Source organism: Notamacropus eugenii, chromosome 4 (genome assembly GCF_028372415.1).
Source record: "Notamacropus eugenii isolate mMacEug1 chromosome 4, mMacEug1.pri_v2, whole genome shotgun sequence".
NCBI lineage: Eukaryota > Metazoa > Chordata > Mammalia > Diprotodontia > Macropodidae > Notamacropus > Notamacropus eugenii.
Genome location: NC_092875.1, coordinates 258,995,470 through 259,050,042, shown reverse-complemented (window position 1 = coordinate 259,050,042; position 54,573 = coordinate 258,995,470). Strand labels below are relative to the sequence as shown.

The 54,573-nt window shown below is 37.7% G+C and overlaps 1 protein-coding gene across 3 annotated transcripts; it reads right to left on the bottom strand.

The window, feature by feature from the left end:
• Window positions 1–2,291: 2,291 nt before the first annotated feature.
• On the bottom strand, window positions 2,292–49,860 carry LOC140501184 (meprin A subunit beta-like). Of its 3 annotated transcripts, XM_072604487.1 has the most exons (15): window positions 49,583–49,860; window positions 47,822–47,840; window positions 46,423–46,467; window positions 46,293–46,336; window positions 41,755–41,830; window positions 37,482–37,599; window positions 35,065–35,243; window positions 25,297–25,515; window positions 23,870–24,022; window positions 20,992–21,207; window positions 18,730–19,170; window positions 16,958–17,143; window positions 14,958–15,084; window positions 9,371–9,574; window positions 2,292–3,168 (listed from the first exon to the last, which is right to left on the bottom strand). In XM_072604487.1, exons 1-14 carry the CDS (start codon window positions 49,643–49,645, stop codon window positions 9,376–9,378), a joined length of 2,085 nt encoding a protein of 694 aa, XP_072460588.1. In that variant the 5' UTR covers window positions 49,646–49,860; the 3' UTR covers window positions 2,292–3,168; window positions 9,371–9,375. The 3 variants fall into 3 exon arrangements, with proteins under 3 accessions (XP_072460588.1, XP_072460589.1, XP_072460590.1); XM_072604488.1 differs by lacking the exons at window positions 46,293–46,336; window positions 46,423–46,467; window positions 47,822–47,840; XM_072604489.1 differs by lacking the exons at window positions 41,755–41,830; window positions 46,293–46,336; window positions 46,423–46,467; window positions 47,822–47,840; window positions 49,583–49,860 and adding an exon at window positions 41,486–41,573.
• Window positions 49,861–54,573: the final 4,713 nt, after the last annotated feature.

Sequence of the window (54,573 nt, the reverse complement as noted above, 5' to 3'; positions counted from 1 at the left end):
CCCTTTGCTCTGGGATTCCTGCCTTTGTTACTCCTCTTTAGGCTGTGCTAGATGCTAGAGGTGAGCTCTTGTTTTGAGGTGAAGCCTTAGCCACTGCGGGGGCCTGCTGTGATCTGAACTTTCTCTCTTCTTGGTTAACTGCCCAGGGCATCCCAACCAGGGAACTCCACCAAACATGCAGGACTCCTCATTCTGATCCTGGATCTGCAACTCAGAACTAGCTAGTGAGTGACAAAGCTGCCAGTTGGTACTTGCCACCATCATGGTGACATAATATGGTCCTGGTAGAGCCCTGGCATAGACTGGATCTTTTCTTGACTCTCCCATGTACTCACATGCCCTACAAACCCCAGTATCTATATACCTCCCTATCTTTCTCCCTGTGCAAACTGTGCTACACAACCCATTCACTGTGACTTTGTCTGGATTTCCCCATCAGGATTCTGTCTGGTGCTTTTTCTAGACCTATTTGTGTCTGGAGAAGGGAAACCACCATACTGTATCCTATCACTTGGCTTCACCCTCCAAAGTAATTTTCTTTAGTGCATCCCAGGAACCATTTTGACAAGGAATGTATTTGGCTTAATCATCACTATCAAAGATCTTATTGTCTTATTGATCAATTCATCAGGAAACATTTATTAAGAACTTCCTATGTGTCACTGTGCCTAGTGCTGGGGATGCAAAGAAAGTCAAAAACATGGTTGCTACCCTCAAGAAGTTCCCATTCTAAGGGGGGAGACAACATTAAAACAACTATAGAAGATATATAGTATGAATGGAAAGTAATTTCAGAGGGATGCCACGATCATTGACAGGGATATGGAAAACTGGTATTTGAGCTGAGTTTTGAAGGAATCCAGGGAAGGCCAATGGCAGAGGTGAGAAGTAAGACCATTCGAGACCTGAGTACAGTCACAGAAAAAGTATGGAGTTGGGAAATGGAGCATTGTCTTCAAGGAACACCAGATACGCCAATGTAGCTACATCGAGTATATGGAGTGAAGTATAAGAAGACCAGAAAGAGAGGAAGGAGCTAATTGATGAAGAACTCTAAAACAAACAGATGTAATTTGCCTTGCATTTATACAGAAGATTTATAAAATAAAGCCCATGTTCATAGTAATTCTGCACTTAGAAGGTAGTTATGGAATGGCCTGTATATTATAGATATTACAACCTGACATGGATGTGTTCCCATAATGTTGACAACCTTTTCCCTCCAAGTAACAAACAGCTGTGTTTCATGTTCACAACTCCTAACTTTGCCTTAGGTAATGAGGAGACATTGACGTGTCTTGCAGAGGGGAGTGAAGTGATCAGACCTGTGCCTTAGGTATTATCTCTTGCTTCCTCTTTCCCTTACCTCATCCCTTAGCTCTGAGATCTTCTGGCCCTAAATAAGAAATCCATCCACTCCCTCTTGCTTGGCTGCCTGGGAATAGTTTATCTAGGCTGTAGTATCTTTGAAAGCATCAGACGTGAAGGCATCAAGCTGGACCTTTTGTCACTTGTCAGCATTATGCCCTACATCCAAAGTATTCCATTTCTGCGGGTGGTACAAGGGTCAGTGGCATTGTAATTATACCATAGGACCTTAGAAATATACCTTAGATCACAATTATATCAACAAGTATTTGTTTACTCTCTACTTAGGGCAAAGCATTGTGCTGGGCTGATACCAACTTTAAATACATTATAGTATCTGCCCCATAGAGCATACAGTTTAGTGAAGGAATATAACACCTTCAGAGATGCCTAGAAAAAACAATGAGTACATGATAATTGCATTAGAGTTGTGTAAACAAAGAGCAAAGTCACAAATGCTTGTGGTGAGGGAAGAAACTTTAAAGCAAAGACCTGGCCCACAAAACTCCCAAGTGCAAACTAAACGAGATTCAAACTTAATTGGGAAATATTTAACAAAACAAATAAAAAATACAATGAAATGCATAATGTTAATGTGTTTTTTAAGGTATCATGTGGCCCAAAGACATCCTTTTTTACAGTTTCAGTGGCCCCTATTTCTCTTTGATTTTAGCACCACTACTGTCAGGGATGGGTGTAATTTCAATAAGTAAAGATGGGGAAAAAGTATGTTCTAGGCTTAGGAAGTAGCTTAAACAAACCCTAGAGGCATAAGTAGTGTGCAGGTTTAGAGAGGGCAGAGATACCCAGTTTGGCTGTAATGTTAATGTTTAAAAATGAAAAATATGAAATAAGTCTGGGAAGATTTGGTGGTGCCAGCTTGTGGTGGGATTTAAATGCCAGGAAGAGGAGTGTAAACCATATTCTGGAGAGAAGAAAAATTTTTATTAAGAGAAGAAGCATAACTATATAGATACATAAGAAAAGTTCTACAGGAAGTGGTTATGAAGGATGAATCAGAGGAAGAGGGAACTTGGAAGGAATTTATTGACATAGTCCAATTGGGTGGTTCTGAAGGCATATGTTCATGTTGGGGCAGCAGAAATGGGGAGAAGGATAAAAGATTTTGCAGAAATGGATGCAACAGGACTTATTAACTGATTGGATATGAGGTGGGAAAGAGTACAACACTGTCATTTTGGAGGTAAAGGAACTGAGGCCACCAAGAGCATTTGCTAAAGGTTACAAAGATAGTAAAGTCACAAAGACAGGATTCAAACCCAGATGCCCTGTCACCAAATCCAGCACTCATTCCACTCATTGTTCTGCCAGTCCCAAGTCCTCAGCCAGGGAGATAGACCACCTGTAGCCAAAGGAGGCATAGGAGATGATTCCAAATGACAAAGTGGCTAGAGTTGTCAGGAGGTGACATTCCCCACATCCCAAGGATTAGCAACTTGATTTGAAATTTCTCAAGGACTGCAGGGCCCTGTATTGGGCAGGAAGTTCCATCATGAACAGCCCGGGTGACCTCTTCCAAATACGTCAATACAACCAAAACGACACAGAAACTGAATGACGTTAAAAAGAAGAAAAAAATTCATTGACAGTTTTTCCAATTTTTGGCAGAGGGTATGCTTTTCAACAGAAAAAAAAAGTAATTATAGGTTACAAAAAAAACTGTCATTTCTCACAGCTGAAATCTATTTCTGGACGAATTCATGATGAGGAAGCAATACATTTTCCTATTTTTTTCTGTTGTTGTTATTGCAATGCAGATGTGGTTTTAGGAAGGTTATCCTGCAAAGAGGAGAAAGAAAAATTTATGACATAATTCACGAATGTGAAAGCTATTTATTGAATGAATCCCAATGAAATGATCTATCTTTTAAATGAAGTCCCCATCAATGGCTTTCTGGAATCATTCCATGGTGGCATCCAATCACACCCACTGCCTCAGAGATTCATCACATTAAAACGATTGAGTTCAAGGAGTATTTCTTAAATGTTATGAGGAAAGCAATAGGCTAGGCACTGGGGATACGAACATGAAACAAATCACCAGTTTTTCTGCTCTTAAGGAATGTATATTCTAATACAACATATAAGAAAGAAGTATGCTGTAAAAGGAGCAAAATTAAGACAAATATAAAGAGCTCTAGGAAAATTTGAGGCAGGAAAGACTGTCCAAATTATTGATCTAACTTGTTGAATTCTCTTTACATAGATTCTAAAATATTAGGATAGGCAAAACTTTTGGCAGATCTCTTTAAGACTGGACCTCCACTAACAGTGAGATGGCTATGAAAGTTTATTCATTGGGTAAGATTTAAAATGGCCTCTCACTTGAAAGAAAGTGTTTAATTAAGGTGCGAATAGATATCCAGCATTTGGCAGGATTGACCTGGATCTTGGCTTACCATCTCCCATCAAACATCATCCCAAAACACATTTTTTCTTTCCAGGTCCAGTTTCCCCATTAAAATTGCATCACCACCCTTTCAAAGTTATGAGAAAAGACCCTTATAAACCTTGAAGCACCATATAAATATGGGTGGTTATTCTCTCTCCTCTTTTTATAAAAAAAATTTCTCTTTCCCCCTTTTTCTTTACCTCATCTATAAAATAGAAGCAATAACATCACCTTCCACAAAGGGTTATTGTGAAGATCAAAATGAGATGACATATGGTAAGTACTTGGTCTACCTTAAAGAGCTACACCAAGAAGTATCTATTAACCACCTACCTATTATGTGCCAGGCACTGTACTAAGTGCTAGTTCTACAAAGAAAGAAAAAAAACTGTCCCACTCTCAAGGAACTAATTGGGGGACAATATGCAAACAATTATATACAAATGAGACAAATTCAAGATAAATGGATGATGATCTCAGAGGGAACATACTAGCATTAAAGGGAATTGGGAAAGGTTTTTTATTCAAGGTGGGACTTTAGTCAAAACTTGAAGAAAGCTGAGGAAACCAGAGAATAAGATGAGGAGGGAGAGTTCCCGGCATAAGGAATAATAAATACAGAGTTGGGAGATGAAGTTATTATCTTGTATGAGAAACAGCAAGGAGGCCAGGCATTGATTCCTGACTACTGGTAGGGGAGTGAGGTGTAATTACCTGGAAAAGGTCACAAGGGGCTAAATTATGAAAAATTTTTAAAGCCAAAGCATTTTATATTTGATCCTGGAGGTAATAAGGAGTCCCTGGAATTTATTGAATGGGAAATGGGATGACATGGTCAGACTTGCTCTTTAGGGAGATGAATTTGACAAGGGTCTAGAGTAGGGAGACCAACCAGAAAGCTAGTATAATAGTACAGGTATAAGGTGAGAAAGTCCTGCTCCAGGGTGGGGGCAGTGTTAGGGGAGAGTAGGCAGCATATAGGAGAAACATTACAAAGGTAGAATTATAACATGACTTGGCAAAAGAATGCATATGGAAAGAAAAAAGTGAGAAGTTCAAGATGGCCCAAGGTTGAGATCCTGGGTGAATGAGACAATGAAAATACTGTCAACAGAAACAAGAAAGTTAAGAAAATGGAAGGTCTTGGGAAAAGATCATGAGTCAGTTTATATGTGATGATGATGATGATGGTGACCTGTTTTAATTGCCTAGACCAGGGTTGGGGAACTTGCAACTTTGAGGCCACATGTGGCCCTCTAGGTCCTCAAATGTCACCCTTTGACTGAATCCAAACTTCACAGAACAAGTCTCTTTAATAAAAGAATCTGTTCTGTAAAACTTTGACTCAGTCAAAAGGCCTCACCAATGGACCTACAAGGCCACATGTGGCCTCGAGGTTGCAGGTTCCCCACCCCAGACTTAAACTATAGCTTTTTCATGTCTTAAATAATATTCACACTTTTACTGGGCAATGCCTTGGCTTGCCGCATATGTAAAACCTTATTGTTCCTTTCCTCTCTGGTCACATTCCTCTCCTACTTATTTTCATTCTTCAACCATGACCTTGATTTTATTCAACCCTAAAACATGGCAACCTTAGCCCCAAGAAGTTTTATGACATTTATCCATTGTATCCTGTGTAAGCATATGTGAAATCTCTTGTCATCACATTAAACATCCATAAAACAGTTTGTAAACTCTGTAAAACTTTCAGGAACAAGTTATCTCCCAAATGATAAGCCTGTTGGCTAAATTACTTGTTTTGCTATGCTTCAGCTTATGATGAACTTAAAAGATCTTTCTGCCCTAACTTTAGATTAATCAGCTATGAAATGGAGGCTGACTCATAAACATGACATCTTCCTTCTAGCTACTGTGTGAGTATCCCATGAGGCTCAGGGCTGGGCTTCTGTTTTCTCTCTATATTATTTTCTTAGGTGACTTCTTCATCTCTCATATGTATAATTATCATTTCTGTTCAGATGACTCCTTCCAGTTAGAGACAGAAATAGAGATAAATGTGGACATATACATCTTCATCTCTATTTTATCCATCTATGTATATATATATATGTATGTATGTATATGTGTGTGTATACACATATGTGTGTATACATATATGTGTGTATACATATATTCATATATTATCTACATCCCTAATCTCTCTTAAAGTCTCATGTTATCAGCAAATTCACCTGGATGTCCTGTTGGCATCTCATGCATCTCAACATGACCTGTCATTATATCCCAAATTCCATTACTCTTAATTAATCAAAGGATCCCAGAATCATGGATCTAGAGATGGAAGGGACCTCAGAGGCCATATACTCAAACTCTCACATCTTAGAGACAAGGAAATGATAGCACAGAGACATTTCTTGACTTGCCTAACATCATACTGATAGCAAGCATTAGATGTGAGATTTGAACCCAGGTCCTCTGGCTCCACACCCAGTGATCTTTAAACTCTTATTATGTGCCAGGCATTGTTCTAGGTGGCAGGGACCGAATGACAAAAATGACAGTCTTTGCCCTCCAGCCTTTTACATTCTAACATGGGAAAAACATATACACTTAATTGTACGAAATATCAAATAAATAGAATTTATTTTCAATGGTGGGAAGCACTAGCAGCTAGAGGGATCAGAAAAGGCCTCAGGCAGAAGGTAGTCCTTCAACTGAGCATTAAAGGAGTTGAGTGATTCTAAGAGGGAAAGGGAGAAAGAGAACATTCTGGGTATGCGGGACAGCCTATGGAATATCTTGAGTGAGAGAGACCTAACAGACCAGTTTGGCTGGATTGTTAAAGTGCATTAAGGGGAGAAATAGCTAAGTCTGGAAAGGTAGGCTGGAACAAGATCGTGCAGAGCTTTGAATGCCAAACAGAGGAGTTTGTGTTTGAAACTAGAAACAGCTGGGAGCCACTGTACTTTGGTGAGCAGATAAGTGACAAGGTCAGGCCTGCACTTTAAAAATATTCCTTTGGCAAATGTGTGGAAAATAAACTAGGCTCATCATCTTCCCCATAAACTTTTCCTGTTCTAAATTTCCCTGTTTCTTTGGAGGGAAAAGACCGTCCTTCCAGCTGCTATGGCTTACAACTTTGGGACCTTCTTAAACCCTCCTTTGCCATATATCTAATCAGTCGCTAAGTTTTGCTGAGGCTACCTCCACAACATCTTCTGAATGGTAGAATCCTTTTTTCACTTACATGGCCACCAACTTAATTTTATCCTTCACCTCCTTAATAATAGTGGCTAGCATTTATAAAGAACTCAAAAATTTGAATTGTACTCTACGTATATTATCTCATTTAACCCTTGGTCCAGTAACAGCTAAGGGGGCCTGGTCCAAATTTGTTATGCAATTGGTGTACTTTGCTTAATAAACCAACAAGCTCAGAAGCTTGAGGTTTTGTTTTCACAGTTATTTCAGATTTCACACATCCCACAATCTGGCTTTTGCCTACATTTCCAGTCTTATTTCAGATTATTCCCCTTAATGAAACCTGTATCACAGCCAAAACGATCTCTTAACTCTTTTCATACATGATTCATACGTGGTACTTGATCCGCTCCGTCTGTGATTATGCAAAATTATTCCCTATGTCTATAACACATTCCTTTTATACTTCTTCCTAAAAGAATTTTCCATTTAGTGGAAAAGACAACTAAGGTGCCATCTGCTGTAGGAGGTCTACATTGACCCCCTCAGCTATTCGTTCTCTCTCTCTCTGTCTTTCTGTGTCTCTCTGTCTCTCTCTCTCCCTCTCCCTCTTCCTCTCCCTTTCCTCCTTCTCTATTTCTCCTTCTTTTTATTAATCTCAATCAATTAAGAATATAAGTGTCTTAAGTACATTCTACATTGAAGGCACTACACTAGATACTGTGGATACAAAGACAAAAAACAAAAACAGACTTTGTCCTTAAGGAGTTCCTCTTCTGGTGAAGAATATAAACATATAGACATATATGTCTATATGTATGTCTATAATTACACACATATTTACATATATGCACATATACACATATACACACGTATACCAGGCCACACATGCATAGATACATGTGTATATGTATGTTTATAGACATATGTATATGCATATATAGGTATGTGTATGTATACATATAAACTCATATGCACATATGCATTCATAACAGAAAAATCTGTATGAAGTAAGAGGTTTCAGAGACAGAGAAGAGGAGAGAAGCCTCGCAAGCATGGGAGAAGCCTGGTGCAAGGCCAGGAGATGAGAGGTGGAGAGTCATGTGTGAGTAGTAGAGAGCGGCTGTGTCTAGTGCAACACCGAGCACACAGAGGATAATCATGCATGAGAAGGTGCAGTGGGAATCAAGGAGTGAAGGGTTTTAAATGCCAAGAAGAGGAATTTGTATTTGAGACCGGAGGGAAGAGAGAACCCACTGGAGTATATTGAAAACTGGGGTGAGATGGTTTAGGAACATCATTTTGGCAGCTATGTGGAGAAGGGAATGGAGTGAGGGGAGGCTTGAGGGAAAGAGACCAGTTAGGAGGCTATTATGATGGTCCAAGGAGAAATGAGGAAGACCTGAACTAGGGTGCTGCACAACATAAAGCCTGCAGGGCTGCTTGCAGCCCGCAAAAGGATTTTTGGTGGCCAGTGAAAATGCAGGGTTGCCAATGCTCAATATTCTGTTTGTCACATGACCCACAGCAACCACTAATTGTCATTTTGTCTCTAGTCTAACCTATCTGCGGCCTGAACCTGTTGCCAAGTTGTGCAGGTCTGCTCTAGAAGCATAAAGAAAAGGGTGAATATGAGAGATCCTGGGGAGATATAAACAACATGTCTGTGCAACTGAATGGGGGCGGTGAGGGAAAGTGAGGCATCAATCATGTGAATTATGTGAGGCCAGTGATGAAGATCTCTGCTTGTCTCTTGCATCTACTTGTTACTAACCCAGCATGAAGCATAGAGGAATCTTCTCTAGTGGAACAGGCTCCAAAGCCTCCCCCAAGCTACTGAAGGGTGGCCTCAGGCTGGAAGGTGCCCCAGAAGCCATCTAGTCCCATGAGCCAACAGGTTCAAAGAGATTAAGCAAATTGCCCAAGGTCACACAGGTGATGAGAATCAGAGACAGGCTCTGAATGAAGCTAGGTTGTCAGGCCAGTGCTCTTTCCCCTGAACCACACTGCCTCCCAACACTTCATCATCATCATCCTTCAGTCCTTTCTCAGAGAAAGGACAAGTCAACAGGCAGGAGATCAGGGAGAAGACAACTAAAGAAATCCATACTCTCTCTCCCTCTATATGGTGACATGATACTTGTCTGTCCCTTCCATACACTGAATGGGGTGCAGGAAGTGCTACCACAGAAAAGGAAGAAAATCAGTGGAACTTAAGCCTTCTTATAACACAGAAAATCAGTCAAACAAAAGCAAATACCTTAATGACCATGTGCAATTTTCTGTTCCCATTAAACTACACCTCTGCCCAAAAAAGAGAGCACGTTTCATTATTTTTCCTCTGAGACCAAGAGTTGTTATCATAATGACTCCAAGTATAGTCTTGCGTTAGCATTTTAATTCAATTACCTTAATCCTACTTACATTTTCTAAGTCATATTTGACGTATTGGCGTTGCTCCTTTTTCTGTGTTTCTTTGCAATGCAGAAGATAATCACGAGAATCATTATTAGCATAGAAACAAAAACTGCAATAGATAATGAAGCTGTGACAGCTATGGTGTCCCTAGTGGAGCCCATTATCTCACATTTTTCTCCCCTGTGCCACCAGTCTTCACCTGATTGACATCTACAAAATAAAAAATTGTATTTTAAAATATAGCAAAGCATCATTAAAATGCTATTTCATTAACATTTGGCCGGGTTTTCAAACAAGCATTAGCATAGGGCTCCAAGCATTTCCTCCTAGACTCTCAGACTTATTTTTCTTTTATGTGTAAGAAATTCCAACAGTATTATTATCCTCATTTTACAAAGAAGGAAACTGAGCCAGAGAGAGTAACTTGGACAAGGTAATACGTATCTAAAGCAGGATTTGAACTCTATGTTCTGTGCTCTATGTTCTGTACCACCAAGCTGCCTCTTGGGTTCATAAAAGACCTTCTCATACTATGTAACAATGAAAAGGAAATTAAGACAATTGTTAGGAGCCATTATGCCCAATTAAATGTCAATAAATTTGACATCTAAGAGAAATGGATAAGTATCTAAAAAAACACAAATTATCCAGATTAACATAAGAAGAAAAAAAAGCTTAAATAACTCAATCTTAGAAAAAGAAATTGAACAGAACATCAGTGAACTTCCTAAGGGAAATCTCCAAGACCAGATGGATTCACAAATGAATTCTATCAAACATTTAAAAAACAACTAATCCCAATACTATATAAACTATTTAAATGAATAGGAAGGAATCCTACCAAAATTTTTTTATGACACAAATATGAATTTTAAAAATTTTCCATGTAATTAGGAAATATTTAATAAAATTTTTCAAAAAAATTATTTTATAGAGCTAGAAAAAATAATAAAATTCATCTGGAAGAACAAGAAATCAATGATATTAAGGGAATCAATGAAAAAGAATTTGAAAGAAGGTGATCTAGCCATTACCAGATCTCAAATTGTATTATAAAGCAGTAAATATCAAAACAATCTGATACTGGCTAAGAAATAGAGTAGAGGATGAATGGAATAGATTAGGTACAAATTACATTGTAGTAAATGACCATAGTGATCTAGAATGTGATAAACCCAAAGATCTAACTTTGGAACAAAAATTATTAATTGACAAAAACTGCTGGGAAAACTGGAAAACAATATGGCAGAAACTAGGTATATACCAATATCTCACACTGTGCATCAAGATAAGGTCAAAAGGAGCATATGATTTACATATAAAGGGTGATACCATAAGCAAATTAAGAGAGTATGGAATAGTTTATCTGTCAGATTTATGAATAAAGGAAGAATTCAAGACCAAAGAAGATATAGAGAGCATTACAAAATGTAAAATAGATAATTTTTATGATATAAAATTTAAAAGTTTTTGCACAAACAAAACCAATGTAACCAAAATTATAAGGAAAATGGGGGAATTTTTTTCTAACAAGTATCTCTAATAAAGTTCTCACTTCTCAAATATATAAAGAACTGAGTCAAACTTATAAACATAAAAGTCATTCCCCAAGTGATAAATGGTCAAAGGATTTAAACAAACAATAAAAGCAAAGTTATCTATAGTTATGAAAAAGTGCTCTGAATCACTATAGATCAGAAAAATGTGAATTAAAACAGCTCTCAGGTACTATCTCACACCTGAGTGGCTAATGTGACAAAAAAAAAAAGAAAATATTAGATGTTGGAAAAGTGGCATACTAATGCATTGTTGGTGGAGTTACAAACTGATCCAATGATTCTGAAGAGTAATTTGGAACTATGCCCAAACGGCTATTAACCTGTGCATACTCTGTGATCCAGCAATTCTACTCCTAGGATTACATGCCAAAGACATCTCAAAAAAAGGGGAAAGGGCCTATTTGTACAAAATATCTGTAGCAGCTCTTTTCTGTGGTGGCTAAAATTTGGAAATCAAAGGACTGCCCATGAATTGAGGAATTACACAAGCTGTCTTGTAAGATTGGAATGAAATATTATTGTGCTGTAAGAAATTACAAGCAGGACGACTTCAGAAAAACCTGAAAAGACTTACATAAACTGATGCATAGTAAAGTAACAGAACCAGAACAATGTATACTGGAATAGCAGTATTATCCATTGAAGCAACTGTAAAGGATTTAGCTATTCTCAGCAATACAATGATCCAAGACAATAATCCCAAAAGACTAACGATGAAGCATACTAACCTCCTCCAGACAAGTGATATTTATTGAATTCAAATTAAAGCATGCTATTTTTTACTTTCTTTCATTTTTTTCCTTTTATTCAAGTCTTCTTGTACAAAATGATTAATATTTACACACGCGCTAATAATTGCATGTGTAAAAAAAAGACAACTGGAAAAATATGTATTTGCTGAATTTAAAACATTGAATTGTATAATTTTTGCCTAGAGAATTGGGAGTCTAAGACACATCTATAAGGAGACAGAGAAAGCCATGTATCAGTCCTCCCCTAACTTTGGGAAAGATGGAGAAATTTATTGGATGACAGAGAAGCCAATAATGGGGAAAGTATTGAATAGGTCTGAATCTAGGACATGTCTGTGTTCCATAGCCCTAGGTTTTGGTGCAACAATAGGAATGCAGTGAGTCAGGGAGAATGAAATTCCTCTCCAGCTGCTATTGGAAAAACTGTAAAGCTTAAATAAAATTAGCCCATGAATATGACTGCTATCTGTAGCACACACCCCAAGCAGCATCCCCCACCCCCAACACACATACCCATCAGGCTATGTATATGTTGTACAGTTGTGACCTTTTTTTCTTCTAAGGTGCACAGTTGGTGTACCTGAAAGAGCTCATTGCACAAATAGAATCATAAAATTTGGCTAGAAGGGATTTTGAGATAATCTGAAGTGACCAACCCAAGGTTACATAGTCATAAGCGTCAGAGTGAGAACTTGATACTCAACAATCTTCTAATTGGTCCCCCTGCCTCACATCTCTCACCCCTTTAACATATCCTACATACCACTGACAAAGTAATTTCCTTAACTGTAGACTATGTGACTCTCATACTAGTCCAATTGTAGAAACTTCTGGAGATGACTGGCCTACCCAGGGTGTGACCACAAGGCCAGTAAGTGGCAAAGCTCAAACATGAACCTAGATCTTCTAAGTCTTACTCCAGTGTTGTTTTCACAACATCATTCAGTCTAGTGGGATAAAAAGTTTTTATTATGATGCCTCGAAGCTTTTGAATTATAGGATTTAGAACTACAAAGGACAGTAGAGATTATCTAACCAAATATCTTTATTTAATAGATAAGGAAAAAACCGGAGAAAGGTCAAGTATCCTGTTCATGTCATAGTAAATGACATATTCAAGATTTCAACCCAAGTCTATTGGCTCCAAATCCAACATTTTCCATTGCCCTAAAATACCTTGATATCATTTGTAAAAGTTGCTACTAAAACCACAGGCTCATGTAACCTAGAGTTTATGACACAGTCTCTTCACCAGAGTTACAAAACTTAGAGGCAGTTCTCAATTACCTAGGATTTGTTTTGCTTGGTATGGCTTATTGAATGAATACTTGAATATGCAAGTCAGTATTCTAGTGGGATCCACCTCCTAGGCTTCCGTAAATATATGGCTGAGGAAAAACAAAATAATATATGAAATTCACAGGGAAATCTCATTTCCTCATGTTTGCAATTCAACCTTCTTACTCCTTAACTCTACCACCAGAATTTTGAAATCAGACACAACAAAAAGTGACAAAATGAGCAGATTTGGAGTTCTCTTTTTGTGGCCTAAAGAAAGACAAGATTCATTGAAAAAGCGCCAAAACATCTATATAATCTAACAATTGGGGGAAGGGGAGACAGCTCCTGAATAATCAAGAGAGGGCTGGACATACATAATAACTCTTAAGCAGAACAATTATCTTTGAATGACTGAAGTCTTATTCAATAGCTATCAATTTTCTCAAGAATCTGAGGGGTCAGTTCTTCCAGAGTAAATGGACTACCTTTAGGACTCAGGCACTCTCTTTTCATGATGGCCAAGACCTGAACATCACTTCTGCCTCTTCTTGCTCCTCCATGTTCTCCTTTTTCATATCTCTAGTCCTATACCACCTACTTGTGCCCACAGCTCCCAACATTTTTAGCTAAAACAGTCCAAAGCCAAAGCCATAGCCCAGGATAGTTGCCCATAGATTGGTTTGAGGGAGCTGAAATGTAGCATTCTCATTAATTAAACTTTTTGAAGGCACAACTGATGTATCATCCCAGATGGAAGAGCATGTTTTCAAGTGTACTGAAAATGCAAGTTTCCTTAAAATATATTTGGATGGGCTAAAAGAAAGCTATGATTCCTTGAAACCTGATAATTTACAGCACAACTAATTAGACTAGATTTCAGTCAGTCCATGAACTTACAAAAAAATTATTTTCTTTATTTTCACCAACCTCTGATGGAAATTTAACATTTCTGGCAAACAACCATTATTCTAAGAATGATTCCAGATTGCCAAAAGGATGCAGCACAACAAAAAAGGATAAGACCCCTGAATTAAATATTGAAATAATAATTGCTTTGGAAAATAGGGGATAAAATTGACCCATGGATAATACTTGCATTTTCCCCGCAAAAGGAATTTTCTCTTAGATATGTGTAAGGATTTTAATTTCCAGTACTTCTGGATATCTATGACACTTTGTTTTGTAACTGCATATTAAGACTTTATTATCTGGTTGTATGTTTTTCTTGATTAAAAAAAGAAAATATTTATTTAATTTCAACTCTATATAGTATTTGATTAAACTTTTCCTTAGGTACTCTGTACCCACTAAATTTTCAAAAGCTTATTTTACTTACTTTTAAAAGTTCCTGAGTTCTTTCAAGTCCCACCTAAATCTCTTACATTCTAGAAGACCTTTGTATATCCCTTATGATCATAGACTTAGAGCTGAATAGACATATGTCACACTCAACATATCCAAATAAAAAGCTCATGATCTTTCCCTAAAACCCTTTCCTCTTCCCAACTTCAATTATATTGTCAAGGACACCATCATCCTCTTAGTCACCCATGCTTACAACCACTTGCACTCACTCCAGATAGCCAATCTGTTGGAAGGAAGGAAGGAAGGAAGGAAGGAAGGAAGGAAGGAAGGAAGGAAGGAAGGAAGGAAGGAAGGAAGGAAGGAAGGAAGGAAGGAAGGAGGGAGGGAGGGAGGGAGGGAGGGAGGGAGGGAGGGAGGGAGGAAGGAAGGAAGGAAGGAAGGAAGGAAGGAAGGAAGGAAGGAAGGAAGGAAGGAAGGAAGGAAGGAAGGAAGGAAAAGGGAAAAAGAAAAAAGGAAGAATCATGTATAATCATAAGATTCTATGAATATTTTATCAGTAGCATTCTGAAGGTTATAGGGTATGTGGGGGAGGGGACTCTTCATCAACTTTCAAACCTCTTTTTTGTAACTGGAGACATTTCACAAAGAAGCCAAGTAGATCAAGGTATTCATGGAGATACTAAGCTGATTTCTTACCTGCATTCTGCTTTCTCATTGCGTGTTACACAGATGCCATCATTCTCACAGGTGTAGTTTTCACAGTGATTTATGTATGGATGAATAGGGATGGATAATGGCTCAGTGAAAAGGAGATGTGATATATCTAAAGGAGAAAAAGGTACAAGAATAGAAGTTAGAATTGTGGGTATGGTAGAACACTTAAAATACTGTAAAAATTAAGGCTGAGTCAATCAATCAACAATCATTGACTAATATTAAGCACTTAATTTGTGCCAGTCATGGTGCTAAGTACCAGGGATACAAAGAAAGGAAAAAAATAATCTGTCTCTGCCCTTAAAGAGTATCCATTCTAATGGGATAGAACACAATAACTAGGTGCATAGAAGATATAAGTAGAGTAGATGGAAAATAATATGAAAGGTGAGGCATTAGGTACTGAGTTCTCCATCACAGGAGGTCTTCAAAAGGAGGCTGGATGACCATTTGATGGGGATATTATAGAAGACATGTACATTGCAATGCAGAAAGACATGGTGTATGTTTCAGGAGGTTTCAGCGTGGTGGGAAACTGGCAGAGCTAAATCTGTGTTTGCTCAGAGCGAACACATTTTACCAGCTTTTATCGATCAGTCAGAAAGTGCCTGTGTTTTAAGCACCTACCATATGAAAGCACTGAGCACAAAGAAAAATTATAAATGTGCAATTAATACAAGATCTACAGACTTGATGAAACTATCAATTTTATTGCCTACAGAAACGTTTTTCTCCCTCCAGAAGAATATGACAATGCTAAAGGATGCATGCCAAAGGATATAATCTGGTTTTCCTCCTATTGAAAGTCAAAATTTCCCAACATTTCTAATTGGGCCACCTGCTTACAATAAGATCTCTTTGTTTCAAGTCTTAAGTCAGGAAGATCAAAGGGTACAGCATGTTAGAACCAGAAACCTTAAGTTACAGATAATCCCATCACCTTCATTTTATAGAAATTGAGGTCCAGATAGTCCCCCACCTCAAGTGTGGTATTTTGATGTAGATCTATAATTTAATTAGTATACAGAGCTCACTGTGAGGAAACTCCTTCTATGAATACATAATGACAACTAATCTTTAATTTATTAGCTTGGTGAGATCCTGAGTGAACAGAGGAGTTAAGGACTTTGCCCGGAATCACATGACCTGCATGAATAGAAAGTAGGACTTGAACACAGGCCATCTGGACTCTGAAGTCAGTTCTCTATGCTCCGTGTCATACTGCTTCTCATAAGGTATGCTTAACATGAATTAAATTATGACTGTAATTAACAAAACATGAGAACTATTTAAATTGAAATATCGAACATACTTTGATGTTTTATATATAACCTCTTATACCTGAAAAAAGAACACAGAAACTTCAAAGAAAATCACCTGTTGCCACATAAAGAAAAATATTTTCTTGCTGAACAAATTGTGGTATGTAAAGATAATGGAATGCTGTTGTGCTACAAGAAATGATGAGCAGGTGGACTTTAGAAAAATCTGGAAAGACTTATATGAACTGATGCTGAGTGAAGTGAACAGAGCCCAGAGAACATTATACACAGTAACAGCCACATTGTATGATGACTGACTTTGATAGATCTAACTTTTCTTAGCAATGCAAGGACCTAAAACAATTTCAAAAGATTCATGATGGAAAATGGCATCTACATCCAGAGAAAGAAATATGAAGTCTGAATGCAGATTGAAGCATATTATCTACTCACTTTTTTGTTTTGTTTTGTTTTTTCTTTCCCATGGTTCCTCCCATGTTCTAATTCATCTATACAACAGGACTGATGTGAAAATATGTTTAATAAGTATGTATATGTAGAGCCTATATCAGATTGCATGCCATCTTGAGAAGGGAGGAGGGGAGGAAGGTGGAGCAAATTTAAAACTTGTGGAAGTTAATGTTGAAAATTAAAAATAAATTTATTTTTTTAAAAAATAAAAAACATTCTCAATAGCAGAGCCACTTTGTATGGACATACCTTTCATTGTCAAAAGGATGTAAGCAGTATCTCCTTTGATAAAATCTCTGCTTTGTAGCCATTTGCTTGTTATAAAGGCACTAGTTCCAAATCCTTGACCTCTGCTATATGATGTTCCATTAGGGAAAGTTGTCCTCACTCCTACTTTAGAAGGCTTGTCCCAAAAAAAGGTTTCATTATCACTATCTGAAAAAGCAATTCATATTTCTGGGTCATGTCCAGTAAGGTCAGGTTTTTGTGAGGTTACATAAACACAAATGATGGTACAATGATGGAAGCATAAAGTTATGAAGCAACTAAATGTTGCTTCTATCCTGTGATCCTTTCTCAGCCTGCTCAGTGGAGCTTGCTACCACATACTTGATGCTGGAGGAAAACATAGTTCTATAGGCTGAGTTGATGTTCACCATTGTGGTATAACTGGAGACTGATGCAGTGTAATTTGCCCAGGATCCTACAGAGAGCGCTATTTCCGTTGTGCCATATGTTCTGACCCCAATAGAACCTCTTTTAGTTACTTAGTACTACTCAAAATGTGTTGAGGAAATTACAAAGGAATCAATACTGACTTCATGGAAGAGAGTTCCATTCCCTTCTCTGTGGCTCTAAAGATATGTATAAATAGTATGTACAAATATGTACATATGTATGTACTAGCTTTGCAAATATTAATATACAAGTGTGTATGTGTAGGTATGTATGTATATACACACACATACATACACATATATGTATGTATACTTATAGCAACTTTTTTGTGTTGGCAAAGAATTGGAAATTGAAGGGATGCCCATCAATTGAGGAATGGCTGAACAAGTTATGGTACATGATTGTGATGGGATGCTATTGTGTTATAAGAAATAATGAGCTGGATGGTTTCAGATTTATATGAACTTATGCAAAACAACATGAGCAGAACAAGGAGCTCATTGTACATAGTAATATCAATATTGTACAATGATCAACTGTGAATGACAGCTACTTTCAGCAAGCCAAGATAATTCTGAAGGAGTTATGATGAAAAAAAGCTATCTGCCTCCAGAGAAGAAACTGATGGAGTCTGAGTACAGATTGAAGCATAATTTTTTTCACTTTTTCTATTTTTCTTGCTTTTTTGCAACATGTTTAATATGGAAATGTGTTTTGCATAATTTCACATGTATAATTGATATCAAATTTCTTGCCTTCTCAATGGGCGGAGTAGAGGAGAGAATGGAGAGAATTCAGAACTCAAAAATATTTTAAATAAATGTTAAAAATAATAATTTTTTAAATTTAAAAAAAGAACACAAAAAAGTTTGGCATCCAGGATTAAAAAATAATAAAAGTAGTTCTCTTCTATTCAAAAACTGAATTATGAAACTATCATATCAACCAGGGTAGTTGGTTCTCACCAAGAGTCAATAGAAAAGTTAAGTGACCAAGGAACAGGAATGAGACATAAATCAGAGGTTGAGAATGAATTGGGGGTAGTTATTACCCTTTGAATCAGCCTGTACTTCTCATGTGGCCACCCTTCTCATTCTAGATTTCTCTATGGGAATATTTATTCCCCTCATTCTTGGCACTCACCTCCCCACACAAGACAATACTCCCTCACAAATTCCCCTGCTTCAAAGACTCTGGGATTTTGTACTAAATCTATTAGTGATCTCTATTAACTGATCATCCCTTTTTCTGAAACTCCCTTCTCTTCTTTTCCCTCCCTCCCTCCCTTCCCATTGAAATTGCTATATTGTGTCAGCAATGAAAAAGAAAAACAAAACACAAACCAAGTGTCTTGAATGGATCTGTTGTCACACTCCTCTCATTGGACATGCGCCTACGAATATCAGGATGTTGATCCAATAGCATTATTGTGGCTTGTTGCCATGCACATGGCCACTGTAATTGTTCATCATTGGCTCCAGAGATCAGGGAGAAATATATCCCTACCTTAGTCTGATCTCTTACATCTAACTGAACCTGGAAGGCATAGCCTTCATTAGAATAAAATGGAGGGCTGTAGGTGACTCCCCTTGAGCTAAGGATCTGCGTGAAATTGCTTATCCTCCAGATGTGATGAGGGCACCAAGACTCTGAAAGGTTGATGTCATCGATGGAGATACCACCAGCTGATGTCCCAGTACCTCGAGTTGCTTCAAATATCACCCTGAATTTGTTGGTAGCTGCCAATGGTACATAATAGAGTTGCCAGCTCCCAGTGGGTACATCTGTAATAGAAGAGAACTGTTGGCTTTCTAAATCAGCCAATTACTGAATCATGTATTAACAAACAACAATAGTTCATAGCCTCCAAGACCAAACAAGTCAATAGTGTTCTATGTCATGGTTCCATCCACTCTCCAATTCAAATATTTTACTTCTCAATATTCATGCCAGATCACATGACCTGAAAAAAATGTTTAATCACATTTTTAGTAAGCTATGAAACTGCCTACACTTTTCTAGGTTTAAAGAGTTGAGCAAATAGACGTATTCAACTACAAAGTTACATATCCATCCTGTTCACAATAATGTAAAAACCAATATTAATAATAACTAGAATTTACATGGTGCTTTAAGGTTTGCAAAGCATTTTACAAATAGCTCATTTGATCCTCCCAACAGCACAAAATTTGCTACCCACTTCCCAGTGATAAGACACAGAATACTATCAATCATTAGAAAGATTGCTTCCGAAATCTTGCTCCCTAGAAACTCTCCCCAGTGTTTTGATATTTGGAGAATTTACCTGGCCTATTAGAACAGGAAATAGGGGAACAAGCATTTATTAAGCATCTACCATGTTCTCTGAGAGGTAGGTGCTATTATTTTTCCCATTTTCCGGATGAAGAAACTGAAGCAGACAGAGCTTAAATGATTAGCCCAGGGTCAAATAGGTAGCAAGAGTCTGAGACTAGATTTGAACTCAGGTCTTTGAAATAATACACTTTGTCTGATATTCACGTCAAAGATTGTTTTAAAGGCATGTATCAATAGGATCATAGAGTTACAGCCAGAAGGCAATTCACTCATTTTATAGATGAGAAAGTTAAGTCTCACAGGGGTTATGTGGCTTACCCTTACTAGCAGGTAGTACGTGGTAGTACCATAATTTGAACTCAGGTCCTTGGATCCCTAGTCCATCACACTTTCCACTTTACTATATTTATTTATCTCCTGTAACATCATCTTCAAAGTCTAGTCATAAAAGCAGAAAATTCCTGGATCTCTTTTTATAATCCCATCATGTCCTAAACATTTCATGAGTCTGTTTATATTTTGGATCTAAGAACTTTAAGATTCTATTAACTTGAAAATCCTACAGATATATGAGCTCCTTGGAAACAAATTTGGAAAACTTAGTACCAGTTTCCCAGTGCCAAGCATCTCTGTCTAATGTCTTGATATATTTACCTGACCTATTGGTACAGGGGAAAGAGGATCAAGCCATTATTAAGCACTTACTATTCGCTCTGGGAGGTAGATGTTAGTATTATCCCTATTTTACAGCTGAAAAGATTAAGGTACATGGAGGTTAAGAGACTTGGCCAGGGTCTGAACTCTTCTCTAGTTTCAGTGCTCCATCCACTGCTCCACCTCTCACACTATTTATGTATATAAAGCTATGTCAATATAGAATTGCAAACTTAAAATAAGGAAGGAGATGAGGGGCTTCTAAACCAACTCCTTTCTAAATCATTCATTCTAGCTACAACATCCCCAAAAGTGGTCATCCAATATCTACTTCAACATCTTCAGTGATAGGGTAACCGTTTGTACCTTCTTCCCAAAACAGTCGAATCTATTTTTATTTCCCCAATCATCAAAAACACATTTCTTTTGGCTCCTCATAAAACCAGTCCTTCCTTGTTAATGTACTATGGCCATCTTCCCATGGATACCAACACACCTTATGCCCTCTTGGGAGGGAAAAGCATTGTGCTATAAAGGAAGGAAGTTTCTGACATGTTGGGGAAAGAGAAGCAAAGAGCTACAGAAGGTCTCAGATCAAAGTCAAACTTAGTTTCCCCGAGAATGAAATCTCATACCTTTCACTTCATCCACTAGAGTAAGGAAGATTTTATGATGGGCTTTGAAATACTCCCTGACGTAGATCTTGAGTTTGTCGTCATTATTACCACTGCTGTAGTAATAAAATTGCAAGCACTGAAACCCTCTCCTGGGGTAAAATAGGCGACTTTCCAGGATTGCTTTCCCCCGCTTTTTCACAGAGCTGCTATTGAAGTGCATAAAGAAACAGGAACCTGGGAGAAGGTAGAGAAGAGACTTGAGACTTGAAGACCCTGGCTCCAAAAGGGAAATTTCACAGGTAGGTATACTTAATATTAACACATGAAGCTATCATAAACTCAGAATTTTTTTTTTCATGTCCTACAACCTAATCTACAGAGTCAGGACCTGAAAAATTAACTCATTGACTTTACGCTAACCAAGTATTTGTCAATTGACCATATAGGTATACAAAAAACCACATGTACAATAGTAAAACACTCTGCTTTCACATAGCTTCAGGCCTAATCACATTTGGCAAGAGGGGAAACTGAGGCATGGGACTATTAAAGGACCACACACTATTATGTCATTGCAAACCCTGTCACAGCAGCCAGGAAAAATGAGGCAGGTTCAGGGGTGAGCTGGTAAATATTTAACAATTGGATTTTGGGGAGGCGGGGAAGAAACTGTATGCATGACAGATTTCTAAGTTTAATTTGCATGATCATTTTTTCCATCATTTCTTTAAGTGTAGAAATTCAACCCCCCCCCAAAAAAATCAAGCCCTGATTTGGAATGTTTGTTGGTTTCTGAATCATGAATTTTCACGCTGAAAATTTGACTCCAGATTGGAGATCCTTTCAAATCTACACACATGCCCTCCCATTCCTCCCACAAGATGAAAAGAGGTGCTCTATGGAATGTGCCCCTAAGAAAACACCCATCAGGAATGGGAGAAAGGAAGAAGGAAGACCAAATGAGGAGACAGTTAACAGTTAAACAGTTAACAAGTGGTCTACAACTGCATATACTAGGGTTAATTCAAGTCAAGAATTTGAATATCCTCTCAGGAAATGGAAATGCCCTTCAGTTCTGAGGATTACAGATATAGTGATGGTAAAGAAAAGAAGGCCCTTTGATAGTCTGACCTGATTGGTGCTCTTCCTGAATTCTTGTGTCTTACCAGCCAATCATGATGATGACAATAATAATAGCTAACATTCATATCATGCTTTCCATTATCTGTGCACCGAGCTAAGAACTTTACAGCTGATTATCCCCATTTTACAAATGAAGGAACTGAAGCAAATAGAGATTAAGTGCCACATAGCTAGTAAGCCTCTGAGGTCAGACTTGAACTAAATTCTCCCTGACTCTAGGCCAAATGCTCTAACCATTGTGCCACCTGGCTGAGGTAACTATGTATTTGAAGGATTAAGAAAAGAGGGCACCAAAAACCTTAGAAATCTGGAGCTGTGAAAGGCACCTCACACACCATCTGGTCAGGGTCCTTCATTTTACATATGAGGAAAATGTGGCACAGTAGGATTGAGAGAATTCCCAAAGACAAATGGAGATTTTGAATGTAGGTCCTCTAATTTAGCTAGGCATCCCACAACACCATGCTGCCTCCCTTGAGCTCTACCTTCATTTGTCAGTGGAGAAATGTAGCAGATAGAGGGTGTGAGGCCTTTATGAATCATTGCTTCATGCTCAGGGAATTGTCTACCTCAGTTTTTCTAGTGAACCACTCAGTCTAGAGGGGTCCGAATTGCATGGATGATTTATCTTTTCTGAGCCTCGGTTTTTTTATTTATAAAAATCCCCATATTTATAAAACTGCAAAACTTGGGCTAGAGGTTCTCAAAGTTTATATTTGCTCTAATACGTCAGCACTGAAATTCTACCTACTCAACCTTCTGAGTGAAATTTGCCACAAGACCAAGGGGCTGGTCAGAGTGGGTTATTTGCTTAACTAGCTACTTAAGAGTTGCTTCATAAGTCTTTGCTCAACACCAGCTATGTTCAAAGTAAACACGAAGATATAATAAAATATAGTCCCTGCCTTCTGGGAGTTCACATTTTATGGAAAAAACCAATATATTTGTAGAAGGCAAAAAAGTTTTAAATTATATCTGATGTCAAGTAATAACAATTCCAAAGCAGAAGGGGAAGAAAAACAAAAACCTCAAATTCAGACTTGCTTCAGTCTGCCTCTCTATAACCTTCCTGTTTCTCCCACCCCCAGAACACAAGAGCAATTTGCACTTTCAGTTATCATATACTCCAACTATCCAATGATCATGTCCTAAGAAGTTTAAGAAAGGGAGCCCCAAAGGCCCTCTCTTTAGACTCCAGGCAGTTATGAAGAAGGGATTACTAAAAAGTTTATTACAGAAAGAGAATTGTCTCAGCAGTCAGAAAACATGAATTTAGATCCCACCTCTATTGCCCCTGAGTAAATCAGTTACCTCTCCTGCATCAATTTACTCAATTGTAAAATGAAGGTGTTGAACAAGAGGGCCTCTTCTAGCTCTGAACCTCTAGGCCCAGGATTCTGCCTTTCTTAGTGTCCTGACCTGACCATTCTAACTAGGGTAACTGCTCTAAGTTTTAGCATCCGATTTTGCATGCTTGTTACTAGAAACAGAGATGTCATGTGTGGGACTAGGAATGTGTTGTTTTAAAATGACGTTAGCCAAAACCAAACTGCAAAGAGAAACATGAAATAAATAAATGAGGTGTCATCTACCAAAGATTTTCCCCTTCTTTGATCACCCGAGAAGATCATATTTTTCAAAGAAGTTCTAAATCTGTAATCCTTGGGCACAACTAAGCTGGCAAAGGTAAATGATAAGAGGCCTGCTGAAGAAAGCAAGGAAAGGTATGTAAGAGTCGAGTCCTGGTTATTACCTCTGCACTTATCCAGATTTGATTGATCAGTGTTTGGCCCACCAGGCACCTGTGAAACTCTCTGCCAGTCACCATTATCTTCTGAACTTTGAATCATGCCACAAATATTTTCCAATTCAAAATCACATGAATCCAAAAAGGTTTTTGAAGAAACTACAGAGAGAAAAAATCACTGAATGATTCCCCCATCAAGAGGTAACCTATTTTTAATTCAATGAATAACTGAGTTGAGGAAGGAAGACCCTGTAGGGAAAATGGAGACCAGTAATCTTGGGCAGTAAGTTGAGCGCCCTGAAGAGCTCTGATTAATGCCAGCTCACAGAACCAAAATAGAAGGGAACCCAGCAGCTTGGTAAAGCTGCCCTAACTTGGAAATGTTATTAAGGGATGTGTTGAGTCAATGCCTACTTCTTTCTGTCTTCCTCAAATGACTGAACTGGCTGAGCCAGTCCAGCTTCTTCCATCTCTCCTCCTTAGGAATTCGTTCATTTCATTGTCCTCCAGGTACTGTCTGAAAACAGTTTTCCATATGTCAAATACACCTATTCCTGGCTCTGTAGCAGTCCTCCCAAAACCTGTCTGGTAGAGAAATCCTGATGCCAAACTGACATTTCCAAGGGCAAATGTAAATCCATACTTCACAATGGATCAGCTATCTTTCCAATCAGGAAGATCTATTTAGAAGAAGAACGCCATTGAGTCTTCCTTGTAGCCACATAGTGTTTGAAGGAGTCAGTGCAATCTAGTGGTTAGAGCTCTAGTTTGGAAATCAGGCCCTATTTCTGACATATAAAGTTTGTGTTAGTCAGTCAGTCAGTCAACTAGCACTTTTTGCTATATAGCACTTTTCTCCATGCCAGACACTGTGGTAGGCACTAGGGACACAAAGAAAAGAAAAAACCAAATGTTCCCTTAGCTCACATTTAATGAGAGTTACTCTGGGTAATTCTTTTTGCCTCTCAGTACCTCATGGCAGCACTGTAAGACTACAAATTGCAGAGGAGGAATTGAGCTACATTGGCAGGGAGAATTTTCTCACTAGGAGGGAGCCAATTGAAACTCATTCCAATAATCAGGGTCCAATAACAGCTCACAGTGCTGTGGGGACTTATAATTTACACAGCCTTCCTCACAATAAATCTAATTTATAGAGGAGGAAACTGAGGCAAGTAACTTGTCCGAAGTGACATGACTAATCAATGACAAAGCTGTGATTTGACTCCTAATTTTCTGACATCATGCCCACTGCCCCCAAAATCTGCCTCCCTAAAACACCAGGTTGCATCAGTGCCGATTTAATTCTAATTGTTCTTCCCTCATTTTTCATTATCACTAAACTTTTCCTAAGTGCAAGTCAAGCAGATTGAACCTTTTCCCCACAGAACAGGACAAAACAGCGATGGTTCCCTAGAGGCCTGAATACTTACAGCAGCTGTAGCGACGATTCACTCTTACAGAGTCATAATCACTGAAATCTATGCGTTGTCCAATCATATCTAAGAAGTCAGGGTTTCTTGTTACAATTGATGGTTCTGTTCCTCTTTGGAAGGTAGTTTTGGAGTAATGCATCACAGATATGTAGTCATAGGGAACATTCAGGGATTCTATTACCTTTTCACTAAAACGTATGAAATTTAACTCTGCATCTAAAACAAATATAATAAAATAAATTATACCAATCACATAAAATTAAAAGTATGAATAATATTAAATTTTAAAAGCTTGATGTTTATTAACCTTAGGTTATCTTATATCAAATATAAGGTAGCTATGAATAATGTTTTCTTTCCTGGTTCTTTTTTTGTGTCCGTGTCTGGTTTCATCAGTGTGAGGGGCTCCTAGTAGGGAATCTCCTCAAACTAGTGCAGATCAGCAACTTAATTCTAACTTTTGGCCTTAGGGAATTACTTGGGAACACTGAGAGTCTCAAGGACTAGCCATTAGTTATGGAGCTAGTATGGGTTAGAGACAGGTGCTGAACTTGGGTCTTTCTGACTCTCAGGCCTACACTCTATCCACTGTGCCATGTTGTATGGTACTAAATGGCATGACATTTCCACATGTGGTATGCATACACTTATAACTATTTCGTTACCAAAGTAGAAATATTCTTGGTGCTATTATAGGGCAAGAGCTGTCATCTGCTTTTCTTTGCTTCTCCAATGTCTGGCACATAGTAGATGCTTAATAAATGTTTTTTGACTGCCTGGAATATTCTGGGAGAGTAATGGGAGCTCTAAGGGGGTAGTGATAGTGATGCAAAAGAAAAAAAGGCCATTGATTAAACATTTTTTAAAAACTCAGGAGAGAATAAAGGAATTTCAGAAAGGGAAATTCAGACAGGAATGGTGGCATTGTTACTACCACATTAAATAGAACATATGTTTTTTAAAAAAATGCTTTACATGCCCCGTTCATGGTTTCATATTCAAACCTCTTTTTATATCCTTTGAATATTAAAATTATTGTGTTTGTTGATAACAGTCTAGTTCATTAAAAATAACAAAATAAGGCCAAGTTGATATAATAAAAATGGCAATTCTACCTAAATTCATTTACTTATTCAGTGCCACACCAATCAAACTACCAGAAAATTATTTTCTAGAGCTAGAAAAAATAATATCAAAATTCATCTAGAAGAACAAAAGGTCCAGAATGTCAAGGGAACTAATGAAAAGAAATGCTTGAGAAGGTGGCCTAACTCTACCAGATTTCAGATTGTACTATATGCCAGCAATCATCAAAACTACTTGGTACTGACTAAGAAATAGAGGGGTAGACCAGTGGAATAGGAATAGACACAGTAGTCAATGAATATAGCAATCTACTGTTTGATAAACCCAAGGATCCCAGCTTCTGGAATAAGAACTCACTGTTTGACAAAAATTGCTGGGAAAACTGGATAACAGTGTAGCGTAAACTAGGCATAGACCAATGCCTGACACCGTACACAACAATAAAATCCAAATCAAACATGATCTAGGTATTAAGATTGATACTATAAACAAATTATGGGAGGAAGGAATAGTGTATTTGTCATATTTATGGAGAAATTTTGACTGAACAAGAGATAGAGAACATTATGAAGTGCAAAATGAATAATTTTGATTACTTTAAATTGAAAAGGTTTTGCACAGACAAACCCAATGCAACCAAGATTAAGAGGGAAGCAGAAAACTGGGAAAGAATTTTTGCAATTAGTGTCTGTGATAAAAGCCCCATTTCTAAAATATATAGAGAACTGGGTCAAATTTACAAGAATACAAGTCATTCCCCAATTGAAAAATGGTCAAAAGATATGAACAGGCAGTTTTCAGAGGAAGAAATTAAATCTGTAGTCATATGAAAAAACTCTAAATTGCCATTGATTAGAGAGATGCAAATCAAAACAATTCTGGGGTATCACATCACACGTATCAGATTGGCTAACATGACAAAACAGGAAGATGATAAATGCTGGAGAAGATGTGGGAGAGTTGGAACACTAATTCATTATTGGTGGAGCTGTGAGCTGATCCAACCATTGCAGAGAGCAATTTGGAACTATGTCCAAAGGGCTACAAAAATGTGCATACCCTTTAACCCAGCAATATCACTCCTAGGACTGTATCCCCAAGAGATAAAAGTGGGAAAAGGTCCCATATATACAAAAATATTTATAGCAGCCCTCTTTGTGGTTGTCAAAAACTGGAAATCAAGGGGATGCCCATCAATTGGGGAATGGCTGAACAAGTTGTGGTACATGAATGTAATGGAATACTATTGCACTATAAGAAATGATGAACAGGAAGACTACAGAGAGGTCTGGAAAGACTTATATGAACTGATGCTGAGTGAAAGGATCAGAACCAGGAGAACTTTGTACACAACAACAACCAGTGTACGAGGAATTTTTCTGGTAGACTTAGTCCCTCATAACAATGCAAGGATCTAGAAAACTCCCAACAGACTCTTGAGGCAAAATGCTTTCCACATCCAGAGAAAGAACTGTGGAACTGGATCACAGAATGAAGCAGACCACTTTCTCTTGTGTTATGTTTTGTTTTGTATTGTTTTCGTGATTTCTTCCATTCATTTTAATTCTTCTATGCAGCATGACTAAGGTGAAAATGTATTTAATAAGAATGTATGTGTACAACCTGTGTAAGATTGCATGCCGTCTCGGGAAGAGAGTGGGGAGGGAGGGGAGAAAAAAGGGGAGGGAGGGGAAAAAATCTAAGATGTATGAAAGTGATTGAAAACAAATAAAATAATTTGTTAAAATAAAAATAAGCTATATGACATGGATACATTCTGAGACTAAAGAACTGCCATCTATATTGTGCTTTACAGTTATACTGCAATTCCAATATATTTCATTTGATCCTTAATGTTCCAGTGGCATAGATAGCATAATATATACATATATATATATATATAATTTTCATGAAAGAAGAAACTAAAGCTAAGTAAAGTTAAACAACTGTTGGAGATTGGAGGGCTAAAAGAAACCTCAATGCCCATGTAGCCCAACCCATTGAAGATCATTCAGCCAGTAAGAGGCAGAGCTGGAATTTAAACCTAAATATTTTGATTTCCAAACCAATGCTCTTTCCATTCTATCCCTACTACCCTCAAGTCATTCCTAGTTGTGAAGTTTTATGATTTTATTATACCCACATACTTTCTGCCATGCTTCCAAAATGGATAGAGTCCTGGCATTGGGACTAGAAAGAGTTAGGTTTAAGTCCTACCACTGACATGAGTAGATTATGTAATAATGAACAAGTCACTTAAATTCTCAGTGCTTCCAGGCAGCTCTTTAGGACAATAAGTTCTAGACTAGTTGATGATCTGCATCAGTAGATGGATTTCTCCCCAATGATAAAATCACAGCTCCTGCCCATCCCCACCAAAATAGGAGCTTAATATTGTATGCAAAGCCTAGGATTGTGGTGTCACGTACATATGTTGACTTTCACTGAATCTTAAACATCATCTTTTAGCTACTTATAGAAACTTGCATTGGTCAGTACCATAGGTGGTTGAATGACAGCAAAGTTACTTTAAACTAAAAGATGCTCAGGAATGAAGGTGAACCAGACCTTGAAGTGGTGATGCAGAGGTCCATCTGTTAGCTTCAATATCCATGGATATTGTAAAAGCTCAGTCCCCTCTTTCCCAGCTACCACACATCTGGTGAAAGGAAGCTCTGACAGAGAAGTACCAATAAGAGATGATAACAGAAGTGGAATTCTTGAAACATAATGGTAAAAGGTGGGAAGAAAACTATTGAAATGTGGAAGTAGAATTTATTGGAAGTCATATTGAAAAGATTATTGGCAGGTAAAAAAATGATGGGTACGAAGAGGTGATGATGGGATATGTTGCACAGAAAGGATAATGAAAGGAAAGTGCATCAGAAAGGAATGACAGAATCAGGAGAATTTTGAAATTTTGAAATAACACTTTCTGAAATATGATCTATACAGACATATTCAGTTCAATACTTCAATATGGTTTCATCACTTTAGTTTCTCCCTCTACCACCATAGATTTCAACCTCACAATTATCTGAGTAAATTGTCTTCATGAGTGGCTATAGTTGGAAAATTCATTTCCAAGGGGGCAACCCTCTGGTGACACTTCATAGGTAACCTACATTCATTACTAGGACCCTACCCAAGAATTGTCTACCTTGAGGTAAAGTCAAGATGGGAGAGAAGAGGGAGCATCTTATCCAAACTCTCCCAACATTCCCCTCCAAACAACTTTAAAATAAGACATTAAATCCAATCCTGGAGCAGCAAAACCAACAGAAGGTAAGGATGAGACATTTTCCCAATTTAGGACATCATAGGTCAGAAGGAGAGATCTGTGGCACTGGGTAGGGACTTGTTGGGAATACAGAATGCTGGCAACACCATCTGTTGACCTTGAAGGCAGCAGTAGTGATGTCAAAAGTAAGAACAATAGTGCCAGGAGCTCTCAACACCTGGAAAATGGTAAAGGGATTGAACACCTGGTAAGAAAGACATTACATGGGACCCACTTGTGGGCATGAGATACAGGACATGGTACCATTTACAATCTCTAAAGCCCATGACCTAATTCCAGGTCATAATTCCAAGGAAGAGAGGAGTACTTGTGGTTGCAAGGGAGCAGGGGCCCAAATTCCAGTGAGCAGTTCCAGGGCAGAAGATGAGCAAGAGTCTGGCTCCTGGTCACAATTTGGGACAGAGAAGAGCCTCTAATGCCTATTGTGATAAGGGAGCAGATGTCTTTCCTGGATAGGGGCTAGAACCCAGACCAGGACAGTAGTGATCACACCTCTCCTTGGATCACACCACCTCGGAAATACTTAAAACTTAAAACCAGAACTAGCTACGAAAACAGAAGTGGGGAAAAAAAGCCTGACAGCTCCACCCCAAAGGCAAGCAGATTACAACTCTAATATAAAGTTCAAAATCAAGTTAAGGCTGGAAAAATATGGAAACAGCAACAGTGAAAGAACTTAAAAATAATTTTCTACTATGGTGAAAGAGAAGGTCAAGACAGAAAATATGAAAAGACAAAAACATGAAAATATCTACCAGCAAAGTCTCAAAGAAAAATGTAGATTGGACAAAAACCAACAAGAATTTATAGAAGACTGAAAGATTTTACAAGAGCAAAAAAGTGGCTTCTAAAAGCAAAAAAAAACAGCAGAAGAAAATGGGAAAAAATGAGGAAAAATTAATAGCTTGATAAAAAAAATACTGAAGAAAATAGCCCTTTAAAAAAGATAATTGACTCAATGATGAAAGAGGCAAAAAAATGTCGCCAAAGAAATTAGCTTCTTAGAGAATGGAATTGGACAAATGGGGAAAGAGTTGGTTTTTTTTAAAGATGCACTGAAGAAAATAATTCCTTAAGAATTAGAATTGGAACCTAATGACTCTATGTGACATCAAGAAACAATAAAACCAGGTAAAAGAAATGGAAAAATATATTTAAAAAACAACTGACCTAAAAAAATGAACGAAGAGAGATAATTTAAGAATTACTGGATTACCTCAAACTCATGATCAAAAAGAGAGACTAGCCACCATATTTTAAGAAACTAAAGAGGAATACCTCTAGATCTAGAACTGTAGGGGGAAATAGAAATCAAAGGAAGCCATTGATAAGCTCCTGATAGGGATCCCCAAATGAAAACTCTCAGGAGCATTACAAGTAAATTCCAGAAACCTCAAATCAAGGAGAATGTACCACAAGCAGAAAGAAAAAAAACAGAACGATTCAAATACCACACGACCAGAGCCAGGATCACATAGCATTTAGAAACTACCACAATTAAGGAATGGAGGGTTTCAAATATGATTATTGGGAGACAAAGAAGCTGGGGTTACAACTAAGAACAAACTCCCTAAGGGAGGTGGAAAAATTGGGACTCTAATGAACTGTTGGAGGAACTGTGAACTAGTTCAGCCAATCTGGTGAATAATTTGGAACTACTCCCAAAGAGCTATATAATTGTGCATTCCTTTTGACACCATAATATTACTACTACATCTATATTCCAAAGAGATCAAAGAAGAAGGAAAAGGACCTATATGTATAAAAAAATGTTTCTAGAAGTTCTTTTTGTAATAGCAAAGAATTAGAAATTGAGAGAATGCCCAGCATTTGGAGAAGGGTTAAACAAGTGGTGGTTTATGATTGTGATGGAATACTATTGTGCTCTGAGAAATGATGACCAGGATGCTTTCAGAAAAACCTGGCAAGACTTATATGAATTGATATAAAATGAAGTGAACAGAATGAGGAGAACATTATACACTGTAACAACAATATTGTACAATAATGAAGTATGAATGACAGCTAATTTCAGCAATATAATAATCCAAGACAATTTAAAAAGACTTCTGATGGAAAATGCTATCAAACTCCCAAGAAAGAACTGATGGAATCTGAATGAAGATCAAAGCATATTTTTTAACCTTCTCTATTCTGGGAGGTGGGGTTGTCTGTTCTTTTGCAACATGGATAATATGGAAATATGTTTTGCAAGGTTTCATATGGACAATTAATATCAAATTGTTTGCCTTCTTAAGCTGGGGGGAATAAAAGAAGGGAAAGAGAGACTTTGGAACTTCAAACTTTAAAAAATGAATGTTAATTTTTACATGTAATTGTGAATAATGAATTCAATATTCTTTTTAAAAAAATAAAAGAATAATATGTCCAGCAAAACTAAGCATAATACTATTGAAGGGAAAATGCATATTTAATGAAGTAGAGGACTTCTAGGCATCCCTGATGAAAAGACCAGAGCTGACTAGAATGACATACACAAAATTAAAATAAAGATATGGAGCAGAATCTATTAGGCTTCAACAGAGGTAAAAAAAAAAAAAAAAAGACAGGAAAACAAAACACAATTTCAGACATACAAAAGCAGAAAAAGACCTAATTGAAGAGATAATCAAAGAAACTACATTTTGCTTACAGATACCTAGATAATATAGTACTAAACAAATACATAACAAATGTCATAGCATCAAAATTCTTAAAAGTAAAATTTAATGAGTTAGAGGAAGAAATACAGTAAAACTACACTGAAGAGGACCTCAACTATCCCCTCTCAGAACTAAGTAAATCTAAAAGAAATAAGAAAAAAGTTAAGAAGATGAATGGAATTTTTTAAAAGATAGATATAATGGACCTCAAAAGTATATATCTTTTTCTCTGCTACACATGGCAGCTTCACAAAATTTGACCATATCTTAAGGTATAAAAAGTCCATAAGAAAATGCAGAAAAGCAGAAATATTAAATGAATCCTTTTAAGACCACAGTGCAATAGAGGACCTTAGAAGAATAGATTAGAATATAAATTCCTTAAAGGTACAAACATTTTCATTTTATAAAGATAGACCTAAACAAATAGAAAATTATGAACTGCTCATTGGTAGATGAGCCAATATGAAAAAAATGATAATTCTACTTAAATTAATTTACTTATTCAAACCATACCATCCAAATTACCAAATAATTGTTTTATAAATCTAGAAAAAATAATAACAAAATTCATCTGGAAGAACAGAAGGTAGAGAATTCAAAGGGAATCAATGAAAAATGTGAAGGAAGGCAGTCTAGCAGCATCAGATTTCAAAGTATATGACAAAGTAGTAATCATCAAAACAATCTGGTACTGGATAAGAAATAGAATAGTTGACCAGTGGAGCACATTAGGTACACAATATACTGAAGTAAATGACCATATTTATTTAGTGTTTGATAAACAAAAAAAGATCCAATCTTCTGGGGCCAGAATTAACTCTTGGGGGAAAATGCTAAGAAATGTGGAAAGCAATCTAGAAGAAACTAGACATAACCCAACATCTCACTCCATATACCAAGATAAGTTAAAAATTGACATGATTTAGATATAAAGAGTGATATCGCAAGCAAATTAGAGGAGAATGGAGAAACTTAACCATCAGATCCATGAATAAGAGAAAAAAAGGGATGAGTTTATGACCAAACAAGAGATAGAGAGGATCATGGGAGGGAAAATGGATAATTTTGATTGCATTAAGTTAACAAATTTAGCAGAAACAAAAACAATGCAGCCAAAATTAGAAGGAAATCAGGAAATATGTAAAAAAATTTGCAGTAAGTTTTTCTTCTCAAATATATAGGGAATTGAGATTATAAAAAATAAGATCATCTCTCAATTGATAGTCAAAGGATATTATCACTGCCACACAGTATATACTCTAAATTACAAATTATAGTGTATGCTATATCATATTATTTATGTAGTTAATATTTACATCTTACACTGTATGATTATATTGTATACAATATTGATATTCCATATGCTATACTGAACATTATGTAAAGATGCTATCTCTATATGGAAGGCAATACAGTAAGGGGGGAAGTTCCATAATTGGTTTCCAGTTCTGGCTCTGCCATTGGTTAGTTGGACTTGAAACACTGAATAAATCTGTGAAACACTTTGAGACTGAGTTTGCTCATCTTTCTACACAGCTACCAAAGTGATTTCTTCCTGAATCTTTACTCTTTCTATGATTTTCAATTTTTCTTTGATGAATGTCTACTCTCTATCTACTAAAAAATACATCTATATCTCTCCCTCGCTTGATCCAACCATCCTCATTAACTGCTATATCTTTCTTTTTATCACTAAATTCTTAGAAGTTCTGTCTCCATTTCCCTTTTCACTCTCTTCTCAACTCTCTGTAGTCTAGCATTTGACCTCATCATTCAATTAAAACTCTCCCTCCAAAGTTAATTGTCAAATTAATCTAAATTGCCAAATCTAATAGCCTTTTTCTCAGTTCTCAAGTTGTTGTGCTTTTACGTCTTCAAAGACTTTAATTTATCATCCTCTTCTTTTCTCTCAGATTTCATGGCCCTGCTCTTCTTGGTTCTCCTCTTGACTACTCCTTCTTAGTCTCCTTTGCTGGATTATCACACAAATAATGACCACCAACGGGGAGTATCTCCCAGAGTTCTTGCCTTAGCCCTGTCTTTTCTTCTTCTGTAGTATCTAGCTTGGTGATCTCATCAGCTCACGTGAGTTCGCTAATCATCTCTAAACAGATGATTCCCATATCTATTTATTCAGCTTTCTATTACCTCAGGATCAAATACAAAATTCTGTTTGGCTTTTAAAGTTCTTAACAACTTGTCCCCATTTTTACCTTTATAGATTTCTTATCCTTTATCCCCCTCCATATCCTTGATGATCCAGTGACAATCGTCTTCTTACTATTCCTTGAACTTGATCCTCCATCTCCTAACTCCATACTTTTTCATTGTCTATTCTCCATGCCTAGAATGTTCACCCTCCTTATCTCAGTCTCCTGGCTTCCCTGGCTGCCTTCAAGACTCAGCTCAAATCTTGCTTTCTACAACTGACCTTTCCTCCTTGCTAATGCCTTCTCTCTGAGAGTATCTTTCATTTACATTGTGTATACTTTGCACGTAAATAGCTGTTTGCATGTTATCTCTTCCATTAAAATATGAACTCTATGAGGACAGATATATTTTTTAATTTTCTTTGTATTGCTAGTATTTGGTACAAAATAAGTGCCTAATAAAGCTTGTTTAACACAATAATAACTGAATGGAGACACCACCTTCCTGCCTCTAGTTCTAAACTCTTTTATACAAAAAGTAAAACAAGGAAGAAAATCATACCTGGCAAAATTCTGTCCTTTATTACTGTGATATAGTCATCTCGATCTGGACGGGAATGTTCATGCACGAATCCCAGGGTATGGAGGAGCTCATGTTGAACTACTCCTATCTTGTCACAGAATGTTCCTATGGAAATGTCTTGTCTGCCCAAATGTCCATTTCCCAATGGGGATTTGCACCTAAAAACAAGACATAAAGTAGTAAGATGACTGACATAGCAGCCTAGGTTTTCTCTCCAGATCTCTAAGTTTAATATAATTATTACTTTCAAATCACTCCACACCCCAACCTATGCCAGACAGAAAGGCTAACAAAAAACAGAACTGGTTGATTCCAGCTTTACCTCCTTTCTTTGCTCCTATTCATGCACTACTGAAGAGACTGACAGACAGTGAAATGATAAAAGAAAGTAGGGCAAAAAAGGAGAAATAGAAGCAATGAAGAACCTCAATAATCCACAAACAACTATTAACAGCAGAATAATGAGAGCTGAAGAAGAAAAAGGAGAAAATTCAATTAGTAAAGCAAAGACATTCTGCATGGAATTGCTCAAGCCAAAATATCAAGGCATGGAATTCATGTTCAGCTGTTGTAATTCTGCAGCAGTTGGCTCCTATGGATAATGTCTATTTGTAAACATGTCTAGTACCTACTGAGAATAGCACCTAAAAACAAGGCAGAGAGTGGTAAGATGACTGACACAGTGGCATTGCGTATTCACTGATATTATATTTACAGGCTACAGCACTTCTGGAGATGATATTTATAGGCATGATTATTAACAATCACAGTTAGCCCTCAAACAGAAATTCAAAGATGTGTTAGTCATAAGACCAGAGATGGGCCAGAGAAAATTGTAGCCAGTAAGGCTCTCTGCATGAAGGGAGAAAGAGCAGAAACTGGTAAACTAGAAAGTCAGTGTGTTCCCCTTTTCAAAAAGATAGAGAACAGATGATTAAAACAATAGACTACTGAGCTGACATCAAAATCAACAATGGATGCAGTTCTAGAATGAATTATTAAATGTGTGGTTTGAGAGAACTTATGGAAACTGTAATGAATGTGAACCTGCAAGAGCTTATTACAAACAAGTCATTCAAAAATGACCTCATTTCCTTTTTGGCCAGGCTATCCTCTATTTTCCCCCTGCATCCCTGAGTGGTTTGAACTAGATGGCCCATTTTGTCCCTGCGTAGGGGGCCCCCTGGTCACCTACCCCAAAACCCTTTGTCCAGCTTTCTTTTGCGTGCTGTCTTTTTTTCCTTAGATTGTCGGTTCCTTGAGAACAGGAGCTATTTTTCTTATTTGTATCCCTAGAATTTAGTACAGTATCTTGTCATAGTAAATGCTTAACAAATGTTTGTTGAATTAAATGTTTATTGACTGGTACTTCATGAAATGGCACAAATTTAGTATCCTGAATTTCAGCAAGTCATTTCACAAAGCCTCTCAAAGTATGCTTCTGGCATAGTGAGAGGCACTGGAATAGTAATTTCATTTATCTAGGAAACTCCCAAATGAGGAAACTCTGTGCACCAAGGCATGTAGAAACACAGGACACTAAACAATACATAAAGATCCATGGGTACAAACTGACTTACAAAACCACATATTAACATTATCTATGTTTCATTGTATCTTGATTTATTTTGTTATATATTACCCTATTATATTTTAATCTGGTTCAGGCTGCATCTGGGGATGGTTGAAAGACATGGTATTTAAAAACTCTGGCTTAGATCACTCAGAAGTTAAGTGACTAGCCCAGGGTGTCACAACCAGGTACGGGAATTTAATCCTGGTTTTCTGGCCTCAAAGTTTGTTCTGTAGCTACCATATCATGGAATCTTGTGGACAAAATATGGAAAGATTCCATTCAATCCAACAAGCAATTATTGAAAAGAATTGAGGCATGTGATTGATTACAGTTATGGGGTTTGAAACGGGTTGCATAACAATACCTGAAAATGTTGATTAATGGAACGATGTTAGGCTTCATCAAAGAATGGATTCTATCTTTGTTATCTTTGTTTCCTTACCATGTCTAACACAATACTTTGCACACAGTAAGTGTGTAATTAATGTACAGAGATTACAATAAATATCAATGGCGGCCAAAGATATCAGCTGAAGAGAGAGGAGGGGAAAATTCCCTTTCTTTGTAGACAATTAGGGTATTTGGAGCTTTAGGTATTGGGGATAAATATATAATAATCCTCAGATCCATTTTTATTTCCTTTTTTTTTTTTTTAAGAAGATTTGGGCTACCACCTCCTTCTCTGTCTCCCTGAACTATTTTTCATGCACAAATCAAACGTCTAAACCATGTAAAGATCAGGACCTGGGGCTAATTGCTTTGATTTACAACAGGCTCTCTGTTTTCAGGAACTTCTTAGAATGTCAGATCTTTCTCTTACCCTTGTCCTTTGTAAAAATAAAGATAGTTGTCTTCCCCGTTCCACTGTTTAAATTCAATGCAGGTTTTTAAATGGAACCGCTCAAACGCTCTCAAGATTACTCCTTTAGCATTCATTTCTGAAGAAAAAAAGACAAAAATAATGCCTGTTAGCCACCAGTAGAATCCTCGATTAAGAGCAGGACTTTCTCCTCTGTGCTAAAATCTGTCTCTCAAAAGCCACTAATGCACAAATCCAAAGGTCCTTTTTCAAGTGTTATCTTTCTTGCACTTGCTGAAGCTTCTGATGCTATCAATGGCTCCCACCTTCTTCACACTTTCTCTTCCCTTGGCTTCAAAAATACCATATCCTTTTAGTTCTCCTCCTACCTCTCCTTCTCTGTCTCTTTCCCTTTTCCTCTACCTTATCCTAATCCTTTAACATGGGTATTCCTCAAAAATCTGTCCTTGGTCCTTTTCTTCTCCTTTGGCAGACTCATTCAGTTTCAGAGTGTCAACTTCTGCTTCTGTTCACATGAATCCTAACTATCCTTATTATCACGAGAGCTAGCATTTATATCATGCTTTCCACATACCAGGAACTGTACTGAGCATTTTCACTATTATCTCATTTGGTTCCTAATTTGCCACTGAAGAAACTGAGGCCAACAGGTTAAGTGATCATACAGCTAATGTCTGAGGCCAGATTTGGACTCATCTTCCTTACTCCAGGTCCCCCTCTCTATCCACTGAGTCACCCAACTGTCCTAAACATGTCTTTAGCCCAAACCCCTCTTCTTAGGTATAAACTCATTATTCTGTCTACAAGACGTTTCTATTTGAATGTTTCATCTGTACCTCATACTCAACATGTCCAAAAATCGGGCTTGTCACCTTCCCTCTAAACCAGTTTCTCTTTCTTACATTGTTTTTCTGTCAGAGGCTCTATCATTCACTGTTTTACCAATTTTGTAACCTGGAGGTTGTCCATGACTCTTCCTACTCCTCCACCTTTCAATTCTAGTCATTCTGAAAGCCAATGGTATCTAGAGAGCTGGCCTCAGAGTTAGGAACACCTGAGTTCAAGTCTTACCTTTGATATATACTGGCTGAGAGACCCTGAGGAAATCCCGCAGCCCCTCAGTAGCCTAATCAACTCTCTAAGACAATAACTTGCAAAGAAAGTGCCAACCTAGTTGTCTATACTAATGAGATTCCATGTCCAATCCTTATCCCTGTCAATTTCTGTGCTGTCAATTTCATTTCCAAACTGTCTCAAATCTTTCCTCTATTCTTTGACCATTATTACCTCCACAGACAGGAAAAAAGCAAGCATTTATTAGATACCTGATATTCATTAGGTGCCAGGCATTATACTAAGCATACAAATAATATTTCTTGTGATCCTCACAACAACTCTGTGATGTAGGGGTTTTTATTATATCTTATAGTTGAGGAAATGGAAGCAGGCAGTGGTTAAATGTGTGTATATGTTTGAAGTCAAATTTGAATTCAAGACTTTCTGTCTCCAGGCCCAGCACCCTATGACTCAGAATTACCTGACTTCCCTGTGAAGACTGATTAACTTGCATCTTCACCATGACAATAACCTTCTAACAGTTCTTGTACTTTCCACTCTCTGCTCTCTCCAATCCATGCTTCCCACAAATCAGTATTTCTTATCTCTATTTCCTCATAGGTGTTGCTCTGTCCCTCCTTTGCAGTCATTTCCCTGTTTTGAGCTAGTGGATTATGAGCTCCTCAAGTAAATTATAAACACCTTGAGACCCAGTACATTTAGACCATGGTATAGCAGGAAGTTGATTCAAATTGAATTCAGCTGTGTGACTCTGGGCAACTCATTTAACCTCTCTGGGCATAAGGTTTTTCATCTGTGTGTGTTCTTCCTTCATTGCCAAAGAAGACATGCCATCAGAGAAATAATGACATGACTTGCACTTGACTTTGTTTTGAGTGAGGGAGGGCTGTGCAGGTCACCAGCCTCACTTCTCTTCCAGAGCCATCTGAATCCAGTGACCAGACAGATATTCATCAGGATGACTGGAGATGACCCAGGATGAGGCAATTGGGGGACTCAAGCTGGTAACTGGACATGGCATCTCACAAACAAAGAAAAGTACAAAATGACTCTTTATCCTAAGCCAATCTGTTCCCCTTCTCTATTGGTGGTGATACAAGGATAGATACAAGAAAGTAAAGGGAGAAAATAATCACAGCTTTTATATGGTTTGCAAATAGTTTAACTATTGGTCATCTAAATAGGAGACTTTGTCCAATGACCAATGGGTTCATAGACTACTAGAAAAAATGCATATCACTATGAATCAAACTAGAAGCTAAATGGAAGGATGGCTCACAGGTTCTCCTTAAAGAGTCCAGAATCTAGCTAGAAAACAGTGAGCTCTTTGCTAAACAGAAAGACTTGGCAACCTAGGCTAACACCATTTTGGAGTATAAATTCATTTACAAAGCCTTTAGGAGTGCAATAGAATAAAAATAAAAGCACAGTGAAAAACAGTGGTAGGGAAAACAAGTCCAGATTGATATTCCCATCAATGACAGCATAAAAGTATCATCACTAGATTGATTAACCCTCAACATAAATTCCTCCGCAAAATAATTGATTGCTTGGTTTTCCACTTGTTAGTTTCTCTAATTTCCATCATTAATGCAGTATATAAATACACACATTCAAACACAAATATTATTTAAAATTAAGTATTATATCCCTTGCAAAGCTAGTATCTTAATTCAGTGTGGGGCAGATATTAGCTACTTAGCAACAATTATTTATTAAGCACCTATTGTAGGCAAAACACTCATTGTGGCTGAAGGAGATAGAAAATTTAGATAAACCATGATTTCTTCCCTCTTGTACTTTGCAATCCTATGGAGAATTTGTGAGCTATAAACTTACTTCAAAACTTCGAATACTTTCAAGTTCTATTATTTTATCCATCAGGTCATACTCTCCATAGATTTAGATCACACCCTTTTATAGCCTAGTTAGTGGTCTTCTGTGACTGCTAAATTCATCACTTTGCAGGTAATCAGATAAAGAGCCTTTCCAAAATTAGCCAAGATGACCTTCATATGACAGAGAGTCTGTTACCATCCTCAAACAGAAAAGTTTTCCACCTTGATAGGATCTGCCATTGCTTGAGGAGAACTAATATAACCTTTGAGAAACTGGGGTTACCTCCACACAAGGAGGAATTAGAGGGAATCTTTACTGAAGATGGAAATACCAAGGAGTATAGAAGCACATGAGAGAGGTAAGATGCCTCTGTGATTATCCATCTCATTGATCAGGCTGGAAGAGGCCTGAGTGATCTTTTACTCAAATCCTATTTGACACTGAGGAACTAAGGACCAGAAAGGTTAAGTGACTGATCATGTAAATTGGCAAATAAATGGTGCAGTGGGAAGAGTGATGGATCTGGAGTCAGAAAGAGCTGAGTCTAAATCTAGCCTCACACACTGGCTAGTTGGGTAACCCTGGGCAAGATATTTAATTTCTGTCTGCCTCACTTTCCTCACCTACAAAATGGAGATTATAATTTCAACTACCTGCAAGGGTTATTGTGAGGATCAAATGAAATAATGTTTGTAAATTAACTTGATAACCATAAAATACACCTAACTACTACTGTTATCATTACGGTCCATGGTCGCCTAAATAGTAAAGAGCAGTCAAGATTGGAACTCAAATCCTTGGACTCCATGTGGGTCCAGTGCTTCTTCCACTGTAACCTTCCTGTGTCCCTACCTCCAAAGGAAGGTGAGGAAAATTATGCTCAATTTTAGAAAGTTACAGCATTAATGATAAGCAAGGTAGGATTCCAATAGACTCTTCTGGTAGTTGTTTTGAAAAAAATAATTTTAAAAAATTTTAATTTTAAATAAAAATATATTTGTATCAAAGCTTCTGAGTATTTATAGCTAATGTAACTGATCAGTTATCTCAACCTTTTAATTCATTGCCTCTAGATAAAGACCACGTACCTGTAAGTCATAGGATTTAGAGATTTTAGGATTAAGAGGGACTTTGGCAGCCATAGCTTCTTTTATGAAATCCAACCATAGAGACAGATCTATGTTTTTAATGTCTGCCTCCATTTCTCTCCCCAGCTCCATTCTAAGGTAAAAACAAAAATATTTCTGTCTTCAGTTAAAGGTTACAGCTCCTGTGACCTGCAGCCTAGAGTTCAAACCAGGTCAGCCTAGAATAGAGAGCCAAGTGACAACAAATCTAGCCCAAATGATGTACCTACCCAGATTATCTGCGAGGACATAAGGGATCCTGTGAGGCCATTTAGTTTTCTCATCAATAAGGGAACTTTTGTCTCTCTGAAAAGGAAAATAAACATAGGATATGCTTACCCCAAGGTTAGGCCACTACTTGAAAAAGGTTCAGTGTTTGTTTGGGGGAGGGTCAATTTAAAGAATTCCCAAACACCAAGAGAAACAAATAATTTATGCATGAAAGTATTTTCCCCACAATTCTGTAAGAAGTCAGGAGGAGAATAATGCCTCTGTAACACTGATTTTGGGTAGAACCCTTTGGAAAAGAAGTATGCAGAGCTTATATCTAGCAATGATTATGGCAGAAATCCAGTCACGATTAGCAGGAAAACTGTAATGAATGTTCTTGCACACAGTTTGGCTGAATAATTATCTGCTAGGAGAAAATTAAAGCAAAAGCTCATTAATCTGAGCTGTACTGTCTCAGAATTCATGATCATTCAGATATACATTGGGTTAAGTCTACCACCGTGAAAATGGAGCGTATCTGTAAAAAATTGTTTAAAAGCGAAAGCTATGTTTATAGTAGTTAAGTAAATTGTTTTCAAGAATGCTTAAACCCTGATTTAGCTGTACTTGTTTTGATTAAACAATGGGCCAATTATGGATGACTATTATTCTGTTCGTCAGAAGGGTTTGGTAGTATCTCTGTGAAGTAACTTTTTCTTAAATTATTAGATTATTATAGATTCTAAACTCCTTGAACACAGGGATATTTTCTTTTTTGTATCCCCAACTCCTAGTATGGTTCCTGGAACATATTAGGACTTAAATAAATAATATTTGATTGACAGATTGATGACTTGAAATTAATAAAATATGCCTTTTCAAAGTATTTTCATATTTAGACTTTAAAATCAACTGATTTGAACTGATCTTCTTAAATTTGTCTAAACTGGTAAGGTTTTATCATATAATTAAAACCTTCCAGGTTGAAAACCTGACATAAATGTCAAACTTTTATGCACTTATAATGACCAAGAATTTTGGTCCTAGAAGAGAACTGAAAAAATGTACTTCGATCTCCCTTCCTTGTAGATGTGGGGCACCATGGGCGTGGAACATGGTGTACACTGTCAGACTCAATTGATATGTTAGTTAGGTTTGCTGAATTGTTTCTTCCCCTCTCACTTTTATTCTTTGTTATAAGAATAATTAATCAATTGATAAACATTATTTAGTGCCTACTCTGTGTTAGGAACTATGTTCAATGTTGAGGATACCAAAAAAAAGAGGCAAAAGACAATCCCTGCTCTCAAGGAACATACAATCTAAAAGGGGGAGAAAACATGCAAATAAGGATACATACATACATACATACATAAATACATATGTAGATATGCAGATACATATATATGTATAAAACAACCTATGTACAAGATAAATAGGAAATAATTAAAAGAAGAAAAGCACTGGAACTAAGATGGGTTTGAAAAGGCTTCCTGTAGAAGGTGATATTTTAGTTGAGACTTAAAAGAAGTCAGTAAGGTCAGTAGTTGAAGTAGAAGAGGGAGAATGTTCCAAGCATTCAGGATAGGCAGAGAAAATGCCGGGACCAAGAGATGGAGTGTCTTCTTTATGGAAGAACCAGGAAGCCAGTGCCACGGATCAAAGAGGAGTAAAGGGTAAGAAGACCAGAAAGGTAGGAGGGGACAAGGTTATAAAGGGCTTTGATTGGGGGGAGGAGTGGCATGACTGGAGATTGGAGTGGGATTAAGAATTATCAGTATACTGATGGTAATTAATCCATGGGAGCTGAGATCAGGAGAAGAGAAGACCGCCCAGGACAGAAACCTGAGGGATACCTATGCTTAGAGTGAACAAGCTGGAGGATCAAGTAAAGGAGAGAAAAAAAGCAGTCAAATAGGAAGGAGGATAACCAAGAGAGAGTGACGTCTCAAAAACCTAGAGAGAAGAGAGTATCAAGGAAGAGATCACTGTGGCAGTGATCAACAGTGTCAAAGACTTCGGCCTCTGATCCAGGACAATGAGGACTAAGAAAAGACCATTGGATTTGGTAGCTAAGAAATCATTAGTAACACTAGAGAAAGTGAGTTGTTACAGTGGAATGATAATACGGGAAGCCAGATTGTAAGGGGTAAAGAGAGTGAACGTAACATGGAAATACGTTTAATATAATTGCATATGTATAATTATATCAGATTATAATTATATCAGATTACTTGCTGTCTTGGGAAAAGGGGAGAGAGGGAGGGAGGGAGAAAAATTTGGAACTCAAAATCTTATAAAAATAAGTGTTGAAAATTATCTTTACATGTAATTGGAAAAAAATAAAATATATTTACCAAAAAAAAAGAAGCAGAGAATGAGAGAAGAAAAGGAGGTGGAGGCACTCTATGGTAGACAGCCCTTTTGAGGAGTTTAGTTACAAAAGACAGAAGAAATATAACATGATAATTAGCATAGATAGAAGGATCAAGTGAGGGTTTTTCCAGAATGGGGACATGGGCATATTTTTAGGCAGCTGGAAATGAACCAGTAGAGAGGGAGAGATTGAAAATAAATGAAAGAGTCGGGGTGACAGGGCAATGTGTCGAACAAGATGGGATAGGATGGGATCCCTTGAACAAGTAGAGGGGTGAGCCTTGGTAAGGCATAAGATCACTTCATCATGTGAAGCAGTGGTGAAGTAAGAAATAGCTGCACAAGGAATCTAAGTAATAGGATATGAGGAATTGAGGAGAAGAGAGAATTCAAGGCAAATGGCTTCAATTTTTTCTGTAAAATATGAAACAAGGTTCTTAGCTGAGAGAGTAAGGGGAAGGGGACCATGGAAAGTTTGAGGAGGGATGAAAAGGTTTGGAAGCACCATTATGGAAAGTAGGATAGTGAATTCATAGGGGAGGAATAGTCAAATTGCCTAGCAGTGATACAGGCCCAGTTGAGTTTATGTAGCACAAGTTTGTTCAGCTCCATGTTTGTGTGCATGAAGGTGATGAAAGGGGGAATGAGTCCAAGGCTGAGGCTTCGCTAGGCATAATCAGTGATCTAATAAGGGGCTAGGGATTCAAGGGAAAAGGACAGCATAGAATTGAATTGGTTCACTAAGGAGTCAAGATGAGGAGAAGAAAAAAAGGTGGCTAATATAGAGGAGATGGCCTGGAAAAAACTGGCGAGATCAAGCAGATGAATAGCCTTGTGTGAAGCTGAAGTGCGGTTTGGGAGTAACTCACAGAAGATGAGTAGGTTGAGGAACTGAGTGATTGGAGTATTGGAGAGAAAATCACTATGAATGTTAAAATCGTCTAGTATGAGTACAGCAGTTGAGGAGGAGAGAAAAATTGTAAGCCAGCTATTGAACTCATTAAGGATGGAAAGGAAGTACCCTGGGGGTCTTTAGATAACAGTTTACCAGAATTTTGATTGGGTGGTAGATAGGAATATTATCAATCTCAAAGAAAGAGAGGTTACTGAGTGATGGAGAAAGGGGGAGAATGTGGAAGTGGGAGTGGAGAGGAAGGAGTATTCTGCCACCCCTCAATCAGTGGGTGAAGAAGAATGGGTAAAGATGTAGTCAGTATTATACTAGAAAACTGGACAGCAAGACTATTTCATCAAGGCAAGGCCAAGTATCAGTAAGAGCTAGTAGGTAGAAAGAGGAGAAGAGTAGATTTCAGATGAAGGGAGGTTTGTTGCCTATGGCACAGGCATTCCAAAGGGCATAGTGGAAAGACTGGGTAGAGTCAGAATGTTTGAGTAGAGTTTGGGTGGAAGGGTTGAGGGGAATAGGAATGAGGACTCTGTGTGTAGGGGATGTGGAGTGAGATTTCGATGATGATTTATAAAAGTTCAGAATCACTGGAATGTGAAAGTTATTACAGGTGTGAGAATGTTCAGCATTAAGTGGAGGGCAGTACTCCTCTACCCTGAAAGAACAGGCACTGCTGGAAATGTGAGACCTGAATTTGAAGGGATAGTTACTTTTCTTTGCTCCTGAGATTCTCTACATCCCAGTTGGGAGACTGGGTTGGCAGCAGGAGATGGAAGATGCCTTGCACTGGTACAGATGAGATGTACGTGATCTAGCCACAAGTCATGCTTCCTCTGGGAACACTCTAAACTGAGCTAGAGAAAGAAGGTTCAGTATGCTAATGCCTCTGAATTCTGAGGTGATTAGTTGGAGAGGAGAAGGGGAAAGGAATACATTTGTAAATGAAAACCACAAAAATATAAGTTATCTAAAAAATTATAACCCTATCAGGTTTAGATCAATATAGCCTGACTACATATGATTAATGATAATGGTCTTGGAACTAATTTACAGTAAATCACAGTAAGGGAAAGATGATGATAATCCAAGTCATTTTTTCCCAGCACAATTTGTTTGGGAGACTTTGTGAAAATTCACCGATTCATGATTCACATTAATTCTGCGCTACCTCCTATGGTTAGGGTTAACACATTGGTAGATGAGCTTCAGAGAGGCAGTATTTTAGCTAGCTTAGGTCAGTAAAAGCATTGATATCATCACAATGTGCCAACTCACCCTATCAAGGTCGATGTCTCCCTCAAACAGGTCCAGTCCTAAAGCTAAGAAGACAAGACCTGACATTAGCAAAGGATTGTAAAACACTATCCATGGTTGTGGCATTTTTTAAAGAAAGGAATCCACTAACCGTGATTGATGTCAAATATGTCATTATTCTTGCCACCATCTACATCTATAATTAAAAAGACAAATAAAAAGACATAGGAGAACAGTGGTCAGTCATGGCTGACACATTTCAGAGGTTAGCTCAACATGAAACTGTAGGATATACTAGGATCGCATTGTGTACTCTGTTTTCTTATTTCCCTTAAGAAGTCACTGACTTTGGGAATAAATCAATATAGTTCATAACAAACAGCTCCCTTTGTGCAAGAGGAAAGCCAGACTGGGAAGAAGACCCATTGATACAGACAGGCTGCACTGAATTAGAACCAAATGCTGCAGGCTGATATAGTCAGCCTTGACTTTTCCATATGTGGCCACTTCAATGTGGAATGAAGCTTTTAATAAATGGCCAAAACTTCCCGCTTAGATCTAAATTTCTTTCTAAATTCCTATAGAACAGAAACCTTAATTGTTCTTATGATTCTAACTGAATACAAGTGAATACCAGTGGAATGTCATATGTGTTTCATCTAATCTGGCAGAACCCATTTTTCCAGCTCTTAATTTCTCCATCAAGGGGTGAGGTTGGATTTAAGTAATAGCCCATTGCATACACATATTATTTAGATGATACAGGAAAGTCTACTTTCATGATATATGACTTGTCAGTGATTTCAAGGAGCGGCATGGCATAATGGGCTTAGGGCTCGAATTCAACCTTAGGCACTTAATAACTGTAAGTACCTCAAGTACTAACCTTCATGAAATTTGAGAATCTAAGCTGAATTTTTATTTGAAAGATTATTTGTTATCAAAAACAAACAAACCAACCAAAAAACTAATGAAGATGAGGAAACATCTTCTAACTAAGCAGTTAGGTGGCACAATAGATAGAGCGCCAGGCCTGAAGTCAGAAAGACCTGAATCCAAATCTATCCTTAAACACTTATTGGCTGTGTGACCCTAGGCAAGTCACTTAAACCTTTGCCCTAATCTCCTCATCTGTAAAATAAGCTGGAGAAGGAAATGACAAATCACTCCAGTTTCTTTGCCAAGAAAACCCCAAATGGAATTACCTAATCAGACATCACTGAACCTACTGAAAACTTCCTAACTCCTCTGTGCCACCTAGTGTCCACATACAGTACATTAAGTATTTCAAAAGCATTATATATTTGATTTCATTTGAGCCTCACTACAACCCCATGAAGTAGGTCTTCTTAACCCCATTTTATAAAGAAGAAGAAGAATTTAGAAAAGGTCTCGCCCAGGGCCACATAAGTAGGAAGGATCTGAAACAGGATTCAGGTCTTCTTGGCTGCAAACCCAACACTTACCAACTGCACCATGCAGGTGCCTCACCCATAAATAAAATCACAGATCTGAAGTGCTGAAAGAATAGAAAACAACAGATGACTCACCAAAGTTATCTGAGTTTGGCTAAAGAACAAAAAAGAGAAGAAAACACATTACCATGACAGACAAGATTTATCGGTGCTTCTCTCAATCTTACTGTCCTATATAGTAATAAAGGCATTTATTTACTACCTCATTAATACTGATTAGTTGCCTTCAGAGTACTAACTTTCATGAAATTTGAGAATCTAAGCTGAATTTTTACTTGAATGATTATTTGTCATTAAAGAAACAAATAAATAAAAACCCTACAGGGCACATTAATGCACTGTTGGTGAAGCTCTAACTCAAGCCAGTCATTCAGAAAAGTAGTTTGGAATAATGTGAAGAAAGTCATGAAAATGTCCATATAGTTTGAATCAGAGATCCCACTGCTAAGCATATAGCCTAGAAGATGAATGAAAAAAGAGGTCCCCACATACATACAGAAAAGTATTTATCACTGCACTTTTTGTGTGTGTGTATATATATATATATATGAACAATATCAATGCTCAAAGCTAGGTTAACCAAGTTGTAATACAGGGATGGAAAGGAATATTAGTATGCCCTAAGAAACTATGAATATGACAACTCCAGATATATGTAGGAAGATTTCTATGAAGCTGAGACAAAGTGAAATCAACAGAACCAGGAAAACAATGTACATAACGGTTATAACAATGTAATGATAAAGATTCACAACAAAAACATTTGAATCTGAGTGCTCTGAAATTATGTAATGATCAGCCTTGCCCACAAAGAAGTGATATAAGAAGAAACTCTCCCACTGTCTTTGTAGACATGGGGCAAAATCAATTTGGATTTCCTCATATAAGCAAATTGCTTATGCCTCAGTCTATTTCTTTGGTTCATATAAAAATATAGGAGATACAGAATCCTTATCAATTACGGTTGTTTTCAGCAAAAGAAATGAGTTGGTGGTTTCAGGTAAATGCTATGAAATGGTTGCCCATATTACATAATACACCATCAAATTTGACACCAAAAGATTGTCTCACATGTTAGAATTTATCTGTTTGTAGAAATACAAAGCACTTATGAGATACATTTTGAGTAGTGGAATTTAAGAGGTACTTAAGATATAATAAATACTTTTAGAAAGATGATCATCTCTTCAAGATTTGGCTGTTCTTTTAAATTGAGAACTTCAAGTTTTGCTCCAAGCCTTTGACTTTGATTTAGGGATTTGATTTTGGCTGTCCATATTCAGCTGGTACAGGGTACCTCTCTCCCTGCACAATGTTGGGCAAAAGCTAATGAGGGATCAGAAAAGAATTCTTACTCTGTTGGGCCCTTTACAGTGGGCAGCCAAATCACTCACACTGAGATTTTTATTCAAGTAATTTGTAAAAATATCTATATATCATCAGCCAATATCAAAAACAACTAAAATAAATTTCCTTTTTTTCCATATTACCAAAAACTAGTTTGGAAACAGTGAAACAAAAACAACCAACTACACCAAAGTTTCTCTGTCCCTGTTCCTCTCCCTTGGATCCTCTTCCTATTTCCCAGTCCCCTGCAATCAGCCAATCTGTCCCAAATAGTAAATTTTCTCTTCTTGTCCCCAAAAAGTATTCATTTCATTTACCCTGCCTGACTCACATGAAAGAAAACCAAATGGCTAAACAAGTTTTAATGGTATCCCTACCCCACCCTTGGAGGTAATACTATCCTTGGTATTGCCTACTACCTTCTATTCGGCTTATTTGTTTTACTTTATTTTCCATATGTCTTGTAGCATATGCCTTTTAATTCCTTACCATGCCAGAGACCATAAGGACAGCCTCACAGAGCAGAAGCCAAGGTAAACAGCATGAATCCATATTGCATCCGGAGCTAAAAGTCACAAAGTATGAAATTCCAAATGGGTTTTATTTATATTGATGCAAACATCATAAATTAGAGCCTTTGATCTATGGGAGGCATCTTGTAGACTAGTCTCTTCCTAGAGTAATTCTCCAAATCAAGAGGGTAAAGACTATCAAACTGAGCACCTTTCTAAATTTGGGCAACTTATCCCGTTTATTTTCAAGAGGCAAATGCCTGGGAGGAGCCAACCTGGGAGATTAAATATCTAATCTTTATTTCCTGGTGAATAACAGGAAATCACATATGGTAAGAAGGTCAGCAATTAATTTTAAAACATACATCTATTCTTACATTCAACTACTCATTATAAATTGTTGATCACTGTGGTGTTAAGTAAATGCTTATTGACTGAATGACTGATGATCAATTGGATGAAGGGGAGGTGAGCCCACCTGAGTTTTGACTGCATCTTCCTATGGAGGCTTTCCAGATCCATTGGGGATGGGGATTGACTTGGGGTGTTGTGAAGTGCAGCCACTCCTTTGTATTGGGGTTAGTTAAAAGAGGGGGATCAATTAAAGAACTGACCTTTCTTTTTCCTTTTCAGGGATATCCAGAGGAAAAGAGAAATGGAACCAGAAACATCGTGACATCTACACATTTAGAGTGGGGAAAGCTTAGAGGCCAGCCCAATAACTCATTTTACAAGTTTGAATAGGGAGGCCTAAAGAGGTTAAGTAACTTACTGAAACTCACACAAATAGTACATAGCAGAGCTGGGGATCAACTCCAGGTCCACTGATTGCAAATTCTGAAAGGGGACTTAAGTCTCTAGATAGATAGATAGTTACGTGGAAAGAGGTGGGGGAGGGGGGAATTAGATAGAGAATGAAGGTAAAGAATGGCCAGGTGATTAGAAAACTCACCTGTTGCCTCTGGGCTAGCGTTGTGCCACCTGTTGCTCTCTGGGAATCTTCAGAAACAAAACATGCTACCATTTGCTTCCCCATATTCTCAAATTCAAAAGACACATTGTGAATTATTGAATTTTAGCATAGTTGGAAATATTGAAGTTTCACGGTGCTATGCACACATTAGGTGCTTATGTAGGGGGCTGATCAGAAAATTCCATGACCAATATGATGGGGTGATAAGGAAGAGAATGTTTGACTTTGATTTGATATCCCTATGTAGGCTGAGTGGTTCAATTGAGGATGAATTGGTTGGCATGTGCTACGGTGAGCCAGAGCCATCTCTTTTCCCTGGACCTGTGAAAAGAGGGGTAAGGTACTATCAGTCTTTTTTTCCCTTTTAGAGAAGATGCCCAGGGGAAATGGAACCAAACCCAAGAGTAAACTTGACCGTCAGGAGACCCATGGGTCTGCTAACCCCTTATTAACCCCATTTATGGCCAGAGATAGCAACAGGTGGGAAGGTCTGGATTCAACCATAAAGATTTAATAACAGAGTTGTATTATATTTCATATGTGCTCAACCACATGTCCCAGGATAAGAAAACAAAGTAGCCAAGAAATTGGAGTACCTGAACTCTCCCTTCTTATAAAAAGAAGGGGAGAATTCCCTGGGAGTATGCACTTCCTAGAGAGATTCAGGACCCATCTTCCTGCTGAGAGGAGGGATAATGATTTTACCATTTTGGCAGACAGCCTAAACCAGAATGTGGGTAAGCAAGGGGTTTCAAACCCTCCTGTTAAGTTAGGGGGTGTCTACCACAAACATATAAAGACTTCCTCTGGTGGAATGGGCAGATGAGAACATTTTTTTCCATCAAAGATGCCAAGGTCATCCACTACATCTAGAACCATCACTAGTCACCTTGACTCTGTCCTGCCACTGGGCTGTAGTAAGAGTGATGAAGGCAATGTGTGGTGCAGAGCGCTGGATTGATCATAGACTTATCCTCTCCAAGCAAAATATTCACATTCAACAAAAGCAGGGCCCTAAGGCAAATGACTACCAGAAGAATTAATGTCAACAGATTAGAGTGCTTCTGAGTGGGAACTCTTTATTATTAATTTGGAGGGAAAGTTGAACCAACAACAGTTGGCAACAGTGAAGCACAAAAGGAGTTGACAGCTTTCAGAGATCTGGTATACAGCACTACATTTGCTCATCGGAACTCATAAACATCAAAACTGATTTGATGAAAATTATGGGGAAATTCAGAGGCTGCTAAATGAAAAACAAGAACTCTACAAGGTTTACCCAGCAGGATAGTTCATCTATCTCTAAGAAGGAAGCATATAATTCCATCAAATGTAAAGTACAAGCAACGCTTAGAGAGGTGCAGGATTCTTGATTCAGCCAGAAGGCAGATGAAATTCAGTTTTATGCTGACAAAAATCCAAAGTGATTTTATGATGTCCTGAAGGATACTTATGGACTAAAGACCTATGGTGCATCTCAACTACTCAGTGCTGATGGAGCCACATTGATTAGTGATAAGACATAATCCTAGAGAGATGGGCTGAATACTTTCATAGTATTCTCAACAGACCATCATTAATCAGTGCTGAGGCCAACGACCACCTCAGATTGAAGTAAATCCCTAGCTGAAGTTTCAACTGAAGAAGAGGTTTTAAATTCCATTAGGATCCTTTCATGTGGCAAAGCACCTAGTGCTGATTCTATTCCAGCTGAGGTTTACAAGCTGGGGGTCCATTGGTCATGCAAAAGCTGACTGAAATTTTCCAGGTTATATGGCAAGAGGAGGTTATCCCCGAGGAGTTCAAGGACACCTCCATTTTCCATCTCTAAAGGTAAAGGAAATAGATTGTCCTGTGACTATCTTAGTCCTTGCTGGTAATATTCTTGCCAGAGTCCTCCTTAATAGGCTGATCTTTTGCCTGGAAGATGGCCATCTATCTGAGAGCCAGTGTGAATTCAGAAAGGGCTAAAGAATGCTCAATGTGGTGTTTGCTGCCCAACAACTCCAGGAGAAATGCCAGGAGCAGAACAGAGGTGTGTATGAAATGTTTTTAGATCTGACGAAGGCCTTTGATATTGTTAGTCACAAGGGCTTATGGAAAATTATGTCAAAATTTGGTCACCCAGAGAAATTGGTCAATATTGGTTGTCAATTTCATGACAGCATAGTTACCCAGATTCTGGATAATGGATGATATTCTCTTGCTTTCCTGGTCACCAATAGAGTGAAATAAACCTGTGTGCTTGTTCCCATGCCTTTTAGCACGATGTTTTCAGCCATGTTGTTAAATGCCTTCAATGAGAACAAACGTCTAATTTCAATGGAATGGTAAAATCTTCCCCATCCATTAATAGGTCTATGTGACCACATACGTTCAGTCATGGATGTCTTGTTGCTTTAAACCATGGCCCAACTGTAATAGATCCTGAGTGATACAGAGCCCATTGGGGGAGGAACTTGCCTATGCAGGAGTTTGCTTAGGGGAAGGCTTGCTTGTGAGGAGACTTGCTTGTAGGAGGGCTTTCACACCTTTTGGTACTAAGGCAATTAGGCATCAAGTCAGGAGGATTGTGATGCCTTCTGGCTCTGAAAGTATATATGTATATGTATATGTATATGTATATGTATATGTATATGTATGTATGTATGTATTCTGAGGTTGGTATTTTGCTTTGAGGGTTTGCTTATGAGAAGGAGCTTTTGATCCCCTGGACTGCCTACTCAGATGTTTATGCTCTCCTGGTCCAGTGGCATATGTAGGTGGTTGTATTACTTTGTTCAGACAGTAGGAGCCCTGTCTGTTGATCTTTGTGCTAATTTCTCTGCTTATATTTTCTCTTTTTCTATTTTCTTCATGTTTAGGGTGTTACCTTTCCCCTGAACTAGTGCATGACATATACATGTAATTAAAGAAGGATTGTTAACCCCTTTGACACTGTCTTTTCTTTATAAAACAGATCAAAGAACCTGTACTAGCAGGCCTTCCTAGGTGTGCAAGGATGGTTGCTAATACAACATGCAGTCAAGGTCAGCTACCACACTAATGGTAAATTCTTCAACTTGAAAAAGCTACAAGCAAAGACTAAAGTGGAAGGAGTATTGGTGCATGATTTTTCATTTGCATGTGATTGTGCACTCCATGCAGCCTCTGAATCCTAGATGCAATAAAATATGTATCAGTTCTCTGCTGCTTGTGCTAACTTTGGCCTAACAATGAACACTAAGAAAACAAAGGTGTTCTATCAGCCAGCACCACATCATCAATATGTGGAGCCATCAGTTAAAGCAAACGGAAAAATTTTGGATACTGTGGATAAGTTGACTTACCTTGGCAGTATACTTTCCAGAGATGTACACATTGATAATGAAGTTGATACATGCATTGCCAGAGCTAGCTCAGTGTTTGAAAGGCTCTGAAGGCAAGTGTAGGAGAGAAGAGATATTAGACTGACTACCAAACTGAAGGTCTAGAGCCATTGTGATGACCTCATTGTTGTATGCCTATGAACCTGGAGAGTCTACCAGCACCATACCAGGAATTGAATTGGTTCCATTTGAATTATCTTAGGAAAATTCTAAAGATCACCTGGCAGGATAAGATACCCGACAGTGAGGTCCTTTCTCTAACTAAACTGCCAAGCATTCAAACTCTACTGTACAGAACACAACTCCAATGGGTTGGCCACATACAAATGTCAAACAACACTTGAAAAAAAAAAAAAAGACTATTTTACTGAGAACTCACACAGGGCAAGAGCTCACATGGTGGTCAGAAGAAGCAATACAAGGACACTCTCAAGGTCTCTCAACTCTTTAACTCTTTAACTCTCTCTTGGAGTTAAACATGTAACATGGGAGACACTGGCACAGGACCACTCAGGATGGTGTGTCCACATCAGAGAAGGAGCTGTGCTGTATGAGCAAAGCAGAATTGAAGTAGCTCAAAAGAAAAATGAGATGAGAAAATTTAGAGAATCCACCCCAAATATTCAC

What these genes read in the sequence shown, in the direction of transcription:
- LOC140501184 (XM_072604487.1), bottom strand. Translation starts at nt 49,645, where the DNA reads ATGGATTCATGCTGTTTACCTTGGCTTCTGCTCTGTGAGGCTGTCCTT. An exon ending in TCTAGTGGATGAAGTGAAAG is followed by an intron (nt 19,171 to 20,991) that starts GTATGAGATTTC and finishes CTTCTATTACAG; the next exon opens with ATGTACCCACTGGGAGCTGG. An exon ending in CATCCTTTTGACAATGAAAG is followed by an intron (nt 15,085 to 16,957) that starts GTATGTCCATAC and finishes TTTCTCCTTTAG; the next exon opens with ATATATCACATCTCCTTTTC.